This window comes from Poecilia reticulata, linkage group LG13, assembly GCF_000633615.1.
Source record: "Poecilia reticulata strain Guanapo linkage group LG13, Guppy_female_1.0+MT, whole genome shotgun sequence".
NCBI lineage: Eukaryota > Metazoa > Chordata > Actinopteri > Cyprinodontiformes > Poeciliidae > Poecilia > Poecilia reticulata.
In genome coordinates this window covers 16,991,732-17,063,657 of record NC_024343.1, presented here as the reverse complement: position 1 = coordinate 17,063,657, position 71,926 = coordinate 16,991,732, and the positions used below count along the sequence as shown (strand labels likewise).

Genomic DNA, 71,926 nt, shown 5'->3' with positions numbered 1-71,926 from the left:
ACAGTAGTTTGATTGAAGTTCTCATTTGACTAAAAATAATTTTGACCAAAGTGCTTCCTGGCTGTTTGCTTGGGGTTGTTTTATTACTGGAAAGTTAACCTTTGCCCCAACCTCAAACTGTTTTTCTAGGATTGCCCATCTGTCTTCCCATCAGCCCCATTGGAGAGAAAAAAAATCCTCACAGAATGATGCTGCCATCTCCAAATCTCTTTTTACTAATCAGCGACTCCTGGTTGCACTTAATTTTATTTAGGGGAATCAGATCAAAAGGGGGGGGGATCCAAAATTCATGGCACACTTTTCAGTCTTGTATCTGTAAGCTATTTGAAGACTATGTATCATTACTGTTCCACTTTGCAATTACGCACCGGTTTGTGTTGGTCTGTCTTCAATAGAATACGTTGACGTTTCTGGCTTTAATGCATCTAAATATGAAAAAGTTCAAGTAGTAAAAATAGTTTCTCCAGACACTGCATGAGATTTAATCTTTGTACTTTGTGAGCCTGTTTGACTTTATTATGTTTAATCACCACACACTTGTTTTATTCCTTCCTTGTCTCATTTTTTAACTCAGCCTGGAGGTCCTACCTTTTAGGATTTATTTCCCAAGTGGCTCCACATAAACACACACTTTCTGCTCTACTCCAGCAGGCTCTGTCCCAGAAAACGTCTGTTGATCTACTTGTTTTGCTTGGGGACTTTTTTTATTTATTTTATTTTATTTTTTAAGAGCAATGAGAATTGATAAATCGATGGTCAGCAGGGATGGAAAGCTTGCCCTTTGACCCTTCTGTGTAGTTGGGAGGACAAGGACTGACAAAACAGGCCAAACCTGTGTCGGCTCTCCAGGTGACGGTGTATTTTAGCAAGGTCAGCAGCAATGGGCCACATAGACGAAAACGCAGACACGAGAAAGAGAAATCAGATGACATGACGGGTGCGCTCCCAGTAAAGTTCCCTTTGTGATTAAGGGTTTTGTTTGTTTTACTAAGATGACATCTGTACTTTAAGCCCAGTGTCACTAGCAAGGCCGTGTCCTATATGCTGAGTTTTTATAAGCAAACACTTACTCTTTAATAATACGTTTTGTAAAAGTGAGAAGGGACGATAATCTGCTGCTTCAAAACTGATGATAAATCATCTTGAGTAGCAGATCAATGAGTTGCTTTGTTTTGTGTTTGGTCCGATCAACTCAGACACAAAGATTCTTGAACCTGCTGTTGTTGGCAAAAAGGTAGAAGCGATGGAAGTAAAAGAAAACCAAAAAGAAAACAGCGATTCAGCTTTTCATTCAAAGCTTAGATTTGAGTGCAAATACACTTTAGTACATTATTAAGCACATATTACATGTGCCTCAGACTTTATCACCTTGTTTTACCAGGAAGCTCTGATTGGTGATCAGCAGGTCGAATACAGAAAAATCAGTTATTCTTTTTTTTACATTTATTTACTAAATGTTAAACATTTTGTATTTATACATCAACATCTGCATGTACTTGGATTTTTTTTAAAATTGTGGTGCTTAAATTTGTGTTTAATAAAAATCAGATAAAGGTTTGGGGCATATCTTTTGATGCATAGAATAAATAATCTAATAATTTCTTTATTTTCATGTTAAATTAAAATTTTACTCATCAAAGAACCTGGAGCACTCTTTTCTGTTTTATTGTACTTTTAAAAAATAAATAAATAAATAAATAAATCAAACTTGTCATCTCAGGCACGAAACCAAAAGTTAGTGGCATCTTGATTGTTATATCTAGATTTTTTTTTAAACATTTGCTTCACTCTGTGCATTTTAAAGTTTTAAAGTCTTTAAACTACAGCTAAACATTTCCATGTATATATACGCGGGTGAAGGTTGAGTGCTCCAGTGTGAAACAAGGAGCTGCGTGTCGGACTGGTGTGATGCCTATCAGTGAATGAGGGCAGGTTGGGGCTTGCCTGTGTGCGAGTATGAGTAAAAAATGTGTGCCCTACTTTTTGTAGATGAAGGAGAAAGATTCCTGAGAGGTGAAAATGAGGAAATGCATTGTTGAATGGGATCATTTATAAGACAGGAACTTGACAGGTCCATATCTGTAGCTACTTGTCACAACAACAATGTTGGCTGCTGAGAACGATTTAAACCCGGCCTGGGATAATGTCGTGTGTGTGTGTGTGTGTGTGCGCCTTAACCTCCCCTCTTTTTGTGTTTTTGTTTTGTTTTTTCTGTTAGTTAATATGCCGACGATAGGTTTGAGCAGAACCATTTTTAGCACATTTCTGTCTACTTTTCTGATATTTGCACCTACATAACCATGCCAGGACCCAGTCGAGCAGAACCTTAACTTGCATTTTAGTGCACTGTGACCAGTTTGCTTCTACCATTGCAAAACCGATCATTGGATATGCTCTTAACAGACATTATACAGACATTATAAACCCACATAAATACTGTAAATATGTTCTCGCATTGTTGTCCATTCATAGTAAAACAGTTTCTTGCACAGACCCATCTGCTGTTATGAGATTTTGTTCAACTCTAAACCACACAAGCAAACATATCTCTGTTTTAGAGATTATACCTTCAGTATTCACGTCTGAACTTTTTTTTTCATCTCCAAAGCCCTTCGATTAGTCTATGAAATGACATTGCATTAATCAGGATTACTCAGCAGCAGCAAGGTTTACTTGGCAGATTATCCCGTGTTCCTCCTTAATCATGACACAGCCGTCTGCGTTGGTGTGAGCCCTCCTCGTAGATCTACATCTACTGTCTGGAGCAGGCCGAGCTTCTGCCCCATGAGGCGCCGGTTTTTAGACTGTTCTAGTTTTACAGAACCGAGTGTAGGAGGAGCCTCACGGACACAGACTGGGGCGAGCGGGGGAGAAATGGGCTGTAAAATAAGCTCTAGTTATGCTCTGATGCGACTTGGTACGGAAAGTTTCAGGGAGGAAATTTGCAATGCTATTGCACAGCCTCTTGCTTGGATATGCTTAAAGTAGAACTGGGTTAGAGCTTTTTAACCTACTTGTAGTTGGAATCACATTTTTTTAGGATGTTTTGGGGGGGGAAAGAGGGCAAGATTCGAGAAGTCTGATGTGATTCAGTGAACTCTGACCATGCACCTGCTCTAATCCTATCACGATTTTGTCCAGATTCCTTTAAAAAGAAAAAACAACAACAAAAAATACCAGCTTCTTATCACTTTTCCCTCACAAATCTCCTTGTTTTGATAAATGGGCTGTTAAAAGAAAAGCCTTTCCTCAAGTTGGGAGTCCTATCACCACAGAGGAAGGAAACGGACACAGGAAATGAGAAAGGAAGGATGTGTCTTACAAGAGAGTGTTTGAATTCAGCTGGTCTGTTTCTTGTTTTTACTCATCTGCAGCTGCGCACTCAGGCCTTTGCCAGCAAGGGTTTAAAAATAAGAGTCCTTTGACTTAAGGCTCTGGATTTCAAGAAGTTGTGTTTTAAGTGCTTACCACATCAAGACTTCCTTCTTCTTCCTACTTAGACTTCCCTCCCGTGCTCATGATGGCGCTCATGTTTGTTTTCCAGAATGTGTTCTGTGTTGTTTATTGCCATGTTTCTGTGTGTCAGGCTCAGGTGGCATTCCTGCAGGGTGAAAGGAAAGGCCAGGAGAACATGAAACAAGACCTAGTGAGGCGGATCAAAATGTTGGAGTATGCCCTCAAACAAGAAAGGTGAAGTACAAGACAGTAAAGTGATCTTTTTGTCCTCAGTAACCTTTACCAAAGGTTTTACATTCTGTAGATGTTGTGATCTTGTTAGGATGGATGTTTGTCTCCTTTAACGTTGATCTTGTGGGATTTTTTTTTTTTTGCTTCCAGAGCTAAGCACCAGAAGCTGAAATCTGGAAACGACCAGAGTCCTGGAGACAAGAAGCCTGAGATGGAGGCAGATCAGCGTATGTTTTTAATTTTTTTCTAATCCAGTTAGTTATGTGGATATATTACGTGATCTACGTTGTGCCTTCATTTCCTTAGTTCCCAACGGACCAGCTGAGACAGACTCTGAGCCACCCAATCAAATGTCATGGAAAGAGGGTCGTCAACTACTACGCAAGTACGCCGCGCTTTTCACGTCGATGATTCAAGAACCTTTTGTTTCCAGGAACCATCCTGAGAGTTTTGCCTCTGTAACGCAGGTACCTGGAGGAAGTCGGCTATTCAGACACCATCTTAGACATGCGCTCCAAACGCGTGCGCTCCCTGCTGGGGCGGAGCAGCCCGGAGGCCAACGGGCCCCCGTCGAGCGACGGCTGTCCGGAACCAGAACCCCGAGCAGCTGGAGACTCGTTGTTGGTCAGACAAATAGAAGAACAAATTAAAAAGTGAGACATTTTTACTGCTGCAACTTGGCAATCACAGTAGTGAGGTACTGAGAGTCCTAATCATGACTTTGGATGAATCATACAAAAGAGGTCAAAGCAGTATTTAAAATAAAGTTACAATAAAATACCTTGACCTAGACAAAATCAGATCTGGCTTACTCATCATTTCGCTGTCTTTGCTTAAAAGTTGTAGCTTAAAAAGTATCAAAAATATTCATTTTGTTTGAAATGAGTCTTAATATTCCCGATCTGTTATCAGATATGGATCCTGCTGATTTGAAATTATGGTGACTAAAATCCAGAGTTCCTATGCAGCATTGAAGAGTCTGAAAAATATAGTGTTAACTTTTTATTTTAGCAGGAAAGAAGGAAAGTCAAGTATGAAAAATGTTAGATTTTTCCAGACTTTTTTCCTTCTTTCATTGTTTACCGTTTTTTTCAACTATCCCAGCTCTTGCCTAATAATGCTTTATAAATGCAGTGATTTACATATTTTTTACTTTTCATTTGACCCATCAAACTGTAATTTAACATTTGGTCTGTTAATTTTGTTGGTTTTGATTTACTGGCTAAAATTAGCACTCATTCAGAAATAAAAAGGGGGCATTTATTATTCATCCACATGGTTTAAAATACCAAAATAAAAGAGGTGAAACAGTAAACGTGGGGAGCTTTTACAAAAATAGAAATAAACATACATACGTATTACATACGCATTACATTCTTCAAGTTATATTTAGATATAGAGCAGATCCCACAAAAATGTACATTTGTGTAAAGAGCAAGTAGCCAAAAGTGATTTAAGACACACTACAGAGTAGATGGAAAAAGATTTTTAATTCTATTATGGAAATTTGAGGGTCAGGATGGATTTCCTTTGAATTGCGACGTAAAATGAAGCAAACGTAAAGGACCACTGAGAGACCATCATAAGGACCTGAAAGAAGAAATATAAATATAAATTAATCGCAATATTACAAGTGCTGCGTAAACTCCAAACCAAATTGTTTTTACATAATTGTTTTATCTTTTCACAGTGTTGAGCTGTGTGAAAATGTAAGTCTCTGTACGTTTTAACAGGAACGCAGGCAAAGAAAGCTCCAAGGAGAGCGTCGGCAGCTCGGTGCTCGATAAGATCCCCTTCCTTCCCGGCTGCGAGGACGACGACGAAGAAGACAGTGACGAGGAAGACGACTTCCAAGGCATGACCACTGACTGCATCGACGGTCCGCGCAAAATCAAAAAGCCCCGTGTAAAGGTGAGATCAGTGAGTTGAGCCTGATGAGTTGTCAGAAACGACAAGCTGCTCGTCACGCCAACTGTATCTCTGTTTGTTTTTTTTTCTGCTGTCCAGATAACTTCAGAGCCCATGACTACAGATCTGGACCCGGAGGATGAGGAGGACGAGGACGACTCTGAAGACGCCCTGAATGAATTTGACTTTCTGGGCTCGGGGGAGGATGGGGAGGGGGCGGGAGAGGCCCGGATCTCGGGCGATGGACGGGAGATAGGTACGCCGCTACCATAGTTGTCAGCACTGCCAGGATCACTGCCGACTGTCTTCTCTGCCTCCACTCGCTCACCTTTTTACCTCCTACGTCCTGTTGTGTCTTGGCATCTTTTCTCGTCAATAAAAACCAACCTCTTTTTTCCCAACCGCCTGTCTCTCTGTCCTGTTTCACGATCTTTAGATCTGTGTGGCTGCCATCTTTGTCTTGTATATTGTGCAGCTTGAAAAGGTGATCACGCATGCTGCCTTCACTGGTCATGTGCTCACATTTCATTCCTTGAAACCATAAGTACACCATGTAGATGTTTCACCCATGAAAAGTGGATGTAAAGTAGTAGATGTTTCACCCATGAAAAGTGGATGTAAAGTAGTTTGAGGGTCTTATATGTATATTTAAGGTATGTAGTGTGTCTTCTTTTTTTCTCCCGCTTTTCTTCTCCTTCCATTTGTTTCATCCGCTGGCCTCTCCGTCATTTCTCCGCCTGTCGGAACTGACTGGATGTTTTCTCTCTCCCTCTTCTCGCCGGGTTCAGAAAACCGCAGGAACAAGCTGCAAGGCATGATGTCGGACTTCCCACCTAAACCATCTCCGCCCCCGTCTGTATCGGGACAGGCTCGCTCTGGGGAAGGTGAGGTTTTTTTTCTAATATGCTCATCAAAAAGAAAAAAAAAATCCACACCTGAGTTATTTCAGCAGCGTACTCCCACACACACACACACGGTTGTACCTTATACGCTGAAATTCAAGCTTAATTTGCTCAGTTTTAAGGCTTGTGTTAGAAGACTACGCCTACACCTGTAAATGTTATCTTTGGTACACTGTGTGGGAGTATTGCACCCAGAATAAAAGAGCACAGCTTTCTAAAGTTCTTCGCTGTGGAGAACTTGCAGCATGTTTTTTTTTAAAACAATGAGGGGTAACATGCTCTTCCCCGTTCGACCTGCAGGTGGTGCCCTAGGATTCTCCTCTGATGTCTTTATCATGGACGCCGTTGGAGGAGGTGACATGAACCTGGGTGAACTGGCGGATCTCACCGTCGCCAACGACAATGAACTCTCCATTGATGTAAATACACATCCGACCCGGTCGACCCTCTGTTCAGCACATAACTCAATAATAACACGGTGCCTCGCTTTTATTTTGCGTCCCACCAGATGCAGGACAACAGAGAGGAGTTCAAGAAGACCTGGAATCCTCGCTTCACGCTGCGCAGCCACTTTGACGCCATCCGGGCGTTGACGTTCCACCCCAGCCAAGCTGTGCTGCTCACGGCGTCTGAGGACGGCACGCTAAAGCTGTGGAACCTCAACAAGGCCATGCACTCAAAAAAGTAAGAGAAGGAAATGCAGTGACTTGCAAAGGGCTGCACTTTACTGATTCTATGAGCTTTGTCGTGCTACATTGAGATTTTAAGAGATATACCAAGAAAATGTGGTGCATATTTATAAAGTGGAATATGAAGCATTTTGTTTTTCCATAAATGAAAGTTTGAATTATTTAGCTTTGTTTGTCTAGCTCTTCTATAAAATCAGATTTGTTTAGTGCATGAGTAACAGAGTTCCCATGGACGTCTTGGCTCTGTTACTGATGATGCTCTGTGGCTGGATTTACACTCGGATCAGGTTACACACAGGTGTTGGTTTATTTCTGAAGGCAGATTATTAATTTACTTAGAAGAATTAGAGTTAAAGACCCACATTTCTTTTTCCACATTGTTTGCAAAAACTTTTGAGCTCCATTTGTCGTCCATTTAACAATTATACGTTCCTGTGATCTGTCGCATAAAATCCTAGTAGAATCACTGAACTTTGAGGTTTTAGTATGATAAAATGTGAATAGGTTCAATATGTATAAATACTTTCTCAAGACTCCATGGGGGGAAAAAGAGCTGAGACTTTGAGGTATAAAGAACGTATAACAATTTGTGTCCCTCTACAGGAACGCAGCTTTGGACGTTGAGCCCATCTACACCTTCAGGGCACACAGGTGAGTTCAGTGTCTGACGTGTAAAAATGAGTAATACTGTTTTCCCCTGAAAACATCCACTGCCATCTGTCTGTGTTTTCATAGTGGAGCGGTGCTGTCGCTGACCATGAGTGAGGACGGAGAGTCCTGCTACAGTGGCGGTCTGGACGGAAGCGTCAGATGTTGGAAGATGCCCGACCTCAACGTAGACCCTTACGATAACTACGGTGAGACGTCGCGGTTTGCTCAGCTTCATGGGACTCCGTCGGCCAATAAAGCGCATCCAGGGCTCCTACGCCGTGTTTTGATTTTTCACATCTGCATAAGTAGGGTGAAAAATGGAACGTGAATCTGAAATGCAGTGTTGTTTCGAGGCTTTATTGCTTAACCCATCATCTGTATTGTGCACAAAAGGTCAGCATGTTATAAAAGCTGCAAGAATTTTGAGCATTTTGAAATTAAAAGTTTGTACGTTAACGGAGACATTTAAAAATCAGGGAGCAAATTAAATTAAAAGGAATTGACTACAAACTGCTAGCAAAAACCTGCCACCTGCTGTGCATTTAGGAGAATGAAGCATTAGTGTGAACTACATTGTTTTTCATGTTGTATATAACTCTGGCTGAAGCATAAAGTTCCAACGCTGTGAAGGAGAGAAGGCTCACAGAAATTTTATTTTTGGAAAGTTATTAAAGAAAACAGACAACTTTTCAACTTCTATAATTGACTGTGGATTATTATTTATAAGATTAATTAAACTAAATCTAGGGAGAAAAAAATCTTCATGTTGAATTTCATTTAGTTCTCCTTTGCTGCCTCCTGCACTATTTTACACATGCACCCAACATCTACCCTGTTAACGCCCACATTTCAAAAATGACCTAAAACATAGTTTACGAAATCTTAAAATTTGCCGTTATCCTCACGTCAAGTATGCGTTTTAAGTCTTAATAAGCTGCGGCTCTCTCTTCAGATCCTGGCATTCAGAGCAGCGTGCTGGACGGCCACGAGGACAGCGTTTGGGGTCTGACGTATTCGTCGGTTCACCATCGTCTCGCTTCCTGCTCGGCTGACGGCACGATTCGCCTCTGGGACCCTCAGAACTCGTCTCCCTGCATGTCCGTCTTCAACAAGGAGAGAGGTACAGTTCGGCTTTTGGAGGCTGAAGAGAGTCGAGCAACGTAAAAAGCAGCAAACTGCTTTTATTTTTAAAACACGTAACAAGTAATGTTAACAAGTAACCATAAATGGTGTTGTTGTGGATTTGTTTTCTGCCACAAGACGAGGGGAAGTAGAATGGGTTTAGCTGACAAAGCAACAACAAAACATTGCAAAATTGTATCTTGAAAGAGAAGAAAACTACTGATTTGTTCTAAAAAGTAGCATTCCTTGAGGTTTGTTATTATGTCTTGTCATTTTTTGTGGTATTTGTAAATTAAAATATCACCAAAAGGTTTATTTTTCAATTTATTTCATTTCAAAAGTGGAAAGTAGTATATTTTGAAAACATATTACACCGTGGGCTCTGTTTCAAGTTTTTCTTAATCTTAATCTGGATGGATAAGGCTTACTGCAAGAGAAAAACTCAAATCTTGTTTCTCAGAAAACCAGCACTGTTTCCTGTGCACTTTTTTATTCCACTTAATTTCCCCACTGTGTATTTTTTGTGTGGTTTTATTTTTCTGAAAATATCGTCTTGCCTGTATTTTAAGAGCACGGAACCCCGACTTCTGTGGCCTTTGTGACCACTGACCCCAACCAGGTGGTGGTGTCATTCGACAGCGGAGAGACGCTGCTCTACGACCTCAACACGGAGCAGAGCGTCACCACGCTAGAGACGCAAACGAAAGACGGTACGCTCGGAGGATCTTTATCCCTAACTTGTCACTACAAACAACCTTTTCCTGCTGCCTCAAGAACAAACAACTAGCTAAATACGCGAACCATTTGAACGTACGTTTTCCTTGCAGGCAGTGAACTAATCAATCGCGTCGTCAGTCACCCGAATGAACCCGTTTCCATTACTGCACACGAGAATCGCACCATCCGCTTCATGGACAACAAGACTGGTACCTGCTTGATATCTTCTGTCGTTGCTCCCGGAGTGCAACCTGAAGATTAATCCCAGTTTGCTGATGTGTTTGTGCAGGTAAAGTTGTCCACTCCATGGTGGCTCACTTGGATGCTGTCACATGTCTCACTACGGACCCTAAAGGCACTTACCTCATCTCTGGAAGTAAGTATTGTCCAGCTTGACTTATCAAGATCTTGACTGAAGAAACAACGCTCAAGATCATTTTTAATTACCAGCCCATTTTATCACTGACAACCAGTTATTATTTCCACTCAAAATGTCTTAAACGATGATTTGAAATGAACAAAAATGAAGATAACATGAACGGATTATTTTATTTTCTCTGGGGAAATAAAATAATCGGCGTTGCATGAAACCACAGAGAGACCTGAACACACTTCCCCACCTTTCACCTGCCCTTTGCCTCTCACAGGCCACGACTGCTCGGTGCGTCTGTGGATGCTGGACAACAGGACGTGCGTGCAGGAAATCACCGCCCACAGGAAGAAGCACGACGAGGCCATTCACGACGTGGCCTTCCACCCGTCCCAGCCCTTCATTGCCAGCGCTGGCGCAGATGCACTCGCCAAGATTTTTGTGTGAATCCACTGTTGCCATTTTGGTAAGATGGAAGATGTCAGCGTAGCAGTAAAGCAACAAAGCTGTTATATAGCATGCATATTTTCCAAAATGTTTACACAGAATGAAAAGCTTTATTACTGGTATAAATGGTGTTTGTCTTTTTTCTATATTGATTTAAATAATGCATATAATGGCAAAGAATTTTTTGTGTGAAAAAAAATCTGATATTTCGTAAGATTTTTAACATTATTTCTTCTCTTTTTTTGTTGAGGATTTATAACTGTTGACATAACGTATGCACTACAACATTTTTCAGATTACATTTGATATGAGATTAAGGTTGAGAATGTCTAATTTTATGTATTTATATCAGGATTTAGAAACTAAAGCTTTGTTTTAAAGGGCCCTCTTCTTCAGTTGTGAATGTTAGAGGGTTTTTAATTATAATTAATGTCCTCAAAATTCCTAAATATAACTTACTAAAACGTTCAAAAGCTCCGATTTTACTCTAAGCTACAAATTATTGAATAATAGTTCTTACAGGTCACTTTTTCTTGCTTGTTTTGCTGTTCAAAAACCAAAATAAAAAAAAAGAAAGTGACTGAGAATCATGTTATCTGCAAGCTCTACTGTTTATGTGAATTAGATCCATGCAGATGCAGTTTGGGGGGAAGCAAATGGCTGTAAAGAGCTTTGCAGATAACAGCTGCGAGGCACAAAGGGATCAAATAAAGTAACTTATTATGTAATCCAGCAGCCACTTTATTTTAGCAGACATGAGCTCAGTTGCTGCAGAAACTGTTGGCAACATTACATTTACTTCTAAGACTTTCAGTAAGGTTTGCATGTTGTAGAAAAGCCTCTGTGATCTCCTTGTGGTACGCATGAGGAGAGAGTTAGTCACCCAGCAGGATGTTGTAAAGTTGTTGTTGCCACAGAAACAATGGCAAGATTGTTTGCCTGCACTTGCAGCGCCTTTCTGCTCTTGATGCAGATTTACGATGGCTTTCGTTTTTCTGTGCACCATCAAAACTGCTTGCATGCAGGCGCAGCTCGACAAATTAAAGTATCATCACCTGTAATTAACTTTTTTATAAAAACAGGTCAAAAAGAAAAATATATTTTATAGATTCCTTACACAGAGAACGTATTTAAAATATATACATTGACATGTTTTTTTATATATGTATATTTGTGGTTTAAAAGTGAAAGCTCAGAATTACCCAACCATTTGATTACTGGTAGCAAACTTTTACACATCTGTTCTCCTTTAAATCGGAAAGTTATTGATCAAGTTATGCTTTTCATCTTGGTGAATTGGTATACTTGCTCTGGTTGGGTTTGAAATATTTTTGACTAATCACAAGTACAAAGCTGCTGCTGCATTTAAAAACCAGATTTAAGCCAATAATTGGCATTAGTCAATTATTGGCCACGCAGGCATTGTTAATTGGCAGTAAAAGTAGGTGCCAATTCCAGCATGAAAATGAAATCAGCATCTCCCCTAAGCAAGAAATGCTCTGAAATTTCATTTTAACTGGGCTTTGTTAGGATCACACTTTTTCCTTCCACTTAATTTACGAGAAATATGCTTGGAACCGTCCTCCTTTGAACCGACAGCTTGTTTAGCGGCTTCCTTATTCTGTAGAATGTCAGTGACTGCTTTTATTGTTTTTGATCAATCAATTAAGTTTATTTGTTTAGCAATAAATAAATGGAAGGCTGGACATTGGCTTGTAATTCTGCAGTAGTGATTTGTCCAGATTGTTCTTTTGTATCAGGTGTTTTGATAACTGCTGTTATTAAAGCAGCAGTTATCAAAACACCTGATGAGGAGGGATGCATTTACGATTTGAATCAGATCAGATGCAATGACAGGCAGGATTTTGTGGGTATATTTATATCTGTACAAGGGCAGAATTGCTTGATTGCTTTATAATTTCTTCTAAGCTTTTATAGTTGAGTAGTTGAAATTGAGTCAGTTTTTTGTTTTTCTTTTGCATTTGTTGTGTCTTGATCTGACAAACTGATTGTTAGGATTTTATGATAAGTAACTCATAATCATTCAGTTTCACAGAGGAAAGCGATGCATAATTATGTGTTTTGTGAATTTTCACTTTTTGCGCTGGATTGCTGAAATAAACTTTTCGGTGATATTCTAGTTTGCTAAAAAGCATCCGTATGCTCCGAGTATGAAAACTGTTGGCATTGAAAAAATGTTTCTGAAAATGTGTCTTTGCTCTTTGTGTTTTATGATCCCTAATCCCATCCTTCTGTTTCTGTCTCTTCAGCGTCCTGCAACCGCAACTGGGCAAAAGATGCTGAAGATGACAGCAGACGAATTTCTATCTCTCTCTCTCTCTTTTCTTCTCTCTTTCTCTCTCTATCACACACACGCAAACGCATCCAACTGTCCTGCAGCCCACTGGCTGGGTCATCACCACAGGACATCAACCCCCCCTGCCCCTCTTCTGCCCCTCACAGTTCTCTGATGCCTCAGTGACTTCTTGTAATACTAATCATATCTTGTACTGCTTTTTTACAACTTAAAAAGTTACGGCTGCTCTGTTTTCAAGTAATCATATTTAAAAAAAACACTTTTCTACACTACACTCTCCAGCTTGTTTTCGCCCTCTCTCCATTCTGCCTGTGTTTATTAAGACGCACCTTGTCGTGTACATTTATGCGCTCTCGCTGCTGACACACTACCCACACTTCACTGACAGGTTTGCACCGTCGCCTGTCCTTTCTGATCTTCGGTTTGAATTTATGAGCAAAGTGTTTCTGGCAGACAAACAACAGGGTTCAGAAGAAACCCGATCCAGGCTCTGCTTTGGAAATTATCTCACATTCCAAAGGATCCATGCAGGTTGTGTTTGTTCGGTTCCACGTTTTGGATAGGAGAATGTTTTACCTCGGTTGTGTGTAATATCAGGAGACACTAAGCAGTAAACAAATAGCTTTACTTTTAAATATCTTATCACTTCATCTCGTTTCATTCCTCCGTGTGGCGTCCCGTGATTCTGCGTCTTCTCCTGTGGGTTGCTGTTTAAAGGCAAAAAAAAAAAAAAAAATGCCCCTGAAACAACAGATTCCCACAGTCATGATCCATTTCAAACTGATGCTCTCACACTACATTACACGGCTGAAGATAGAGATTATAGGACCCCAGCTGAAATCAGTAGGCTGTAAAGGTGTGAGCCTGGCCTTCGCGCTCTCGGCAAATGGCACAGATGCTGCCATTTGGTGCTTTTTACTGTACAGTGGAGTGTGTGTGTGCGTGCATTGTGTGTTTGTGAATGCACTATTTAAACCATGGTGCTACAAAAAGACCTCATCAGTCTTGAGTCAGAATCAGGGACCTGTTTGTTATGTTTCGGTGTGATTGTCAGCACTTTTTTAATCCGCTTCGTTCGGTTGTGTCATTTCATTAGCCGTGGCTACGTTTCAGAATTAGCCGTCGCTGTTAATGTTTTGATTGAGGAATGTGAAGAGTTGTGATTGTTTCAGGCCTGATTGATGTGCAGGTCTGATCCTGAGAGGGTCATTTTGAGCTTTCAGAAGAGCTTCATGAAGGCGGTGCCAGTTTGTGGGGGTGGTGGGGGGGTTACGGGTTGTTTTGTTGCTGGTTTTTAATATTTTAGAAACACCAGAACTCATTCAGCTTTCTGCTGAAGATGAAAAGATGGGTTCCTTCTTGCTCCAGAGGCATCCGAGGGAAAATGTTAACTTTTGGTTAGAAGTTTGCAAACACTCAGCAAAATTATCATTTTCGTTTGTGAGCTGTTAATGTTTTTTTTTTAAAACCTTTTTTAGGATAACTTAAAAAAAAAAAAAAAAAACAGGTTTGGGGGCACAAATTTGCATTTATTGTGGATTTTTTCTTTTAACCACACATGATCAAAACAACACAGATACACTCAAAAACTAAGGTATTGGTAATTGTCCCTTAATAAATAACACTTTGACCACAAGCATTTTGCAGTCTATTTCGACTTTCATTGGACTGCATGTCAGTTGGTTGGTTTCCTGCCATAGACTTGGATTTTAAGCATATCTTGTATATTTTCAGTACTGTTGAGATGAGGGCCTTTTCATAAATTTAATATTTACTGGCGTTAAAAAAAAAAATATTGTGGAGTTTGAGACAAGCCACAATGAATTTAAATTTGTGTTCTTGCTTTCTCTTTTCTAATTCATTGAAGTTTTATCTTGTATTATGGGTCAGCCCAAGTGAAGAATGGTTGAAATAAGTCTTTAAAAGTCCAGCACAAATATGCTGATGCGTGTAAAACTCTGAACTGAACGTTCTTCTTGGGGGGCGTGGGGGGAGTATTGATGTAAAAAAAAAAAGTGTGGGTGTTATTCGACGCTGGTGACACCTGGTATGTCTCGCTGACTTGTTTTGAACGTATCCCAGCAATCCCCTGGGTTTAAACGGTTCCCTTGAGACTCCTCACATCTGTCTCTTCCTTCACTGCGTTTATACAAATCTCTGCAAATCGTCATCTGGTTCTGAATGTGCACAATCTGTCGGCATACGACAATGTTTTCGGCGCTTGGAGCCGCAGCCGCGTCGGGTTTAAACTAGCTAAACAGTGATTCTTGAGAATAGGGACAAAATGGGTTTTAATTTTCCCACCAAATTTTTTTATTATTTCTCAATCATAAGTATGCAAATATGAAGAACAATGTTTTGGAAATTTAAAGATGCTAAGGTACAGGCTCCCAGTTGCAGCATTTTTTTTAAAATAAAATTTTTAATCGACCTGACCTAGAACGTTGTCATCACCATCTGACAAAAATAAATATAAAATAATTTTTTAATGGCCCTATTAGTAATGTTTTTACTCATTTTTACAGACAAATGCTTCTCAAGAAACAAAATGAATATTATTTAAAACAAAAAACAATAAGAAGTTGGAATTGACAGTGCATGACAGAGTTGACACAGAACTGAAGGTGGTAACAAACTAGTGAGTAAAATGAAAAACTTGATACATGTGAAGTAATGCAATTTATGTAAAATACATTAAAATGAATTAATTGCACATTTAAGTGAGATTTGTCAACAATTTCACTGAAAGAGTCACAAAAACTATGATGGAGTTGACATCTGAYGGAGTTGACGAAATGCCAAACTACCTCAATTTATATGATGTTATTCTGAAGGAGGCCATATTGTAGCTCATCAGGTCCATGAAATCTTTACAGTAAACTAAAATCAAGCTTTTGTTTCACAAAATTTCATCAAAGTTTTGTAAATTGTCAGTTATGGTGTTGACACATCATGGTTGTGACAAGCAATTTAGGAATAAAAAGAAGAAAAAACTAAAGAATAACATAAGCTAACCAGAGCTAACTAGCCCTCTTAGCAAAGGAAGAGAAAGGAAGTGGTCATGGGGTCCTCAGAAGTTCTGGTGCCCCCCAATAATGCCTGATTTTTTTAAACATTCTTTTCATGTCTGACGGTGTTGACAAAAACAAGGGAGAAATTTCAATGGAGTTGGAAAATATATAAAAATTATTTTTAATTCAATTTATTGATACTTTTATAATTATTTATATGACTACTTATACTTAATTGTCATAATATATGATCTTAGTTTTCCTTTAATTGTTTTAAACTATTATAATGTATTGAGTTCTGTTCCAGGACAAGGAATTTTAAAGACACCAGCCACCGACTACAATGTTTAAAATAAAAAAAATATTCTGCAAACACAAGGAAAATATACATTGTTGTGCTCACATGACCCAATTAGTTTAGTCAGATATTTGAAAAAATTATATTTTGTGTATATTTTATTCAAATTTTGTGCTTTATCCATAGGACCTGTTTTGTCCCTATTCTCAAGAATCACTGTAAACTAAGATGTTGACGAACGAGGAGAAGATGGAGAACACATGCACTAAAATAGAGTTATAGAATCTTTGCTGGATCTTTCACCACATTTGGATAATCCAGGTGTTTTGTGGATAATCTAACATCCGGTAAATAAAGTCCTCCGGATTAGATTAGATATGGATATCTAAAAACAAACATATTTATCAGGTTTAGGTAAAATTTGCCTTTTCCCAAGCAGCCCTCAGTTCAAGACCCATAAAACTTGATATACAGGGTCACAAAATGTTTTTTTTTTCTTTTGCAATGCTAGAATTATAAATCTGTATATTTTTTGTCCAAACAGGGTGTTGTATAAATGTGTGAGATTAGACAACATGTCACTGCTGTTAGTTTGACATAAATCTGAAAAAAGAAAAAGGAAAAAAAAGATATGCCCCACAGCAGGTCATAATGTTCTGTTCCTATATTTAACTACTATTTACTTCCACCTTGCACTACATCTGAAAGTGAATGCTTAGTTTAGAAATGAGCAGATGGGGGTGCAGGAAGGTTTTGCAGGTGGCTCCGTCGCCCGAATCGAAACCTCCGTCCCTGAGTTGTTCCCTCTCTCCTCTCTGAGGGGAGTGAAGACAAATCAGTAACACATTTAGAAAAGAAACCGGAAACAGGCTGTAGATGATGAGTAGATTCACCCATTATGTGCTGTAAATGTCGATCATTTCATTGTTTTTCTTTATTGCATTTCATAAAAAAAATAAAATAAAATGAATATGATTATTAAGATTTAAAAAATACTGTAGTATCAGAAAAGAGTCGTTTTTTCCCTTGCTACACATAGGACATACTTGTGAATGATGAGGATGATGTAAAACTTGTAAAAAAAATTTAATAAAATTTTTAAAAAAAATGGCAAAACGGTTAAAAAGCAAAAGAAAAATGCTGAAAATAATGTTGGGGAGGGGGGAAATAATCTGTTACCAGTCAGAGGCCAAGGTAAAGGACTCTCATTTCTTTGTGTTTTTATTTTTTTATTAGCAACTTATCACTGTGTGATATTTTGTACATCATATAAAGCTGTATTCCAACAATTTCCTCTAACTACAAGGGATAAGAGACCTGCTTTTTATTGATTTTGTCTTATATATTTTTGAACTGCATTCTGGCTTGTTTCAAATGACTTTTTGTTTACAGGGGTCGCCTGTTGTATGTCATTAAGGAAGAAAAGATGAAAAATTAAAATTTTGTACAGTGAAATAAGAACAGTCTCTGCGTGTTACACAGAAGGTGATGTTGATGTTTTACAACGGAGAGCAGTGATCAGAAATTAACCTGGATTTCTGCAGGGTCTTAAAATTATTAAAATAAAAATCTTAATTTAGACCTGTACAGCCTTAAGATTCCCCAAACAAGTTCTTAAATTAGTTATTTACCTCTTATACTCGAATGTTTGATCATTTATTGCTTCTTGCATTAATTAATTTTACATTCTGATTAAAAAAAAAAAAGTTTGGGTACACTTATTTGTTGAACCATTACTGAGAACAATGAGAAAACTCAAAAGAATCCATGTGAGAACTACAAAGAAACCTAGATTTATAGTCCTTTTGCAGACATTTCTAAACTAAAGAAAGTTCCAAGATGATCAAGTTATTCATTTCTTTTGTTACTTTTCCAAGGCATGAAAGAATAACTAAACTTAAAACTGGTTCAGATGTCAAGAGACATTCCAGGAACGGCCCAGGCTCGAGCCTGACCTGAACAGCCATGGCGTTTGCATCGACTGAAAGTGCGCTAAAAGGTAAAAAAAAGAGTGAAAGGAACTAAAACGTGAATAAATAGGTTCTGGTGAGGACATAAAAATGAAAATGAGACTTGAGAAAACTACCCATTGTTCAGCATCGTGCTTTACTGGGGCTGTTTAGCCACCAGTTGTGCTGATGATGCATTGCAGGAACCGGATGGAGTCTTGAAGGAGGACCACCTCCCAATTCTTTAATCTCACCTCAGATCTACAGCTGAGCAGCTGAAAACAATAAAACATGTTTAGCCGTGGGTGAAGTAAACTAATGTTAATTTATTACTTTAATCCCTCCAGGAATGGCTTTCCCAAGGCACTTACTTCAAAACTATTACAGGAAAGTCAAGGACTAGTTGTTACTGAGTCCATTCCTGGAAGCCAACATATTTGAAAGAAGTCTAACAATTTTATTTATTTATTTATTTATTTTTTTTGTTTTTCCAAGAAGAGTAATCAAATATCCTGCTAAAATCACATCAGAAACTGGTTAATGGCTACAAAAAGCATGCAACTGGAGAGAAACATGCTAAGGCACATTTAAAATAAAGTGTGAGAACACATCTGCATGCTGTCAACAACTAGTCAAAATTTAGCTCCACATGCTCATTCTGACCTGATGTTGTTAGCAACGTGCACAGGCGGACATAATGTCTTTTATATGTGGCTTAAATGTTTTAAATATATCCTCCAACCGCACGAAACGGTGCCCTCTAGTGGTGAACGGAAGAAGTAGTACATGATCACATGCAGCAGCTGTCACCTTAACAGCACTTTGTTTTTGTTTCACGTTTCTTACTAGAACTGAAAGCTTGAACACGGGAACAATGTTATAAATTAAACAAGTGGCTCTGAGAGGGAAAACTTGTTGCTGTTTTCAACACCTGACGCTTTTCCAAATTACAAAACTTCTGGTAGATGATTAGATAACCACCGAGTTGTCGTCGCCATGGTGATAACTGCCCACCAAGCCTCGTTTCTGTTCTGTTTACCCCAACCCATCGTCCCCCGGCGTTCCCTGCCCACTGAGATTGTTCTAATGAAATTTGATAACAAATTAGGACGTAAACAACTCAGCAAGCAGCCGCGGTTTTCTGCCTGTTACGGTCTGCGAAAGGTGCGTCTGATCAACAGACAGAAGAGAAAGACGACGTCACAGAAGGTGGAAGAGGCACGGGAGCAAGACAACTCTGCGGAGGGACAGAAAGTGGCTACTGGAAGTTGGGAGCAGGATGAGGAAGTGATGGGGAGGGTGTTTTGAGCACGGAGCTGCCCCCTCGCCTCAGGCGGTGTAAGGGGATCTGCGCTGACCTCGTCTGAGGGACGGAGCAAGCCAAATAACCCTAAACCGTGGAAGGAGAGAGAAAGAGGAAAGGGAGGGGAGGGAGGGGAAATGTTGAGAGTTTAGAGTCAGAAGGTGGAACTTACTGGAAGTTTATTGGCTTCAGGTGGTGTCAGTCACGTTACTTCCTCCTTTGCTGTGGTGAGAGGGCAGGAGGAAGGGTAGGAGGGAGGTACCCTCACATCAGCCAGCTCGGTCTCTCTTGCTTTTCTCGCACAAAAAGAAGCCTGCACTTGGGTTTGAAAGTGAAACAGGGCAAGACTTGTAAAAAGGAGTGCAGCCTCTTGGCCTTTTTCATTCTCACGGTTTCCTGTTCAAGGAAGCCATTTTGTTACCCAGCCCTGGAGCAGATCACTTGTACAAAGTTTGCCATTGTTTTTTCTCGCTCCCCTGCTCTGGCCCACGGCTGGGGGAGTTTCACGGCTGGCTTTGGACTTTCTACTCTGCAGAGCAACATCTTTGGAGCGAGCCGAGCCGAAGGAGGAAGGTGGAGGCGGAACAACAGCAATGGTGGGAGAGGGGGGCAGATCTTTCTCCCTTTAGGTGCGTCTTTTTCTCATGCCTGTCATGCTTGAAGAATGACAGAAGTCAGACGACGTGAAACAAGCACCTGAAAGGACGTGAAACTGCTTCCTGGATAAGAATTTCTTCCTCGCTCCTCTGGAAGGAGGCAGAGCAACGACTCAGGGGGGAACAGGGACTCTCTGCTCAGTGTGTGGACACCCATATTCCCTCTCTCCCAACAGGACAGTTTGAATGAGTGTGGCTTTTCGCAGAACCACCTCCACTTCCCCAGGGTGTGTGCTTGTCTCTGTGTATGCTTAGAGCTTCACGGGGAGAGCCAGTGGACTCTGAATGGCCAACGCGAGCCCCTGTATGCCCTCAGGGGCAATGTCCCAGGTCTTCTTCCCCCCAGCAGGGGCCTCCCCACCTGGCTCAGCAGTGATGCAGACCGGACCCCCCATATCCATGCCCTCTATGCCTCCTCAGGCTCCTTTTCCAATGGTGGACCCGACAGCAGGACACGTTGGGATGACGATGCCCTCAATGATCTGCAATCCAGACGGGGTGTCCTTCATCATCCAAATTGGCCTGACCAGGGAATCCGTCCTGCTGCCCCAGACTGCCGACCTGGCGTATGTGAAGCAGGTGGCCTGCTCCATTGTTGACACCAAGGTAAGACATGGGAACATGGGAACACCGGAGAGGGGAAGTTTGCATGTGAAATGACAAAATGCATTTATTGATGTTCAAAAACCGGATTCATGAGTGATTTTTTAATTTTTTTTTCACTGTCATTTTTAAAATAACAAAAAAAGTAAGTAGATGTACAAAAGTCTGAATAATGTTAGAAATTCAAACATTTCTTCTGCAAGGAAGAAAGCTTTGCATCCTCGGTGGGTTTGTGAAGCAGGCAGAGTGGGCGTTTTGACGGGTTTGGTCCAGCTGTTTACCCATGGGGCCACACGTGCTGCGCAGGATGTCGCTGTTTATAGGAACACAGCAAAATCACTTGTGACCTTTATGTAAACTGCCTCCTCAGTATAAAAATTGATCTGCAGGTGCTTCTCAATACATTAGAATATTATCAAACGTTGTTCTACATCAGTAATTATAAAAAATGTGATGTTATTTTTATGAGAGCATTTCACTTTAGGAATTTGAATACAAAACTATCCCATTGAAAAAACGCAACATGTCCATGTAGTGTGCAGTAAATGCATTGGCCACCTGGTTGGGGTCTCTTTTTTGCAGGAATGACTGTGTAAATGTGGTGTGACATGATTAGCTCCTGTTGTTTCTGGTCCAGGGCTGGCTTAAGTCAAGGAAAGGGCCAGCTGCTGCCGCTGTCCTGAATTAAGTATAAATGTGGTGGCTCTGGATGCTCCGGCTCCTGCTGCAGTTTAAGTCTGGAGAATCTCCCTCAAATCCCGAATGGTTTTTACTATACAATTCTCTCAAAACTGTGACTACTCTTACCGAGTTTCCATCCTCACCTTTTCCCTCCACTCAACTTTCTCTTAATATGCAAAGATTCGGCTTTCTGTAAGCAGCTAGCTTCTGTAGCAATGCCCTTCTTAAGGAGGGAGTCGAGGACTGCAGACCCATTCGATAAACTGAAAATTTACTTTGGAACCTCAGAAACGCAACATATAAATCAATCACATAATGACAGGCGTCTGAAAGCCTTTATTTCTGTTAAGACATTTTCCCACTTACAAGTACTAAAAATAAGAAATTTGAAATTACAAACAGTAGATCAAACCATTAGAATAAACACATTTGAAACAGGAACTTGGACTTAACAAAAAGTGTGTTTAATGCTCAGAGATTGTTATTTTTAACAGGAGTTTTTATTCTGACAAGCGGGCCTCGTTTGAACGCATGTTCTAATTTATTGAAAGCCAGCCGTCTTCCCCATCACTGTGTGGGCCTTTGTGTGAAAACGAGGTAAAATGTTATTTATTCGTGGTGTGTATTAATAAAATTTTCCAGGAATCTCAACTTTGGGGTTTAATCAACCTCTGAATCATAGCCCTCAAAATCAAGGGTTCACCTCTGTGTGTGAATTAACCACAAGCCAATCAGTGGCTCTGTAGCTTCATGAGATGTTCGTCAAAAGAAAGCCAATGTTGTCGTTTGGCTTTCTGAAGGTGTGGACTGGTTTCTTATAATGGGTTTATTATGGTTTTCCACTTCTAAAGTTGAAGGGAGGGGGGCAGGGGGGATCCCTTTTACTTTGTGCACAGAGAAAGTTTTGCATTTCAAGCCACATCAAGCCAGTTTTTGATGAACGCTTCAGTCATTTAGTTTTTCCAGTCAGTTACTAACTTCTACAATGAAATTCCCAGATGTCGAAGGATATCCCGTCATTCGCTGATTTAATGTAAATATTTTAACAACAAATGATTAAATTACTAGACAACACTGGAAGGTTTTTCATAACAGTAATTTGAATGTTTTGTGGATAAAAAGTGAAGTTTTCAAACCTTTGAAACCTTTTTTTGTTTTGGCGGTGATTCACCATTACCACATGTCAACCATGGTGGTGGCAGCATAATGCTGAGGGTCTCTTGGAGGAGTGAAGACGCAGGCGGACCCCTGCAGCCTTCAGCTTCATCTCAAATAAACAACCGGATATTTGAAACTTCTGCAAAACTGTGCGCGTTGAACAGAAAACCAATTCCCACATCGAAGCTGATTTTGGAAGGAAAAAGCAGGCTAAGGTTAAAAAAAGGTTTAAGAATCTAAAAAAAACAAAACATGTGCACTATGCGTAAGGGCCCACCTTTTTACCATGCGATCATCTACTGTAAATGAACTCTGACTTTTCGTGTCTATTGACGAAATGCCAGGGCTCCTCGTCCTCGCTCATGCACTTTATTAAAATGACATGCACGATTTCTCATTTTCACTTGGAAGCTCAAAACTTCAAAACACCGACGCAGAGGCAAGAATTGGCAGTGACATCCTCTGCGCAACAGGAAACAATGTGTGTTATTGGAAGTCTGCTCTTCATTTAAGAGCCGGCGGCACACATGGCAGCCAAACCGTTTCCAGGACGCATAACAGTTGGAAGGCTCAGCGGTTCATATCGGTTTTAATCCATCGCTCGGGCTGGCAGGTGACAATCAGCTGACTGCCCAGGGCTCGCCAAGAGAAGCTCTGCTAAGCTTACAGCAAATGTGCATTTTCCAGGAAGCAGCGGCAGTTCTCTCCAACCAGCATTAGCCGCCGTGCTAATCGGTTATTTTGTTTCTCTGCGGCAGGCTTTGTTCTAGCTTGCAGTGTCGGTGTTTCCCTGTCGTGCACCTGCATGTTCCCCCGCCTATGGTTAACAAGTCTAAACGCACAGCTGCACAGTTGCATTGTGTTGTGCTACGTTATGTCCAGCTCACTTCAGCTTCAGTCTTCCTCTTTTTTTTGCATTTCCCCTGCACATATGTTTCAATAAATTACTGGTTCTCTCCACCTAATTCCCTTTTTTAAAACTATTATCAGACAAAAATCTATATTTCAAAAATCTAATACTCTGTAGTCACAAGTTCACTTTTTGCCATATTTGGTCATACTGCTAACAGCCACTAACTTCAGTGTATTTTGTTGTGAGCTTATTTTGAAGTCAGTGCAAATCAGCACGTATTTGTGAAGTGGAGGGAAAATAAAAATCTGAACCATATGACGTACAAACAATAACTGTTTGTCAGAATGGCCCAGTCAAAGTCCACTCTGGCTGAGCGTAAGCTACTCTGACAAGAAGAGGGTGCAAAGAAGTTGGTCTACCGGTGGAAATAAAAAGTCTTGTAGCTGTACCTGGAGTAAAAGAGATTTCTACGCAGCATTGACTCAGAGAGGCTCAGTACAGATCTACGCCAACATGTTGTTTTTTTTCCATATAAAAATTAAGCACTTTTGTTTGGTGCTGGTTGATGATATAAAATCCTGCCCCAAAATCTGTTTGTTGTTGAAGCATAGCAAAATGCGTAAAGGTTCAAGCACCATGAACACTTTTTTTTAAGAGGTCGGCAAAATTGAAGATTGTTTTAAACTTAAAACCAAAATCATGTAGTTTTTATTTTTATTTTTTTCAGTTTTGCTATATTTTTGTGGAATATCTGAATACAATTTCAGCAACAGAATAACTTTATTGGTATAAGATTAGTTTTTGTTTCTCAGGCATCGTTTAAATGATTGTTTTCGGTTTAAAGGTTCGTGTCCTGAACACGATCAGGAACTCATTTGAAAAGTATAAAAAAAAGAAAAAAAGTTGCTCTACAGAGGATGACAAACTTTTGCACAAAGGAAGAAATATAAAAAAAAAACAGTTACTTTACACAATCTCCATGGGGATTCAGTGCTGAAACATAAACTGCTGTCAAGGTGCATCGGAGCTTGCAGTGGGTGTAGTGAAGTATGAAAACTACGGTGTTGGATGAGTTTGTGTGGTCCTACTTCAGCAGCTCCACACCGTGACAAATTGCTGTCAGGAATAGACACGACCACAAAGGGCAGGAAGGAAGTAGGTGGGGGTCAAGAGCATGGTTGACCCTGCTGTGGGGTCACATTGGGGCCGATAAGTTACCAGCTTCAACCGGGTAAAGATTATCTGCACAACCCCTGATAACAAAAGTGTTTTCTGACAATCATGCTGCAGGTCGGTGTCAAACTGAGCCTCAATCATACTGATAAATGTGTAGGTAAATAAATTTACTGGTGGTTCTCAGGGGAAACCGCCGCCGAAAGTGGTTAGAAATTACTACGCAATCCCAAACTGATGACAGAATAACCCAGAATGATGGCAGAGCGCAGATCCTGTTCACAATGTCCTTTCTTGAAACAGAGAAAAGAAAATCTGGGTTTATTTGCTGCCGTGCTGATGGTTGGTCAGGTGTGGTGTCTTATGATTAATCAAAGGGGATCAAGGGGGTTTGAGGACGGCGGCAAACTCACAGCAACACACACAAACACGCGCAGCTCAGCAGCTTCCCTGGCAGATCAAGCAGTCGTGAAAGAAAGTAAACGTATAAAGAAAAGCACTACAAGTGTTGCATCTGCATCAAAACAATGAGAAATTATTAGTAGAAAAAAAAAATACAGTTAACTTTGGTTTTTTTTTTTTAATGCTCACATGCCGGATAACTGGCTGGGCGACATTTGTCAGTCATAAAAATCTACATGTCTTAGCAGTTGTTTTGCTTTCATTAAAGCTGTTAAAAGACGGTGCTGTCAGCTGTATTTTTTTTTTTTTTTTAATTGTTTACATAAAGACTCCAATATTTGTTTGATTTAATTGCCCAAAATAATTTTGCAATGCAGTGATCAAAGAGGAGATTATTGTGAAAATTACAACACTGACGCAAATCACTCGTAACTGTGCCGGTGATGCCCATTACACCGTCATCCCGATAGTCGGGTTTTGTACGACTTTGGGCTCAACAAACAGGTTCCCTAAGCAACATCGCCTCAGGTCTCTGCTGCATCTCTTAACATTAACCACAAGCAAGGCTGTGTTTGACTTCGAATGGAAGATGTTTTCTCGCAACGCGGCACAAACGTCACAGCGTTTGAGTGTTTTACCTTCAAACTGACTTAAAATTGCGGAATATACAATTCTGTGAACAATCTTTCCCAAATACATTTAAGCTGTATTTGTCATCTTATGAGCGACAACAGAAAAAAATCGAATGAGCTCAGAGAAATGCTATTGATTACAAGCAACTAAGCATGTTACATGTTAACAATGATGAAAATGTATTTCATGGGGATCCATTAGAGCACGACTGCATAGAGGCCTGCTGCAGCCTGGGCTTCCCTTAGTTTAGTGAAACAGCGTGAGACTCTGAAGAAGTGAAAGTAAACAACCAAAATGCTGACAAGTTGCATGTATGAGAACACACAAGTTGGTTTTTTTCTTTCTTTTTTTAAACAAAAACAGTGGCTTGGAAAACTGTAAGAGCCTTTAAATCTCAATTTTATTTCATCTGCTTTCTAACACAGACAGATGTTAAGTGGTTTTCTTTGGTAATTGAGATTTATTTTTGGTTCTGTCTTGGTAAGTGAGCCCCTCACTGTATCAGACGCCCCCTCAGTAAAGCAGCCGCTGCATTCAGTCCATTGGGCTCCATCCATATAAAAGGTTTGCTCTTAATATGTTATGTAGGGTATAACATTTTAAATGCTTAAATCCACCAGGATTCAATGTGTCATGTTCTGTGTAGTCGTCATTGTTATTATTGGCAATGTAACTACGTCATGTGAGAAAAAAAAACTCGGCATATTCTACAACAACCAGTTTTCTTTTGAGTTTTGGTACCGTGTTTTCCGCACTACAAGGTGCACCGGATTATAAGGCGCATAGAATAGACACTTGAGTTTGGGTTGTCAATTTGTTCCGTACTCTATTATTACGCATCCACATTTGTAAAGAAGTGGTCCCAGAGTACTTTATATAGTAGTCTGCCCCAGTYATTGTTTCACTCACGGTGTTGTGATATTGTGCCCAACTGCTTTCTGGGTAACACAGACCAACCGACACGCTGCCGCCGCAGTCTCTGTCTCTCTTCCCCGCCCCTCTGCCCCCCTGGTTTTAAATGTATTATCAAACTTTATTAACAAACTAGCGTTCTGACAACTATCCCAGCATGCACCGCGCACTTCTTCTTCCATGGGGAAAATGAAGTCGGCGGCTGCTTACCGTAGTTGCTAGACCTGTTGTGGCTCAATATTGGTCCATATATAAGATGCACTGTATTATAAGGCGCACTGTCTGCTTTTGAGGAAATTGTAGGTCTTTAGGTGCGCCATATAGTGCGGAAAATACAGTATTTAACATAATTATTATGTAGTACAGTAAATGCAATTTCTTGAAGGAAATTGCATTTATAATAGGATACCCCAACATTTATTTCCAGTTGAACTGGTTAAAAATCAACACACACGCACACGCAAAAAAAAGAGCATGTATGATTTTATTACATCAGGAGTTTAATTCCCAGCATTTTAAAGGATTGTAGCCTTACCCAATATTTGTTTTACATTTCTTCTTAGAGCTGATTTTACCATCCTCTCCTGGTTTCTGCCAACCAATGCAAAACTCCTCCGTTTGGAAAGTAACCCCTACATGAAATGGGCCCATTTTTATGTTCTGCTGTCTATTTAAGGCAATTAGCTATTTAATGATATGTAGGGTGATTACACTCATCCACCAGGGCTATATTTAAGCTATTTGCTTGTTAGGTTAAAGTTATTACTTGTTCAGTCTATATGGGTCAAAGTATTGCAACGTAGCTAAGCGGATTACATTGAAACTCAGTGAAACCTGTGCTGCGTGACCAACAAACCGTGGCTTTCTTGTTGCTCAAAGGTCCATCCTCGGTCTCTGGCTGAACTTTCTGCACATATAAACGTGAATTCGTCAGGCTTTTTATCTAGGAAGCAGTATTCATGTGCAGCGATGACCCACTGGAATGATATTTAGACTAATCCCTTAGTCCAAAACAACTGCGTTCAACTTGAAGAATTTTATGTCTTTGTTTTGCAGCAAACTAAAAATACCCACTCTCAAACGAAAAGATGAATTAAGCAGGATCTTTCCAAAGCTGTTTATCCCAGTCACAAACACATGCGGTCGAGAGCCCTCCAAAATCCCCTAAGTACAAAACTCCTGCCCTGTTTGGAGCTCGCAGCTTTAGTTGGGGAAAGTTGGACAATAGACGGTTTTGTCCTGGCCCTGCCAACCGAGTGTGACACAAGAGCTGGACTGCACGTTTTCATGCATGAATACCTCCGTTTGGAGGGGTTTTTGGAGGCTTGTTGAAGGTAGCTGGGTGCCTGCTACCCCACCCCGCGGTCATCCTCGCCATCCCAGAAAGGGTGACTCATCTGCTCTGTTTATTCACAGGATCCCTTCTTGTGTTCCGCTGACACATTTTCCATTCACTCCTCGGCCGAGGAGCAACACTCTGCCTCGACTCGGTTTATTTCATTACGGTCTCCCGACCGTGGTGCTGCTCTCCACGTTCGCTTCTAGAAACTAGAGGTGCTCTGCCTTTTACAGGACCGGACGTCCTCTTCATTCCTAAAGTCCATTTTGGCTGCGTCCCACTCACTGTTGATCCAACACAAACTGTTAGCGGACACAGAAGTCTGTCTTCATTTGACGGTAAAACAGCACTAATGCAATCTATCCCTCAATGAGCCCCAGCATAGTTTGATGGACATCTTCCTTACTTTTTCATCCCGTTCTTCTTGTTATTCTAATTCTCTTCAAAATTGAAATCCTTTCCTAAGGGTACTTAAGATAAAACACCACTCCTCTTCCTCCTCCTCCTCCTCCAAGTTTTACTACTCCTCTTCTTTCGTAACCTCCTTCATTAATCCTCACTTTATCTTCTCATCTTCTCACCCCCTCTGCTCCCCTTAAAACAACTTCCTTGCTCGCTGTGACTCATCCTTCGGTCCTTGATCCATCCAAACGTCTTACCCGCTTATTTTTTTGGCATCTGCTTCTCCTTTCTCAACACCTAATATTTTCTGCAATTTGTTGATCTACTTTTAAGAAGCGCTTCGGAGGAGTGAACACGTGGAATGATTCATAGTCTTGCCTGATTATGTTGTGAGCGCCAAAGGAAACAAGATTCGAAACAAGATTGCCTTCCAAAAATACCTTGGTACTTCATGATTTTGTCATGTTACGACATATTTCTGGAATTTATTTGTTTTTTCTTTAACACAACAAGGTAACGCATAACGTAAAATGAGCGAATGTGTATATGTATATATATATATATATATATATATACACACACACACACTTGTTTTCATTGTTCTCTATGCAGCTTGTAGCAAACTGCAAATAGGACTGTGACTTTCTCATGGACAGTCTTCCATAGCCAGATTTGTGAAATGCATGACTAATATTGTTTTTCAGACAAATTCTCCAAACTGAGCCGTGGATCTCTCAAGTTTCTTGTAAGTCACATGGGTCTCATCCAGTGACGTGCAGTCAGGTGAGGCAGGGCCTCACCTGTCATCATGGAAAAATAATATATAATAATAAAATCATTTATTTTCACCCTGTGGTTTGTAGTACCTATTTTTCATCTAATTTAACTAAATCTGATGATTTTTTTTCTTCAAAATCACTGAATTTTCGCATTTTCCCATTCAAATGCTTGGAAGCGAAGCCGGTGAGGCAGCAGTGAGCTGAGCCTCACCTGGGATTGCGCAACCTCTCGCTAACTGCACTGGTTGCCATTCTATGAGAGCATGCTCCTCCTGTCTGTGCGTCACCAATAAAATGTTTAAAAACATTTAATGTATGAACTGATTTTCCATAATTTAGCTTATGTGTTTAATGTACTGTTTTTATTGTCACCAATTGTGTGTGTAATGTGTTTTGTGTGCTGAGGAGCGATCATAAACGGGAGAGAACAGATTCCAGGTGAGGCAGGCAGTTCTCGTGCCTCATTGCTGGGGGGCGCTCATGAACCCAGACATTGTGACTCCACAACTGCAGAGTAAGAGACGGTAACGGCGAGCTAGCCACAGTAGCTGCACTGATACAGAGAGCAAGAAAGACGTGGTTTTGAGTTGTACTTTAACGGTTTCTCCCTTTGCTGTTAAGCACAGCACAAAATTAAGAATATCTACATGTCTAAGTTTGATTGAGATAATGGAATTATTCTGCGGCGGCGGCGCAGCTAAGCATCACATGTTAAAGAATAGTCTTTTTGCCCTCCAGCATTGCACGCATGCGCGATATTTCCTTACGTAAACAACAACATGCAGGTGGTCTAGATTTGTAAATTCGATTATAATTAAGTCGGTGCCTCACCAGCTATGAACCTCACCGCATGTCACTGCTCTCATCATGATGGTTTCTCCAATAATCGCTTGTAAATTTGGGTGAATAGCCACGTCTTAGTAGGTTTGGGTTGAGCAATGAAGATCAACATCTTCTTTTATCACTATTAATAGCCTTTGCACTCCTGACCTGCCTGTTCTGTAGTTTTTAGGCCTTAATGATGCCGTCTCTTTTTTAAATATTCTCCACCAAGCCTCTCAGTTCAGCGGTATGTTTGTTGAAGTAAAGTTTTGCTCAGGTTAAGTAAAGCGGTGACTTCTAGTGGTAAGTGATGCAATGGATTTTATTTCACGGTATAAGAGTAAAGGGGAGTTTTTCAGCTTATTTTTCTTTCTAAAAAATTGATAAAACAATGTTTCATCATGTTTTCTTCCACTTCTACTACCTTGAGGTGGTCTATCAGATAAAATCCCAATACAATACTGTAAAATTTGTGATTTGGAATGTAATAGAATACGCAGTGGAAGTGAAATTAATACTTTTACAAGGCAGTATGTCTTCTTTAATGAGTAAAGACAAGCTATTAAATGGTTCCTTAAAACCAAACCTAACTCGGACTTAATTCTGGTCCAGTTAACATCCTCTATCCCAACCTAGTTTATCAAAAGGGTCGGCCGTTTATCTGTTTCTGACAGCCGCGTCATTCCTCACTTGTGCAGCGATTCCGGTTGATGTCAGTGTGTGGGTGAAGTACGTCTGTGACTACGTAAGCATTTGAGGACTAGTGAGAACCTGTCGGGGCCTTTCACTGTTCGCCCTGTCAACTTTCCGGATTGTCAAACATGCGAGCTAACCTGCCGGGAGTTATGCCACACTCTGAAACGCACAGCCACGATTCGTCGAACCAATGAAGCTGTTGGCGCCTAAAGCCGCATGCCGAGTAAAATCTTCAAAATCCACTGCAGAGAGCCGCATGAGGCCCAGGTATATTTTTGCCGGTGTGTTGTGATGCCAGCGAGGAAATGAGGACAGAGTTATTTGAACAAACACAAAGAAATCCAAGTAGCTAAACAGAAACACGTTCTACGCCTCTCAGACATAAACAGACTCGCAGCTGTGATTAAACCACCCCCACGGCCCACTCCCTCCCGCCATTCTGACCATTGTTTCCACCTCCGTTTTGGAAGTCGCTGTTTCTTTATCTCTCTCCCTAGAGAAGAAGCCCTGGGGTTGGGATCACACACACCACCTCCTGTTTACCACACTCGCTTGCATATGTATTCTTCACACTGCAGTCGTCCGACGCTTTGTCCAGATTTCGCAGTGAAGATCATGAAAACCACGATGATTGAAGTGATAAAACTGCACCACAAGTGCTTCAGCTGCCTCTTAAAGTCACCAACCTGTGTGTATATTTTTTTAAATTGTAGTTTTATAAAGGGCTCACTCTTAAGTCAGTCAATATCCACGACTCGGGAAGGCGTGCATGCACGAGGATAAACAAGCCGTGTCCTTATCAGGCTATGCTAATGCAGCCGTTCACCAGTAAACAGCAGCTTATTGCACCATCATTATTCGATCTGCTTAAATTGCAGTGCAGTTAAATAAACTGTCCAACTTTTAAATAGTGAGATTAACAGCAGCACTCGTTTGTTCTGCTTACCCAAACGTGTCTCCCACGCTGCGTGCGCGCGTGTGCGTGTGCTGGTTCCCTCTCTTGATGATTTGCATGGTAGCGGAACAGCTTTGCATGACCGACCGTGCTTAGTGTCTTCTAGCTGTTGGCGGTGGGGGCCCCGGGGACAAACTCGCTCCAAACGCCGAGACATTTGAGTATTCAAATCATACTTTCCTACAGGGAACGCTGGGACAGGGATGTTTGTCAGCCTCTCAGAGAGGATGAGAGATGGAGATAAGTATTTGAAACTAGATTGGTGACTTGAGATTGCGATTGGGAAAAGAACATGCGTGGAGATAAAACTCCAGCCTGCACTAATGTTAACTATCAGAAGAAGCTGGACTGCTGACAACAAACTTATTGAAATGAGATCCACACTTTCTTTCGGCTTTGTATCTTTTCAGAGCCCATTTCCCCCCTGAGCCCACTGCATTCCTTCTCTGGTTGCGAGCAAAGGAGACCTTATGATACTAATCCTGTGATTAGTGATGGTGAAAACAGTTTTGTGCCATAGTCCAATTGGAAACCCATGAGCAGCATTCAGTGGCATTTACCGCAAAGTGTTTGTTAATAACAGGACGAATCAAAATATAGCAAAGTGAGCATATCGCTCTTTCAATGGTGGAGAAACAAACCTTTCATAGGTGCAGAGTTAGGACTGGTAAATCAATGACTACCTTTGAAATTAGTGACTTAGAAGCAGTTGTGATATTCTTGGTTCTTTGACTTGTTGAACTGAAGGTAAATGTAATTTTTAGTCATGATAATAACGAGTTATAGTAATTCCAAACAAGGTAGATCCATTTTTATTTGCACAAATAAAATGGCATTCTCTCAGAAAACATTGAGACACCTTCAGTAAGTGAGGGCTTGAAACTATTTGCTTTAATGATCTGCTATGTTTGAAATGTGTGTTAGAAGGCAGGCAGGACTTTGAGAGGCAGCGGACAATGGGGTCGGTGTGAAGGTTGACAGGATGGGCTTGGTTGGTCAGGGGCACGCGTGAAGAGTGTGTGAGTGTGTGTGTGCAGCTCCGACACATGAGACGTGTGTTCATACATGACTAAATACAAGCACACATCTTCGATAGAGTGTCAGGGTATGGTTATGAGGGGAAATGGGAAAACCACAGTGTTATCATACAAAAAGCTCCATAACTGGAAATGCCAAACTGGTTTAGAAAAACATCTAAAGATTTACTAAATACTCACTGCATTTAAATATCTATATGTATTTCCAGTTAGTTGTGTGTGGATGATGCGTGAGAAACATTGTTCGTTGTTTTGGGCGCTCTGACTTGGACGTCATAAATGCCAATTTCTCTCTTTATGGTGAACCGCAGGAGGACATTGTGAATGTGAACGTTTAGATGGTTAAGGGGGGGAAATCAGTTTGTTACATCAACAAAATAACGTAGAAGGACTACAATTCAGTTTTGCACACAAGGAGATGGGCATGATGTTTGCAAACTGCAGCTGCGTAGCTTGATGAAGGTGTCACTGGTCACAGAATAGACTGAAGGTTTTGGGAGGAGAGTTTGAGGATTCAGATTGTTCAAAAACGCTGTGATCAGGTTTCTAAATGTTGGCTGGGTTTCTCTGAGAAGCTGACTTTCAGGTCCGAACCAATATGGCGGATGAAACCGTGAGACAAACATGACCAGATTAATCCGTTTAAAATGTAAGAAGATGGGCTAACAGTTAATAGAGTGGCACCCTGAACTGGTAAAATGCAGAAAATAGTTTTCTGTTTTGTTTGTGCTGAGATATGAAGTTTGCTGGTGACAGATCAAGCTATGCAGAGATTTATCTGTAGTTATGCAAAAGCAATTCCAATGGCAGAGGAAGTAGGATGATAAAGAGAGGCTTGAGTGACTGTAGGGTTATACTGTCACGCTATCTAAATCTAGAAATGGATTTAGATATAGCTAAAAATTATTTCTGTTTAATTGTCATCATGTAAACAGATGAGAGCCATACATTTGTATCCTAAATAAAGCAGTCTTTTATCAAGCATCTTTGGAATTTTAATTGGCGTAAACAGTGTTTGTGCACAGCTGAAAAGCTTTAATCTGACTTTTGTCTGCTTTCAACAGCTTAACGTACCGCGGCCGGCTCATCTACATAAATGTGGTCAAAGCATTTGTCGTATGACCAGAACTGAGTGTTTTTAGCTTTCGGCACTTCCCCCCTTTGTACTTGCTAGAAAAAAATCATGAAATGCACGGGGAGAGGAAAGTGGACGAAAAATAGAGAATTTGGAAAGGAGAGGAGGGATAGACATAAAAAAAAAGGAGCAGATGACTCAGGGTGAAGTAATGTGGCCCTTTGTGGCCTTCAGCATGCAGCTTTGTGTGTTTGTATGCCCCTGGCATTCGAGGCAGTAGAGAATGTGCAAACACCACTTGCAATCGCCCCGCCGTGTTTGTGCGTGTGTTTTCTCTTCGCCTCGGTCTGGTTGCTTCAAGAAGTTGGAAGGCAGATCCGCACTTATAGGGACAGCCGATGACGCGTTCAGGGAACGTCGTAATAGCCGAGTATGAATCTCAACATGTGAAATGTCAGGTGCAGTGGCGTATGGAGTTTTTTGGTTATTAAAAAAATCTGTGCAAATAATTATTTTCACAAGACCGCCTGTGTTTCACATTGAAAAGCACCGTTTTCAAATTATGATTTCATATGTTACAACCTAAAACAACCACAATATATATAAAAAACAAAACGAAGCTCTCTAAATCTAATAACTGGTTTGGCCACTAACTGCCACGTTGTTGTTTTTTTCACCACAGACGAGGAACTCTGGCAAACTGTTTAAATAATTATTTTAATTTATTCACATTGGAGATTTTTTAAATGTGAATGGTCAGTTTAAGATTAGATCAAAGCATATTGATACCTGGACTTTGACTAGGCCATTTAAAAAAAACAAACTCTTCCCATCCTGTTTCATTTTTTTGAGTCGTTCAGAGATTGACCTTTTGTTCTGTATAACCTCAGTTTAAAGACCACAAACTGCTGGATGGAGATTCTCCTGTAGGATTATCTTCTACATGCCAGAGTTTATATTTACAAACTAAAACCACCATGGTTTACTGGTGTTATGATTTACTTATTTTTTGTTCCTGAAAGTTTAGGGCCAGATGTGCCGAGATGAAGCAACAGTTTTATTACTGTACTGAGTTCGCAGAAAAATGATTTATCTCCGGTCCTGTGATGTTGTCTTCTACAACATCACAGGTACGGTACGGTTAAGTACCAATTTTTCTTTTGTCATTTTGTTTCCACTCATCTTCCTTTTCTCCTCTCTCTCCTTGTCACTGAGATGCGTTTTCTTCCCTTACACGCTTTGTTTTCTGTGTTCCCTCCCATGAATCAGTTGTTTGTTCATTGCAAACAAGGTGGACCGAGTCCAATGTTCCTATCGGCTTACCTGCCCAGAACCAGGACAAGGAAAAAGGTAGCAGGGGGACGAAGGCGGGGGCCGATGGGGAGCGGAGCTGCTTCCAACAAAGGCTGCCTCAGAGCATGAACAGCCCCTCTCTCATGCCTGCTTACGGCTCTCATGTTACCTTCTCATCCTCCTTGATGCACGGGGCAGAATGAGATGCATTGTGGCTGCTCCCCTGCTCAAGACTAAGCTTCCTCTACACACACACACACACACACACACACACACACACACACACACACACACACACACGCCTAACTCTACACCGCTCTTTGTGACAGACGTTAGCATGGTTTTCCATGTACTAGTTGTTTCTGTTTTTGTCTGTTGCCTCTGATTGCTCCTCTTTTTAAATCATATTTGGAATAAACGCTTCATTTTCACAATGTCACATCTTTTTTTTTATGTGTGTGTTTTTATATTTTTTGTTTTATTATTATTTTCAAAACATGTCATTGATTTTTGTTTTATGTGGTGCATACATGTTCAGAATTGATTTATTTTTTAGCATCATGGCCTTTGTTCACAATAAAAATATTTTTTTATGTAAAATTAGGGCCAATTTAGAGCAGAGACTATGAGGCAAGCTCTCTCACCCAACATTAGCGTCTGACCTCACAAATGCTATTCAGATTAAAGAGTCCCATAAAATCATTCCTAAGCCTTTTTTCAGAAGAACTGAAGATGTTAATAAAATGTATTTTTAGAGTTCCAATTCATAACAAACATAATCTCAATCCACCGTGACTGTAGAGAAAAAGATGACACTTTGGGTTCTGTTTATGTCGTCTCCATGGATCACTGACTCTCCACAATAACCGGTTCGCTCAGCTTCTGCTTCTTCTTCCACGGTATGACCCGCTGCCTTTGTCGTGTCTCTTTTTCCATTACGAGGGCCTCTGCCACTTGTTTGAGTTCTAGTTCGCATGACCTCTGCTTGTTTTTATGGATAATTAATTTAATTGCGATCGATTGAATACAGATTGTTCATTATATTAACTTCATTTTTCATTTTTATCTTCCTTTTTGGTCAGTCTACGTAGAAAGGATAAAATTTTTTTCTTAAAATAACCAAGACTTCATTAACTGCCTTAGTTATTGCAATATAAACTTGGTCAATTGGAAAACCCCAGTTGAACCTGCTTACTATCTGATGACAGCAGGTTGCAGTTGCTTGTCTGTGACGTACACACACACTTTTCACGTGAATTTAGATGAGGCGGTGAACGCCTAGATGTCGCAGTGTCTATATTCTGGAGTTTTCGTACATAAATATGGTCTAAAAGAGCCAGAATTGGTGCAACCTCTATCTGAAGCAACAGCAGCCATGGAGAAAATAACATGTAAAGGCAGCAGAGGCCTACAGGAAGAACTCACTTCATACACGATTGTAGCGTTTAAATCTGGAACCGACAGAAAACATCAAAGTGAAGTTTTCACAGCCATTTTTAAAAAACTTTAACATTGAATGTTTTCACACGTCAAAGTTTGCGCCATTACCGTTTTAGCTGTGTAACCAGCCAACCTTTATGAGAGTGTTGGACTGTATTCTAGCATGATTTCTGTAGGAAACATCAGCGGCTCTGGACTTGTTTTGGTGTGTGTACATGTGTGTGTTTCCTCTCACTCCTGTTCAGCAGGTTTAAACGATTAACTCTGCCTGCAGAAACTAACAGGCCAGGAATGTAAACCCGACTACGCCGGTGCTCTCCTGGATGACGCACACCTTGCTTCGTTGGCGAACACTCGGCCCGGCGCCAAACCTTCATCGGTACTTTAACGCATCGCGATCGTTATTATGCGACCCTCGCGCGTTCTGTTCCGATGCTTTCAAACCATGTCTGTGCTTGAAGCAAACACCACCAAGAATAAAAACAGCCACCTCTCATCAGGACTTTTAGTTGAGTTTGGTCAGGTCTCCATGAATTTGTGAGATGTGAGCTTGGTGCCACACATCGTACTCAAGCGTACATAAAATCAAGAGTCGTGGGAAGGCATGAGTTACCTCTAGAGAAATATGCAAAGCAGCAGTTTTTGTTGTTTGGAAAATATCCAGCAGTGTCTAAGAGATCCTCGGGTCTTAACTGTTTCTGCTGCTTGAAAATCCACACCGATTATGTAATTAACATCCTTTGCTGTGTTTCACATTTCCACCATTCAGGCCTGACTAATATTACACAGGATTAAATAACTTTTTTTCATTTTTGGAGAGGTGATTGTGCTTTATTGGGTAAAGCCGCTCAAACGTTCAGAAGAGAAACGGAGAAATACTTCCTCTTACAGCATCTTCAGAGTTCGGTAGCGTTGTAGTTATAGGACAGGCACTTCGTTTTAATCCTGGACAATGAACAAAACCTTTTCTGTCTTGGAACTTTGTTTGGAACTGCGCTTTTTATCATCGCTTTGCATCTCTGAGATTTTTATAATGCTTGTTTTATCCTTCCTTTGGTTTCTAGGAATCTAAATGAGGCTTATTTTAGAAAACAACAGGTGTTTTCCAAACTCGGAACGTCATCCGACGCATCATTTAAGGACAATAGCAACGCTTCTGTCTTGTAGATCTATATTTCACAACGCTGCTTAAAGAGGAACAAACCTAGCAGAGATTTTCTGCCTCTCTGTAGTTGAATTTTCCGACATTTTTAATTCCAGCTGTATATTATTTGTTGCTTCTTCTGTAACGGCATCATAGAAAAAGATTTGTACAGGATCTTCACTTATAAAACTGCCTTTGATAGTATTTTACTTGGTGTATAAAGTTATTGGAAAACGACAGTTTGTCTCATTGTACTACAATAAGAGCAGAAAGACCAGCAGAGTTTCTAACCTGGCTAAATCAAATGGGGAAAGAAAAATGTTGCTGATGCAGAGGATCTCAATGCTCAATGGTTTAAGCTGAGGTGACACGTGCTCTTCTTCTGCTCTTTGTCGTGCGCCGCTCTTAGCTGCCATCTGAACTGTTTAGTTAGTTGTTTTCATGTCTGCTGGTGGAATGTGGCTCTGTGATCTCACGTTTCTGCTTGCCATGACTCATTCCCCATTTCATTCCCACTTTGAAACTTTATTTTTTTTTTTACTTAGATTTTTAATACATTTTTTTTCAGCAGAGCAAAGTACAACCATACTTCAGTGGTACATAATACAAATGTTGACAATATCATGTTTTCCATACAATAAACATCTTGGAATAACAATTTACAGCTACAGCATGTTTATAGACTCATCACTGTACACCATTTAAATAAGAATGGACTCTGGAAGAGAAAACCAAACGACATAAGGCAAAAGACAAATCCATTAGGTTTAACTAAATCAACAGGGCCTTTGCAGGTCCCCAGCGCAGGTCATACTTGGATTTTTGAAGTCTGAGTGAGTAGGTTATCTTTTCCATTGTATGCAATTCCTTTACTTTTTGAACCCATAAGTCGTAAGAAGGCGGCTCCWATTGCATCCACCTAATTGTAATGCATTTCAGGGCTGCTGTAAAAAGAACATTTAACAAATACATTTTGGCCCGCCCTTGCAAACCATCAGGAATAATACCGAGTAAGGCAACAGTAACATCCCTTGGGATGACCCCAGAAAAGATACGGTTTATAGCTCTATACACCTCATCCCAAAAGTTTTTGAATTTGGGGCAGGACCAAAAAACGTGTGTGTGGTTGGGGATCCTTGAACCACACAAGCTAAGGGATCCTAAGGTCCCAACACAAGCTTGGGACCTTAGGATCCATTTTAGCAACTACAYCAGGGGTCCTGAAATATCTGCTAATAATTTTCCATTTAAATTCCCTCCATGTATTTGAGTTAGTAACTCGGTGAGCCTCAGAGCAGATATCCTCCCATGTTTTGTCCGAAATTATTTTGGCCATCTCTGCCTCCCATCTTTGTTTTGTCCAGGAGGGTTTCCACTTTGAAACTTTAAATCGTCTACAAAATCCTGCCTTAAGCTGACTTGGTGACTTCAAGAAATACAAATTACCTGCGTATTTGGCTTTGCGGTTACAGTTCGTGTGACTAAATGTGTCGTCTTCTTTTTTTTCTCCCCCCCAGGTAAATTGCAGTCGTTGAGTATTTATTATCATGCTACAGAAAACTTTCCCCAGAGTTGAAGTTGCACATATTTTGCACATGCACTGATTGAGTGCTACCACAAGCTTTTGCATGTGTCCATTCATTATTGAAGCTTACCTAAGTGTCGCTGTGTGATACCGAAGCAGTGCCTCACAAAATGATGAATTCCTCTTCCGGCCCACATGTTGTCACGTTACGACTCTCCAGCTTTATTGTATTTCATTGGTATTTTATGTGACAGACCAACACCAAGTAGCTCGTAGCATTGAAAAAGGAAAGGCGTACATGTGGACAAGCACAAATCTCAAATGTTTCATGTGATTTTTGTACTCAGCTCATCGAGTCGGTGCTTTGTAGAATCAAGTTTTTGCTAATTTAGACTGATGTTTGGGCCCATTCTTCTTTCCTATAGGTGGCTCAGGGCTCAGACTCGATCACACTGCTAGGAGAGCGTCTTGGAAGGTCAAGTTTTCATGACGCCATTTCTATTTATTTATTTATTTTGTCAAATAAGGTGATCAAAGTCTGAACTCAAATTCGGATCCCAAATTCAACTGAGAATTTAAGCAAAAATTGAAAGTTTCTTTTTCTTAGACATGCTTCGTCCAGTGGCTAGACGTGCAAAAATGGTAAAGACTTGCATGAAAAGGCTTCCAGTGAAAACTATGGGCCACATGTCATTGGCCTTCTGCTCTGCAAAGTACCACAATGTCAGAATTATAAAGTAGTAATTAAAATACTTGTTTTTGTTACTTTCAACGTGACAAAATGTGGAAATGGTTAAGGTTTATCAATACATTTCTAACATCCGGGTTCTTTTAACAGCTTGAAGACGAATTACGCAAAAGTACAAAGGCAGAATGAGGGTAATGTCTGATCTGTCGTTACATCACTGAGCTGCCTGTGAAGGCAGTGAATCAGCAGAAGTCACGCAGATATGATGTAACTCGGCGTCTCCAGAGATGTCCGCTTAAAGTGTGTGTGAGCAAACTTTGGCGATGTGTTCCCCTCCTCTACTCCCTGTTATCCTGAACTCTACTTTAACACTCATTTGATCCACCGCCTCAAAGGAAATCACACTCTCCTACTGTAAACACACTTTCAGTCACTTTCTAGAATCTCCCAAGTTCTCAGATGCGTCTTGTTTACGAAGAAGGCGGGGAGAGCATCAGTGCCAAAAAAAGAGAAAAGTTCTTGCATTTCATCTATGATTCTTCCACAAAAAAAAAAAAAATCATGATATGCTAAATTATTTTCATTGCCTATTGGGTAAAACAAGATGATGGAGATCATCTCGAGTTGCTGATGATTTAAGATCAGTGTGACATCACTGGGGCTTACCGTGTTAGTCAGGGTTTTTTTTTTTGACACGTCTTCGTTTCGTCTCTCTTTGTCTTTAAGCCCTGGGGCTTGATGATGCTGTTCGTATCGCTTTCTAAATTGCTATGCGATGGAACCGTTCCTCAACTATTTCCCAAGGCACCAACAGATCTTCTTAGACATCCAGACTCCACAGGTGGCTGATGACACGGAGATGGTTGTAGTACTTTTTGATGATCCGCTCCATATTTGTATTTTTTTTTTTTGCCAGCATATGACTTCATCAGGTCTAAAAATAGCGCAGAGAGCCAGTTTTACATTTGTTCCATTACGAACTCCACGAGCACAAAAGGGAAAATTCCTGTGTTGCACTGAGTTGTTGTCAAGAGCCGGCGAGTGCAGGACGTTGACGTCTTTGCATGCTTGTTGCCAGAGCAATCCTCCATTAAAGCCCTCATTGTTTTCAGAAAGGTGAGGCTCTTTCTGAAACCCCTGTGTGCGTTAATGAGGTGAGAGAGTTACAGTTACACAATTAGGACCGCGCCGCATTTAGGAGAGAAACGCACACAGACGCAGTGAACATAGGGTCATCATAAATCGCCACCGTGGTCCTTGAGGCGGCAAGTGCGAATGCGCACGTGTGCCGGAGTGAGGGGGGGGGTGGGAAGGAGGTCGGCCTTATTATTTGTCACACAGTAAGATGTGGATGTTTGAACAATGTCCGCTGTTTGAGGGGATGCAGTGGGTTTCCTCTTGGCTATAAAGCGGCCGGATCAGGTTCCTGTTGTGATAATCAGCTCCTGTTCCAGAGATCACATCGGTCTGGAGGAGCATGTAGCGCCGCAGAGGTCAGTCCGTGGACAGGACTTAATGTCACGGATGGTGAGCCTCGACATTTAGCCGTGCTCGGTCCCACTTTCTGAGCTCCCGTTGACATGAGATGAAGATTGGCTCCGGTTCTCCCCAAAGGGTTGTTTTTCCTATGAACTGCGCTGTGTAAACACCAGTCCAGCCCCTGCACTCTGGAACGTCTCACTTCTCTAGTCATATGTCATATGTCCGCCCCACACACACTTACACACACTTAGACACACAAAGACAAGTGAAGTTTGGTTTCAACATCATCCTCTTAACTCAGTTACTGTGACTTCTTTCCACACTGCGCCACGGTTTTATAATTTAATCACCACTCTGGCACTGTGAGATTGATTTTGAACTTATTTAGCAAACCGGGACTATTTTGTATAATTCTGTGATAAATCTGTGCCTAAACAAACACAGGTTAATAAATGTGCTACAGCATGGATTATGCTAATGACACACGACTTCATATTTCTGAGTCAACACATCACTGCGATTCGCTACGTGCGATAGCGTTCATAATACTACTGGGCGACGGGTCAGAATTACCTTCAACTTGACGCAGAAAAGGTTGCAAAAATACAAGATTAGAGATTTCCACTCGAATACATTCAGTAATTGAAGACTATTGAGTATTCAAGTTTAAAGTTTTATTCCTTTTTTTCAGATAAGGTTTATTTTTATTTTTTTTTATCTTTATCTGTGAGGCATGTGTTGTATCTTTGCCCACACCTAATTTTACACCTTGACAGAGAACCACAGGGCCGACATCACCACTTCCTACTGCTTGGAAGTGACAGAATAAAATAGTTAGTCATAACTCATATAATAAGAGAGAGATGTTTTCTACGGCAGAGTCAATAACGGACTACGATAACCTGTAAAAGTTGTGGCTTAAATGTGTGATTAAATAGTGCTGAGATGTTGTGAAATTTCCCCCTTTGATCAAAACATTTAAGTCGTTCTGAAGAACTGCAAAGCCAAACGATCTAACAGGACCATAAGCTGTCCCTTATCTAACGTACTCGCGTGTAGCCCTGTTGTTGAAGTTGAAGCTGCCATATATATTCAGTAATATTTTGCATGCTTAAAATTATTTGAGGCAAATACGGAATAGGGTATCTGCAGAGTAAACGTAGCTGTGTTTTGTTTTTTGACTACATTTTCATTAAAAGTCGCACAAGTGTTTCATTTATTCGTACTTTGCTTTTTTTCTGATCAGACAAAATCCTAAGTTGCTCGTTCACATGGGCCGGGGGGCTGGAGGTGTTTCATGCTGAGATGCTGGAGGGGAAGCGACAGGGAGGATGAAAAGCAGAAGTGAAGTGGCTTTCTTAGCGGGGCATAAAAGTCTTTGTGTTATTCACACATGCTGAGTCTTTATTTAAAGATGGTCTGTCTTTAGTTGAGCCACCCTGTGGCTTTTCGATAAACCCACACGGCTGAAACAAAAGTGACACGACTGGACAAACGTAAATAATCCCACCCTAAAATTGACAGCGTTTGTAATTTAGCGTTTTTGAATGAAATGAGCCCTGAATTGACGACGGCAGAAAGTTAACCACAGCAGGAAGTAGTTGTTAGATTATTGGTTCATATCAAATATTGGCTTATTGTTTAATCATTCTGAAACAAGCTTGAAATTAAGCAAAATGAAATCTCAATGTCTGGTAATGATTCGGTGTAGAAAATGCAATGAAAATTTTTTTGTGTAGCCCATACACCAAGAAAAGACAACGAGTCCCATTTAAGGATTTCTTTTCCTTTAGTTTCTCAGTCAAAACTTATATTTTTGAAATGATTTCAAAAAGTAAGTTATATGAAAGAATTTCACAGCGTCCAAAACTTCAACATGCAGATGATGCCGTTTTCTCATAGCAATTTTACAGTAGCTGCTAAAATGGCAGTAAAAATTTTACGTTCCCTCTCATTAACGGTGCCTCGTTTCTTTGTTTGCAACCAAGGAAAACAAGTGTTTGGGAATAGAATCAAATGACTGAGTGAAGAACGTCTAATCCATAATTAATTTAACTTATAATGAGTTCATCGGTCCAAAGATTGAACAGGAAGCAGTGGGAAACCTGACGCTTGACAACATAAAGGATACAGTGCGAGAGCCGCCTCCCCTCCAGGCAAGGCATGCTGCCTGTACAGTAAATGCAATGACACATGCAGCTTTTCACACTCACATAATCCCAAGTAAGAACATTCTCCTAACCTTTTACATGCACAACCTGCTGTTCGCCGTGTACACAAACACGTGGGGTGATTACGTAGCTGTACGTATTTCTCATAAAGCTAAAATCGAAATCAGATATTTTATCCTCGTCCTGCTCTCTGCTCTCACAGCGAACTGAATGCGAGATTAAGAAAAGTGGGGTATTTTTCTGAAGGCAGCAGTGGTTTGTGGAGTCTGAACCTTTTGCATTTCAGTGGTGTGGTAAAGAGGTGTGGTCTACGTAGACTTGGCAGTCACTTTCTGCGGTCGGTGCGTCGAGTGTTTTTTGAGCGGTCGGTGGAGGGTTTTATGACTTGCCTTGTTTCTTGAGTTTTGCGGATCGAGAGGAGCGGCGACGGCAACGGCGGGGAGTTTATGGTAGACTGGCTGACATTAAGAGTCGCCTGTAGAAGATGATTGGTGGTGGATTTGTGCGCTTGAAGTCTGTTCTGATCTCGGCTCTGTGGGTGTTTTGTAATTACAGATGGCAGCGCTGGGCCTCAGTTGTGGCGGTCCTATGTTACTGATTCATGTAGCTATTACATGAATCACTGCTGTCACAGAGCTTTTGGGCTGTTGTTGGAAAAGAGTAAAGTCTGAGTTTATTGATGTCTGTATTGTCTAATTGTCCAGGAGCCAGAACCGTTCCCTGCAGGCGTCTGTCAGGATTAAAAAGAAACCTAAAACTTAAGAGAGAAAATCTGAAAAAAGTCAAATAAAAATGAGGGAAAAATCTCTGCCACGTTGTTCCTGTTCCATTGCATGTTTTATTTCAGGCCTAAAAATACTTTTTCACCCCAATTAACAGAAATAGTTTTCAGTTTAATCTGTATTTGGAAAAAGACAGTCGCCATGTTTATATCAATATTTTCTGAAGCCCATTTTGATGTGTTGCATTAGAAAAGATGAGAAATAGATGAAAATTTTAGAATTCAAAACAACTTTTTAATTTTCTCAAAAAAGGTTTTATGTGGTGTGGGTTTTTTGTTTTTCTGAAAAAGAGTTACTGCGCTAAAGGGGAGATGGAAACACATTTTTGTTGTAACAAACATTTATGTACCTCATGCGACTGTTTCAGCTGTCGGCATGAATTAAAACTGTGTTTCTTTCTCTGTCTCAACATGCAGCTTGCCCCATAATATACTCCATTATCAGTAAGCGCCATTCACTTTAGAGTCTAATTTTAGTTTTCAGTGAAGTTTGAGTTTGAAGCTTGAGTAGATGCTAAGCATTGATCCTTGGCATTTGATCTTTTCTATCTTCTGACAAAGTCTTTATAGATTTCCATATTTCAAAGACAATGACACCATTCTGCTGACTCCTGCTCTACTTGCCTTGAATATTGGATAGTCGTCTTTCAATGGGATGCTATTTCAAGTTTCCTGCCATTGTGTTTGTGGACCATCATTGAAAAACTGTGTTGTTGTTTTTTTAAATCATAAAACAAAAACGGAATAACACCAAGCTTCCCTTTTTTAGCATCCTATATGAGTGATTTGCATGGTTGGCATTAGCTACCCTCATCGAACTCAAGTCACTGCTGTTAATTTACAAAGTCCTTAACAAAATGGCTCCCATCTACTTCAAGGCTCTCGCAAAGACTTTGTCACAACAGAGTCGCTCTGACCACCAAAGGATTGTCAAGCAAATCCAGACTATTGTCTTGAATTTTATGAAGACCCAATGGTCATTTCATGTGTTGTGAAATGTCCTACCATGCTCTACCAGAACAGAGGCATCCTTGTCCGTCTTTAAAAAAGACTCTTGCAGTCCTGACTCTTCAGAAAGTATCTCTTACTCTTATGACTGCCCTGGTCTCTCTGCTGCACTCTGTCTTCACCTCCCTCCATTTCTACACTGTCGCCCATTTCTGATAGCATTTCTACACTAATGCTATCAAACGATCCTTTGATGAGGATAGCTAATGCTAGCCATGTAAATCACTCATATAGGATGCTAAAAAAGGGAACCTTGGTGTAATTCGGTTTTTGTTTTGTGAAAAAAAAACAGGTTCTGTTACCGTTGACGGAACCTGTCAAATTGTCTATTTTTTTTTTTACTGTTAGCTTTAATATTCACTGCATTGTATCCTTGTTTGAAAGCCGCTTTGAATAAAAAGTGCCTGCCAAATGCATAAACATCTGCAACTAATGAGCAACAGGCTATGTAGAATGGCTTTGTTCAGTAAAAATCAAGTGAATAACATTTATTACTTGGATGACTGTAGTTTATTGTTTTGGTTTGATTTACTTCATTGACTCCCTTGACACGGTTAATGTTTGATTCGCTCTCAAAATAGGTCAGAGGTCTTGAATGTGTGTCGAAAAGACGACCTTTATGTGCTTTTTGTGTCTTGTTGTTGACTGTGGTCAGCGGCGGTAGCCAGCAGCTGGGGCGTGGTGGACTCGCTGTGTGTCTTGGCAGCGTTACAAGCCAGGCCTGGATTTTGTGATGTGGTTGATTTGGAGAGCATGTTGGGGAACTAAGAGACAGACTGTGTTTGTGCTGTAGGGGGGAAAAAAAAGAGGGGGGGAAGGACAGGGTGTGTGTGTTTGTGTTTGTTAGGAGGGTGTGCCTGTTGGTTAGCCAGAAGGTGTATTTGTGTTATTGTGTCATTTAAAGGTGGAGACCACGCTCCCCCTTCCTGTAAGTAGTTAGAGTCTGGCCAGATGGTGAATCTTGTCTCAACAATGGGAAAGCAACACAACAAGTGAGCAGATATAACCATTTTGAATGTTTTTACGTGAGCTAACGTGTGAGGGAGCTGTCTGTCCAACTGGATAGCTTAAATCTTTTTTTTTCTGTTCCTCATTTTGAGCTTATTTTTTACGTGCTACAAGAGAAATGATTTTAAAACTGTGTGCGTGTGGGTGTGTGTCTGTGGTGTCCTGTGTGGTGTGGCCACTGAAGTGAACCAGACTGCGTTAACTATTCATGAGGGCAGGGTTTCCCTGTAACAGCCTCCCTCGCTCAGTTGACTTCTGATAGACGTTCTCATCTCATATCCGTGGAAACACCTGAACATGTTTGTGTGAACACTTGGATATGACTAATAGGAAGATAGGAAGCAGTTACTCCTTTGTGTGTCCGTCCACATTGACCGAGTTGTTTGACATGCGACCTGGTCGTATTAGCATGCGTGCTAATGTGCGTGTGTTTGTTTCCCTGAGCTTATGAATCCTAAAATTGTGAATCTATTGCACTTCTGGGATTCTGGGGACATGTTTACACTCTTTCCTCAAAGGTTATCGAAACTTTATGTAGATTAAAATTTGCTTTAGGAGTCATATTGCTTGAGATGTAGGCTGCGTACAGTAAGTGTGCACTTTTGGAGTTTTATTATTATTTTTTTTTACCTATTTCTACATTATTTTTTAATAGTTGATGTAAAATTATGACCTTGTAAAAATCCTCCTCAAGGTTCTGATTTTTAATATTTAATTTTGTCAGGGTATAAGAATGCAAAGACAAAAATAGTTAATATTTAAAAAATAAAATAAATTTGCAAACAAAAGCTAGAAGTGCACATGTTGCATTTGTGTCTTGATGGTTCTGTTAAATTGTTTTCTACTGTTTTTGGGATATTCTTCTAATAATATATTTATAATTTATAGTTTTACTGAAACACGTTGTGTTCCTAACAGCTCCATAAAACAATGAAATGTTTATCACAAGCCTGATTTGCTATTTAAAGCTTTTTTTTCTTTCTTTTTTTTTTGGTGAGAAAATTTGATCGTGATGAATTTAAGAATTTAACATTTACCTTTAGTTCACCACAATAAGCATCACTTTCTTGGTTGAATTATGTTTGAGGTTCTTATTTTTACTCTTGTCTTGTGTTATACGTATTTCAGGGTTCAGTTCCTAATAAACCAGCAAACCATTGCCCAGCTGAGACAGATCTTGCAAAAATACGAGTACACAACCTTTACATTTCAACGACTTATTATTATTTTGTATCTAAGCAGAGTTGACTTTTTTTTTTTAGGTTTTCCAGTTTGGCTTCATCTTTCTTTAATGCATAATAAAACACTGGCATCTGTCATGTCTGATTTTGTGAAGCTGAAAGTAGGGATGTGCCGATCAGGTTTTTTCCTGCCGATACCGATTCCGATCACCCATGAGGGCCGATCACCGATACCGATCACATAATTATTTAAAACACTACTGGTTACATTATGTGGAAAAAGGAACCATAAATGCACCTTAATTTAGACAAAAACTTGTTTTTAATAAGTTTTTCCAAGAAAACTAAACAAAACAGGCATTGTTTACCTGCTATCTGATCCTCCGTATGTCTTTTTTACTGCAGTGAGCCTCGATGTAGCCAAACTCCGTCAAGTATGGCATTGTTTTTATGCCATATTAGAATCGTTGTGTTGATGCATTTTGACGTGCTTCAATTTTCCGCCGCAACACGCAAACTTCCCCATTCACTCAGTGCGTTATAGTTCCACATCGCTTAGGATTTGTTGCTGCGCGTTTGCGCAGTGTGAAGGAAAGAGGAGTTCAGCTTCACAGGCAGGCTGCGAAATGAGATGCAGGTGATCGGTATCGGCAACAAGAGACCGTGATCGGCGATCAGCGATCATACACTTTTTCACGGAAATCGGCCGATTATGATCGGTGGCCGATCGATCGGCTAGCTGAAAGCAGATTTAAGTAACTTTTAAAGCTAATAATGATCTAATAATTTAAGTATTAACACTAAATATGACTTGGGCTGTACTTTATTTCTTCAACAGTTTCACACAATTGAATTTGTCTACAAACTGTAAATTGCTGAGTTAAAATCACCCATGGTTAAATGAATATTTTCCTTCTTGTTGCAGTTCCCAGAGTGTGGATTTTATGGCATCTATGACAAGATTTTGCTGTTCAAGCATGACACAACCTCCAACAATGTCCTGCAACGGGTCAAATCCACAAGTGACATTCAGGAGGGAGATCTGGTGGAAGTGGTGCTTTCAGGTGAGTCTTTCCCCAACAACAGTGCAGCTCTTCCTGTCTTCCTACCTGCTTCAGTTCTGAACAGACGTCCTTATTTTACCGAAGCTTGTCACACACACGTACACACACACGCCCACACACGCACCCCCCCCTACTTTGTTCCTTTACTGTTTCAAACATCATCAGAGAGAAAATCAATCTGCTTTCCAATTTTTACCTGCACCTAATCAATCAAACATTTCTGCTTTATGTTGAGTTATGCTGACATGACTTTTTTTTTTTTTTCTAACACCCACAGTTGCCACTGTGTTTAACTTTTGTCCCTTTTTAGCGGCAGCCACATTTGAGGATTTCCAGATTCGGCCCCATGCGCTCAACGTGCACTCGTACCGAGCCCCGGCCTTCTGCGATCACTGCGGAGAGATGCTGTTCGGACTGGTCAGACAAGGCCTGAAGTGTGATGGTGAGAAGCAGAGGATGCTACAATAATCAGAAAAGACATGCAATGGCACCTAAAGACATATTTTCTGAAGTGATCTCTTACAACCCACAAATGTTCTTCTTCTCCTCCTTTCTGCTGCACTGTTTGTTTCTACCTACCTTATTTTTTTGATCTTTGCTTCCCCCTGCAGGATGTGGGCTGAACTACCACAAGCGCTGCGCATTCAGCATACCCAATAACTGCAGTGGAGCGCGCAAGCGACGGCTGTCCACCACCTCTCTGAGCAGCAGTCAGTCCCTGCGTCTCTCCACCAGCGATTCGGTCTACAGCGTGGGGACAGCCTCCACCTGCTCTGAAGAAACCAGTTTAATTCGCTCTCACACACAAATGGTAATTCATGCACAGAGCGCTGCGGTGTATGTCAGTTTGATAAATGAAGCTTGGATAAATAAATAAAGCTAGACCATTTCCTCAAATAGCTGATAATATTCATTGAATTACTAATTTTAAAAAAAACGTGTTTTTTTGACAATGGAGACATTTTTACTCAGGCCTTCAAACATGTTTGCTCTAAATGTTTTTCAGGCATGCAGTTTTAGAGGTTTCCAGATATCCATCTAAAAACCTCCAAAATACCTTGCAGAACTACATTCCACACATAGTTGTCGACAATCACAGCAATTTTACACAAACGGCAACACAGTTGGTTAGTTAAAGTAAACGGCTTTTTAAATGTAGCTGTTAAAAAAAAAAAAGAAATGTAACGTTTCTGATCTATCAAAACGTTGTCTGGGGACTTTCATGGGTTTGGGATCATCGTTTGACTCCCCAACTATCAACTGGCTCACACTCATCATGCTGCTGTTGTGCAATATTTTTGGACAGCTACATGCAATTGTTTTGGGTAAAGAAACACTCAGAGATCCGTTTTAGCTGCAAACGTTGCAGTGATACATCTGTTGATATCTGCTAACCACTCGACATGATACATATATCCAGAGATGCACTATGCAGCAAATAACTTTGCACTGACTATGCACAATGTTTAGAAGCAGCACGTGATGATTCTGCTTTCTGAAATAATGTTTTTTGAAAGGATGTAAAGCGTTTGTGTTTAATTTTCTAATCGTTACACTAACAACTAAAACATTGATTGTATTCAAACTTACAAATGCAATGTCTCTGAAGCGTTACTGTCTTGATAGTGTTATGCCACGAAGATGGCATAACACTTATATCTTATATCTTCTTATATACGAAGATATAAGAAATATATTACGCCTCTGTATTTCATGAAGTTGAGGATTGAAGCTTATTTATGCCTTCCATTTTTAATCTGAAACTTTATTTTCCAACTTTGAAGTTGTCGCTATAGAAATATCAAATTCAATCGGAATGGCACGGATTTGAAAACTGTTTATTTACACCTCTGACAATTTGTGTCTCATTAAATACATAATTACTGACATGTCCGATACAGCAATGATGATAAAACTCATGTTGAAGCAACACTTTACTTTCTCCTTTGATGATTATTTGCAATTGCCCCACACTATTTGTAATATTTATTAAGAGCCTTAGACCCTGCACATATCAATCAGTTTATATCTTTGTTCTTTTTGTTTTTTACTTTAAAGTTGGCTTTAATGTAATTCACATATCCAGATTCCAACTTTACACAGAAACACTTAAAGTAGCAAGTGAAATTTTGTTGTTTTTTTCATACCGTGAAATACTGAGGATACACTGCTGGCCAATTTAATTAACTAGTTTCATATGTAGTTTATGTAATGAAAACAAATTGCCAAAAGTAGATGATAATATTCTTTCTTCTCTTTAAGCTAAATCACCTTCAATATTACAATTTTTTCTTTTCCCTTCTCTTTCTTCCAAGCCTCGGACTCCTAGTGAGGCGCGGCGCTTCTACACAGGCCGGCCTGTTCATCTGGACAAGATCCTGATGACGAAAGTGAAGGTGCCCCACACATTTGCTATTCACTCGTACACACGGCCAACGGTGTGCCAGTACTGCAAGAGACTTCTCCGAGGATTGTTCAGGCAGGGCCTACAGTGCAAAGGTGAGCACAGACGAACAGGGGTGTGTTTTTAAATCACTTCTGTGAAGTAAAATATTAAATAATCATTTGATGCTTAATGGCTCCGTTGAAATGAACCTTTCCTTGTATTTCTCCTAGACTGTAAATTCAATTGTCATAAACGCTGTGCATACAAGGTTCCTAATGATTGCCTCGGGGAGACCATTGGAGGTGAGCAAAGACATAAAACCTACGTCTAATGCATCTACATGGCTGCGTCGTGTGTAAGCTGCATGGATTTGAGGAAAACATGCATGTTTTCTTTGTTAGAACTAATATAACCATGTTACATATCTAAATAGTCCAAATGACATATTGTCTAATAATACTAAAACTCACTGGCCCTAATGTTTTTATCTCTTCAGACAACAGAAGTAACTGTGGTAAGTATAATCAATGCTCGGATGCATGCAAGCATGAGGCCTGGTCGTTGCTTTCCTGCTCTATTTCGCTCGATTCAAATCTCGCTTACAGTTCTGTGCGAAGCAAAGCGGAGTACAAGGTGCTGGTTTTTATCAGGCTGGTGAAGCTGTGCTTTTCTCTTAAAATTCAGCTGAACAGTGTTTTTACTATTTCTGAGTGCCAGTAGTACCGTATTTTTCGGACTACAAGCCGCTACTTTTCCCCCACGCTTTGAACTGTGTACTCTGTGTATTTTTCTTCAACCACCAGGGGGCGCTTTAGTAGGAAATGAATCATTGGAAGTCAAAATTGGAAATCAAAGAAGAAAGCGCTAATTTTCATTTAGAACAAGCACATGCTAACTAGAGGCACGACGGAGAAACGTTTTCAAACTCATACCTCCTCCTCATCATCGAAACAACAGGAAGAAGTTCATATGATGCCGCTTTTAAGTTGAAGGTTATCGATCTGGCAGTACAGATCTGATAGCCGCTGCTTGTAAGATCTGCATGAACAAATCCACAGTTCGGTGTTGAAGACTGCGTCCTAAATAGCAGATTTATTAAAGACACAGCCCTCTGCTGCGTCCTTGAGAAAAACCGAGAGCTGCGGAGATACCAGCGGCTTATAGCCCGGTGCGGCTTGTGTAGTTTTACGTTTCCAGTTTAAAAAAAAAAAAAAAAAACTTTGTGGGTGCGGCTTATAGTCGGAAAATACGGTAATAATTGTAATGGCAGAGCAGTAGCAAACGGTGGTGGCTTTCACGGTATGTTGAGTAGATTTGTTTTAATCCAGTACAACTCAGACCCTCTCTCCTCTTTGCTCTTGCATTAGATATGCTGAGTCCCAGCGCCGACACCGAAGTGCCCATGGACTTCAGTAGTGAGTACGACACCTCGGACAAGTCTTCAATGGATGACTCGGATGAGGCCTGCAGCATCCCCGGATCCTTTTCTCCAGACAACAACCAGGATGGGACAGGTGGAGACCAAAGGTATGAGACGACTGCTTTCCAAACTATTGTTATTTACTTACAAACCTTTGGCACAATAAGCAAAATAGTGAAAAGAAAAAATACTCATAGGTCACAAAAATGTATGTTGTAAATATTTTATATTGAAATGCTCTTTTTAGTTTTATTTTTTTACTGTGACCATTCTTTATTTTTACACACTCAACAGCTTGCTGTTTTTCTACAATGCATCCTCGTGCTGCATGCTAACTGTGGTCCTTTTACAATTTCAACTGCATTTCAAAGTAACGCCATTAATGATAATAACAATCAGCACAGGACATGGCTAATTAATGCCTAATTATACTGTACGTCCATCAGGAGGTTGATTTGGTTTAAACTCATGCTTTTATTATAATAGTTTATCCCCGTATATTCAAACTTACAAAGAATCTATTTCTTTGCTGTAAAACTCACACAGAGGTTTTTCATTTTAAGACGCCTCAATTTGCGTTTTATTTTATTTTATTTTTTCTAGTGCTAATATCCCACTGATGAGGGTTGTCCAGTCGGTGAGGCAAACGACTCGACGATCCAGCACAGCAATTAAGGAAGGATGGATGGTTCACTACAGCAACAAGGACACTCTGGTACATATCCCGTAATTCCAAAACGAAGGTCTGAAATCCAAGTCTAAATGACTTCTACTGGGAAAGAAAATTAACTTTAAGGTTCAAATCAATTCATTACAGGAATAAATTGGATTTTCTTTGCATACTTTCCATAAATTACAGCAGAAACATTGCTTCTGCTTTCTGTTGAGTAGCTTTTCTCCCAGCAGTTTTGACCTTCATCGCTTGGTTTCAGCCTTTATTGCGTCTTTTTTTATTTTTTTCCTCCCATACTTTAATGTGCCGGTGTGCTTTTGGGAGTGTATTAGGCGGAAATTGAAGACAGAGTCGACTCTTTCCGTCGACGCTGAAGCACTCAGCAAATATGTGGTGAATTCAGTCTGAAATTGGATTTGCTACCCGGTCTTTCTACTGATGTGCAAAAGCTACATTTGACCTTTAGAGAAATGTATTTATCTCTGTAGTCTCTTAGACTGTTCCCTCTCTAGCTGCACTTACACTCTTTCCCTTTTCTTTTGTTAAACCTTCTTTTTTTTATGTTTACCCTTGCGTCATGTAGCTTATCTGCTGTGTTATCTTATGTGACCACTTCAGATCTGAATGATGCTTTTTCATGCAGCTCTTCCTCACTTGCTGTCCTTTTACCCATCGTGTTCCTCAGTGTTGTGTCTTACCTCTCCAACCCTAATCCCCGACAGAGAAAGAGGCACTACTGGCGTCTGGACTGCAAGTGCATCATCTTGTTCCAGAACAACACCTCCAACAAATACTACAAGGTACGCTTTGCTGATTCTAGACGTGTGCATATGACTTGTACACTTTCTGTTTTCCTCACCGATGCATTGCATGTTACTGCAGGAGATCCCCCTCTCTGAGATTCTGGAGGTGCGTCCTGCTACTGACTTCACTCTCGTCCCACAAGGCACCAACCCTCACTGCTTTGAGCTCGTCACCGGCACTATGTGCTACTTTGTCGGGGAGGACCCCAACACCCTTCCCTCACTGTCCACCAGCAACCCCCAGGCCCTTCCTCAGACGCCCCCGTCCCCCAGCATGGTGCAGCCCAATAGTGGCATTGGGCGGGAGGTGGCAAACGCCTGGGAGTGCGCCATTCGCCAGGCGCTCATGCCAGTCATCTTTCAGGATGCCCCGCCGGCTGAGGGGCATACGCCGCACAGTAAGTTTAAGGATATAAAAAAAAAGAGCAAGCGCTTAAATAAAGCATGCTAAGACGTTTCTTTGGAAACGTAGCTTGTTGTATGTGGTAGTGCAGTCAAATTGTTCCATTGATTTTGAGGGACTATTCAGAAACATGTTGTGTGCCACACCCAACCTGTGGATGTTGTTTCAGGACAAGCCTCTATCAGCATTTCTGTCTCCAACAGCCAAATCCAAGAGAATGTGGTATGTCTTTTCACTCAGTTTTCTTTGGTCCAAGTTTTTATTTATTTACTTTTCATCAAACAGCATTTTCACTTGGAGAAATCCTTTTCTCTCTTGCAGGATATTGGCACTGTGTACCAGATTTTTGCTGACGAAGTGCTTGGATCTGGTCAGTTTGGCGTAGTTTATGGAGGTACGTGAACATACGCAGTCACAATGACAAAGCTATAGGTTGCTGTGTCATGTGAAAAACACGTGCATGTACATATATTTAACACAAAACAACACAAGCAAATGTAATGTTGGTACTTGCGTTTAAGAAGAAACAAATGGAAAAAAAAAAAGAAAAATAAACAATACTGGACTGATGATTTTACTCAAGCCCTAACAGAAGAACATCTGCTTTTCAAACATTTTAAAGCTTACATTAATAATTTCAGGAAAGCATAGAAAGACGGGGAGAGACGTTGCTGTCAAAGTCATCGATAAGCTTCGATTTCCCACCAAACAGGAGAGCCAGCTGAGGAACGAGGTGGCCATCCTGCAAGTAAGAACACACACGTTATGCCATCTGCTCAATAATATGCTTTTAAGAACCTTATTTAAAGTCTTAAAATGACACAAGAACTAGCATTTTGACAGGCATCCCAGTAATGAATATTGTACTCGATTTAGTAAAAGAATATTGAAAGGTAAACTGATTCTTGATATCTTTAGTGTTTGTTTTTTCATAAATTGTCATCTGTATTTTTCTAATTTCTCTTAAAAATGTGCTTATTATTAATTAGTCACCTACCAAGAGACGTAAAGATAATAAAATAACTACAGACTATCGAACAGTTTTATGCCAGACATTTTGACGAACATCCCTAACAAAACAACCTTCAACATGAAAGTGTCTGTTGCAAATAGAAAGTCATTTAAATCAGTATCTGAATCAGAGGATAAGGCTTTACATTAAAGTAGAGGAAACTAGAAATAATACAAACAAAAGCATGGAGCCAAATGTTGTAATAATGGAGGTGACCAGCAGAGGGCACTGTGTGTTGAAGCTGGAGAATGCCCACAATGTGTTGAGCAATAAAGACGAAGCACTAGCTTACTCAATGGCGTCAATCTTTTACACACTGAAAACATTTGACTCGTACTCCTACACTGTAACTTGTTTGGACTCGTTCATTAACTTGAAATATTATGACAGAGTCCATTTATTTAAACTTTATTGCCAAGTAAAGCACATTATGTAGCTTAATTACACACAGATTGATGTTTGACAGCCTTTATTCCTGTTGATTATGATGATTTTCCGCTTACAGTTAAAGAAAACAGGATGTTTAAGATTAGAATATTACATGAGACCAGTAAAAAACATTTTAATGCAGAAATGTAGCCTTTCTGAAAAGTATGTTTAATACCTGCATAAAGGTTGTCAATACTAATAATACTAATAAGGTACTTTTAATCTGACAAATGAGCCTCACATTTCAATTTATTGATTATGACTGTGTTGTTGCACTGAGCAAGATATGAAGTGTGAATAACTAAAAATGTACTGAGATTAGTGTTTGTTTATACTCTGTGCGGTTGTAGTTGTAGAGCTAAATCTGTTTTCCAGTCTGTTAATCCTTAATTTAGTCCACTGCTAGCTGGTGTTGGTGTAAATGTCAGCTCTCTTGTGAAAGACATTGTGAAATATTTCTTCCTTTGGTTAGGCAGCGAGGGTTGTAGATGTCATCTGGGGTCAGCAGAAGGATGACTTGATCAGATCTGTTGATTTGTTGATTTCAATTGCAGATTATTTGAGCAGCACCAGTCTGTCATGACTAGAACATGAATTAGTAGTTTGTTTTCACTGCGATCGGCCTAAACACAGCGGTGTCATAAGCAAATTTTAGGATGACGTTTCCAGAACAGGTGGGGGTACACTCATGTGTATAGATAAAATAAAGTAGTAGGCTTAGCACACCGCCCTGAGGAGCGTTATTGCTCAGTGTGTAGAACGAGGAGGAACTGGTCAAAGGTTTTACCTCTTATTAAGGAGGCGATGGGCGAGGAAAAGCAGTTTAGGTCGCCAGAGAGTCTGGGATGATGGTGTTGAAGTCGATGCTTTGGCTGATGAATCGTATTCTCACATATCTCCCCTTGTGATCCAGGCGAGAGGGTTGTGACGTTAGTGTAATCAATAAACCTATTTTGGTTGGCATGAAAGTGGTTCAACTTGAAAGGTAGACCAGCATTTTTAAATACTTCACTGTAAATCCTTGAGACTTGAATTAGCAAAGAAGATGCAGCACTTCTTTTGTTTAACAGTTCATTTTGTTCTTTAGATTCACTGGATTTACTGAATCATTGTAATTTGATGTTTTATAACTACAGACTGGTTTTGGGTTCAATTCTTTTATGGTCTATGGCTCAGGTGTAAACATTTTTTTTTAACCAGCAGGTGGAGGTAGATTCACTATTTACAGACCAGAGTTGATCAATTCACTAGTAAATTTGCTTTAGACAAAACAAATTAGGCAGGTATTAAACATAATTTTAATTAATTCCACTTTTCTGTGATTCTGAAATTGGTTCGATGTAATATTCTAATCCTACATATGATGTTTCGATTACCTGCAGGCTGAAAATCTTTATAATTAACAGAACTAAAGTGTCAGCATGTGTGTAATTAATCTATATTATGATTCATTTACTCAGTGAATTGAGTTATTGAGGTGAAGGGAATTTTCAATTATATTCTAATTTATTGAACAGGTCTGCATATACTAATAACCCTTTAAAATGTCCTTCCTCGTCTCGTTTCACATTATTTTTCCTGTGGTTTATGATCTCACGCCGACATTGTGTCAGACTGTGCCTTCCTGTTTTTTTTTTTTTTTGCATGCATGTGAAAACCTGCTTTGTTTTTCTCTGTTACACACCTCAAGATGCATTCTTGCCATTTTAAACCCAACTTTATTGAAAAATGTTTTCCCACAGTTCTTCAATTCACTCACTTCAGTTTTTCCTCTCACTCTCCAAAGTTTCCAACATGTTTACGTTGCACACAACTTTTTTCACCAAACTCTGTTTTCTGTCAACCAGAGCTTGCGACATCTGGGAATAGTGAACCTGGAGTGCATGTTTGAAACCCCAGAGAAAGTGTTTGTGGTGATGGAGAAGCTGCATGGCGACATGCTGGAGATGATCCTCTCCAGCGAGAAGGGAAGACTGCCGGAGAGGCTGACCAAGTTCCTCATCACACAGGTGTGTTTTTATCCAAACTAAATGCTGTTTATGCTACATTTGCTAAGCATTTCTGCTGTTTTACTATGCTAGCATGGAGTACTGTGGGAAAAAAAAAAAAAAAAAAAACTATTTGCCCCCTTATAGATTTTTTCCGTTTTTTTTTTTTTTTTTTTTTTTTTTTTACATCCATTTTAAATGTTTCACATTGTCAAACAAATTCTGGTAACACTTTATTTGAAGTGGTGTTCATAAGACTGACTGTCATATACATGTCATAACACCTGTCATGAACATGAAGGAGTCTTTATGAACGTTTATGACTGTTGTTACGAAGTATCACTTGGTAAACATTCTTGAAAACTCATTCATGTTCATGACAGGTGTCATGTCAGTCAAAGTCTTACCCATATTTTAATAAGATTTTGTTTTCACTCTTAATATGAGTAAAGATAGACTGTAGTTGTCAAATGATAAGTTCTTCAAGAGATAAAAAAAATAACTTTAGTCAAATGACGTGGTAGTTGTGTGATGGTCAATGTTGTGCTTTGAGACCTGGATGACTTGGTTCAACTGGTGGAGCCAATAAATTTACTATTTGCCAAAAAATCTTTAGGGAAATGCTCAGCTTTTGTTCTGCCACTTTCTGGTCATCTGAGCTGTGCAGCATGAAAATGACCAGCAGTACTCATGTCCAAACAAGCTGAGATGTTGCTGAGTTACAGCAACATACCTAAACAGCGATGTGAAACGTTAATTGACCGTCGTAATGCTTGGTGGCAGCAGCTGCAACCAAGGACGGTCTCAGAACCTCTTATATTTGGGTAATTACTTTTTCGCATGCATTGTTTTGGATATTTAAGTTTTTCTCTTAATAAATGCAGTCAAAATTTGGAAAGACCTTCACATATTTACTCATTTTATGTTTTCTGATATAATTTGTTACATGATCTTTAGGTGAAGGGGAAAAAAAACAATTAAGAGTTTTGAGATTGACACTTTTTGACAGTTCCATGTGGGCATCTTATTAAGAGTTATAAATATTGTATTTGTAGTTTCCTTTGAGCCATTTCCTGATTGTGTGGTCTGTGGCATGCTTTTCTGTTTGTGAGAAGATTCTTGCAGCTCTCAGACATCTCCACTTCAAGAATATCGTTCACTGTGATCTGAAACCTGAGAATGTGCTGCTCGCCTCAGCCGATCCGTTTCCGCAGGTACCCACACAAACAAGCAACAGGGCTTATCTGTACAGTTGAAACAAGGTTTATATACAGACTGAATAAAAAGACACATACAGGATTTATGTCTCACTGTCTCAAGTTAAATCAGACCAAACTTTCCTTCATTTAAGTTGGTTAAAAGAACCTTTCTTTTGTAACTTCCTCTAAATTCAGCAGTTCACATGTATTTGGTCATTGTCAGAAATAACGGTCTTTTAAGCCGCATGACTTTGGTCAAACATTTTGGACATCCTTCCACAAACCTCTGACAGGTTAACTAGCACGTTTGAGTTAACTGGGGTTAAACCAGTGGGTGTATTTTAAGGCCGCACCAGAAACACACTCCTTTCTTGCTTGACATGATGGAAAAGTCCAAACAAATCATCCGATACATCAGGAAGAGATTTGTGCAGATGCACCAGTCTTTTCCAAATGATTGAAGGTGCTGCATTCGTGTGTTCAAACAAATATACTCAAATAAAAACTTGGTGGCAATGTCCAGTCATCACACAGCGCACAGGAAGAAAACAGGTTGCGTGTCTCAGACATGAATATATGAATGTGCAAATCGGCTCCTGCTCAAAAGCCAAAGACCTTGTGAAGATGCTGCTGTAGCTGGTAATACATCGTCCTTATCAGACAGTGAAACATGTCCTGTACTGACATGGGCTGAAAGGAAGAAACCTTTACTTTAAACAAGATATAAAAAAGCCAGATTGCAGTTTGTAGATGCACTAAAGGACAAACATTTTCATTTTTGGAGATTTGTCCTGTGGTCTGAAGAAACTTAAAGTGGAACTGTTTTGCCGTAACAACCATCATTACGTTTGGAGGAAAAGCAGGGATGTTTGCACCATCTTAGCTTTGAAGCATTACGTCGTGGAGATGATTTCCTGGAGGAGATCCACGTCCCAAAATAGACGCCTTCATGAGGAAAGAACATTATGTGGAAATGTTGAAGCAACATCTAAAGACATCAGCCAGAAAATAAAAGCTTGGCTGCAGGACTGATCTTCCAAAAGGATATTGACCATAAGCATACGGCTTAAGTAGCCACAAAGTGGCTTAAGGACAACACAATCAGTGTTTTGGTGTTGCCATCACAAACTCTGAAATATGGAGAAGTTGTGGGAAGATAAGAAAAAGCATTTGAGAGAGAGAGACGGCGTACAAACCTGACTGAGTTTCACCGGTTCTGTCAGGAGGAATGGACCGAAACTCCAGCAAACTTTACTGTGAGAAACGTGAAGAAAAAAATCCAAAAGGTTTGACCCAAATCATATAGTTTAACCTGCAATTATCTGTGGTACTAACCAAGGGATACCTTTATACAAAGGTCTTTGTCATTTGAAGAAAGTTACAAAAAATGTCAAAAAAAAAAAAAAGTTCCCAATACATTTTCTAAAATTTAGCAAACTGAAGTCATTTTGATAAATGTGACTGACCTTGTCAGGTTCAAACACTAGACATTTCTTACACACTGCAAAAAAACAGAGACAAAGAGTCAGTGATGAGTTTCGTACTCGCGAGGAGAGTGCTTCAGAGAATGCTTCAGTTACAATCTCCGACCAAACACTCTGAAGTTTCTCTGCTCGCCTCGCTCTTTTATTAGATCAGGAATGCCCTAATTACATGAAGCTAAAGGGGGGGGGAAGTATACTCTGTTGAAGCTTGACACAGCAACTCTTATCCATATAAGATAACTTGAACAGCACATTCTCTTCGAGGCTGTTGGGGTGAGTTCCTGTCCTGCAGCTTATCTTCTGCAACACAAGAAGCGAACAAACAACAGACAGAACAAACTTCTAAAAGTGGCATAACACTATAGGCTTCATATAAGTAAGATTAAACAAATAATAATTCTAACAGACCTAAAATGAGTTTTGATCTGATTTAACTCCAAACAGTGAGAAAAAAAAGTGTGTCTTTGGTTTTAACTGTATATAACACACTAATTCACTCTTATTCTAAAAATCGCCTCCCTTGGTGCAACTGATCATCTCCTTGCTGGTTGCAGGTGAAGCTGTGCGACTTCGGTTTCGCACGCATCATCGGCGAGAAGTCTTTCCGTCGCTCCGTCGTCGGCACACCGGCCTACTTGGCCCCAGAGGTTCTGCTGAACCAGGGCTACAACCGCTCGCTGGACATGTGGTCGGTCGGCGTCATCATGTACGTCAGCCTGAGCGGCACGTTTCCCTTCAATGAGGACGAGGATATCAATGACCAGATTCAAAACGCGGCATTCATGTACCCGGTCAACCCCTGGAAAAAGATCTCCAAAGATGGTAAACAGGAAGGGGTTTAATCAGCAGTGGGGTCAATTGATTAAAGTTTAACATTTGTTTTTTGCAAAAACCACACACAGAGACTGTAGGTCAATCTTATTGATATTTTAGACGATTATTAGTTAATTATTAGTATTATTAATCACCAACTTTAAGTGAGCTATGCAAGGCATAAAGAAGCTCAGAGTTTTCTGCAACTATGTAGTTATTACTTTTCGACATTTTGGTGCCTTCTGGCTTCTGTGGTTCTATTTCTGACGGTCAGGCTTTGTTTCCACACTTTACTGGACACATGGCATGAGGAAGTTTTAGATTTAAATGGTGCACAAGCAGTAAGAAGGCAGGAAATGACTCTGGTTCTCACAAATAGGACCTATGAACCCAAAGCACCTGGTATCTTTCACCTCTCAAAAGAAACTGCGGCTCCAACAAAACCACCAGAGACGCAGACATTTGTAACTGCAGACCTTTCTGGTTCCTGCAGAAGCAATATTCACAGCTTTAGAAATGTAACCTCCTAGCCTCAACCTGTCTGTGGTTACCTGTTAGTTGAAACAACACTGCCATATTTGTGACATACTTATAATATCCTAAATACCTGATCAACTGTGTTGTGTAAAAACTCTTAAGTTCGACTCCACAGCAAGTCGATATCTCTAAATGGTAAAATCAACAGAAATGTTAAACTAGGATTGCCAACTCTCCTTCTTCCGGTCTAAGACCGAAGCTTTCAATTTACGCTTTTGTTTAGTTTATGTAATTTGACCTGTTCAAGAAGTAACATCTCTGACCTGAAAATGACTTCACAGCAGAGTTGAGTGACTTCCACTTACAAGTTGGGAAACCCAATTTGCTAGTTGTGGCGCTCACCGCTGTTAGCAAAACAAGACTATGTATTCGTCTCCAAGCCAAGGTTCACACACTAAAGAATATGTTCACAAACAGAGGCTGTACAGTTCTACATGTGCCAGAAACAAGCTGATAAAGAAATTACAACTGCATCATTTACAATATTTTACATGTGCGGCAGCCATTTTGAATACAGAAATAAGAGGCCTATGACTTTCCCAGTCCCAATTTCAACCCCAGAGAATGTTCCAGCTGTATTTCAAAAAGGAAATCCAGGAAATCCAACATCCCAGCACCAACAGAAGAAACAACAAAACCTGAAGATTTCACGCTTGGAGGCATAAAATCCCGTTCAACACTGGAACAAGAAAACAAACTTTACTGTGTTGCCATAGATAAGACTTATTTATTTTTCCTAAAGCAAAATGACCGTAAGGTGCAGCGGTCAGACAGAAACCTGCAGATCGAGCACATCTTTTGTCTCTCTGCTGACTTTTTTTTTTTTTTTCCAGTTCTGGGATTCTCCTAAATACAATGAAAGTTGCTATTGCTATTTGATATTGCAATGAGTTTCATTTTAATAATCTTAATAAACGATCTCGCTATTTTTGTGTTCCCAGCTACCGACTTGATTAACAACCTGCTGCAAGTCAAGATGAGGAAACGCTACAGTGTCGACAAAAGTTTGAGCCATTCCTATTTACAGGTAACTTAGAGAAACCATTCATCTGATCTCACAAACACACATTTCTTAGAGACATTGATAAAAGTAGAAGTTTTTTGCTTTATCCAATTCTTGAAACATTGGAGAACAAAAGCTTTTAAAATCATGAGATCTCCTAGTAATCTGTAAACTGTTAAATTATATTTTTCATATAAATCCAAAGAGTCTGCACCTAAACAATTGGAAGTTCAAGGCTGATGTGTGTGCATAGTGGGAAAATAACCGGCTCTTATTTTGCAAGTTTGCTCAGACGCCAAGGACTGCATAGTCATTTTTATGTAGCAAAGGATTAAAAATAAGAACCCAAGTGTAAGCAAAATAAATATTTTACATTGAAAGTTATAAATTAATTTGCATGTCAATTTTTGCGAAATAAATATTTGATCCACCTGAAGACTCACTGTTTCCCAGAAATCATACAGTTAAGACAGTAGTTGATTCTCTTTATCTCAGCTTGTTATGCGTGTTAAGCAGATTATCTGCAAAATCAGTTTTTTCTTTCCAACCTTTCCACCATCAAAGTGTGAGGTCAACAAACTGTGAAAAGACGTTGGTACAATCTGCACCAGACTGGAGTGGGCTACATGGGCATTAGTAAGAAGATTTGTAATAAACCCGCAGCTGTTGGAGCCATAATTTAGCAAAAAAGGAAAAATAAAATGACCATCTGTTTCCCCTGGTCTGGAGTCCCATGTAAGATTTTGCGTCATAGCATGTGGATAACGATGAGAAAGGCCGAGAATGCTGCTTGGTCTCCATTATGACACTTTAATGCACTACACTATTTATTTTTATATCTAACTATATATTACATAACTGTCTATACACACGTAATAGGTCCAAATTTTGTCTTATTCCTCAAAGGTTAAGTTAACCAAAAACACTTCTCTTTCCTAGGCAAGCCTACAAAATAAGAACGTTATAATACATCATCACCTTTCTAAAAAAAATGGCGTAAAATAAGTCACTTTAAAAAGACCACCACCTCAAAATGACTTAATTGTTTTAGTAGGTGTACAGGAGAATGTAGGAGACGTGATTAGAATGTGTTCATTGCCTTTAAAACAAGACCCATAGAAATGCAAACATCTGTTAGTACAGGACAGCACACGCATTTATTAATCTGTTAAGGTAATCATAAGATTAACACTGTTGTGTACGACAATGGTAATTTCAGCGTAATGTGTCTTACCAAATAAAACCACACATCCAACCTACACCGCTTATCTGATGGCGCGTTCTAAACCTGGAAGGCCTTTCAGCCTCAGTCTCAACTCCAAAGCTCTTGCGAGACTGAATTTCTGTCCTCCTGCTCGTCTCCCGTTGTTTCAGGACTACCAGACGTGGCTGGACCTGCGGGAACTGGAGACCAAGCTCGGTGAGCGCTACATCACCCACGAGAGCGACGATAGCCGCTGGCAAATGTACGCCATGAAGCACAAGCTGTCGTACCCGGCTAGCTACGTCCCGCCTCCGCCTGCGTCAGCCTCCGATGACGACGACGGCGGGGAGGACTCGGACATGAAAGGCCTCACTGAGAGAGTCAGCATCCTCTGACCACAGAAACACACTCCTGACTCTTTTTTTAAATTTTATTAAAGAAGACAGCGCAGTCTACCTGGAGTGTGAGAAGACATAAACATTTGCAGAGAACATAGGTTTCTGTCGAGAACATTGCTCTGCCGTTTGAACCTCGGAACCTGCTTTGTGTCGGCTTTACTGCACTAAATCCAATTTCTTTCTCTTCTAACCAGGAGTCCTCAGAACTGCTTATCGCTCACCTCTGCTGTTATTGGTTCTCTTTCATCCTTTGAATGTTTGTGGGGGGGATTTCTTAATCTGGAAGGCTACCCACTTCGATTTCAAATTGTGTTTGATTCACCCAGCAAGGTTTTAGAGACTCTGAAAAAGTCACACTTGAACTGGTAAAATCTGTCACAGAAACCAAAGGCAGCGTGATCTTGTTCCCTCGCTGCAATGTGGATCACAGCAAAGCAAGAAATGGCCTTGGACCACAAACTAAAGGGTTTTTTTTTTCACCGCACAGTTAAATATAGATGAAGCAGCCTATAGTCTGATTAGAACTGCAGGAGATCCTAATGTGTGCCTTCAAAAAAGTGGCCTTAATATTCCCACCATGTCTTTTTAAGCGATGCGTTTTTACTCTAACAAAAGACTTTCTTTGCTGGTAATTACTCAACTGAACGCACGGAAATCAAAGCCATTTTTACTCTCCAATGAATTCCCATAAATCCATGTCTTGCAGATGAAAAAGCCTTAACAATTGGAAGTATTGATCTATCAAGAATGTACTATTTATAGTAATTGCCACCAGTTGGAAGCAATAATGGACTCATGGGGGGGAGGGGGAGGACATAGCAAATTATAAATGACACTGTGAATTTGAAGGAAGTCTAAAAACTAAGCTGCTTTTTTTTTTTTTTTTTTTGCCAGATCTTTTTTTCCCTGCCAACATTTCTTCCTTCGGCTAACAGATTATCAGTCTTGTGTCTAAGGAGTTGTCACTGAGTGGTGAAATTGCTCCTATTGTGTTGAGACTCTGACTGTCATCAGTCCCTAAAATCAAGCAGTCAATTGAAATCAAGATTATAGCACGTCTTCACAGCTGACTGTCGTGTTGTCGAGGACGAGCGGGTAAATGGGAACGTCTCGTCACAGCAGCCAGACTTCATCACAACCACAAACGTCGATGTATATAAAACTCAAGTGGAAGGAAGGGAGTAGGTAGTTTTTGATTACTTTTCCAAAAAAAAAGGTCATAAAGACGCATTTGTATTCACTGCCCCTGAATAATACCTCCAGGAGTCGCCTACCAGGTAAATAAAGTCCCCTCCATGTGTAATTTCATCTTAAAGGCTCCAGAGCTTTGTGAGGAAAATATTTGTGAACAAACGGCACCATTTTGGAGAACATCTCACATGGTACTGTTCAGTCCATCATACAGAAAATCACATGAAATAAAATGATTCAAGACATGGCTGGAGAAGCAGTAGATGGTACAAACATGTACAGCTCTGGACTTTTGAGTAGTGTGGCCTCTGTGGATAACTTAGACGTATGTTGATTGAAACTATAAAACATCCAGTCTGACTAAAAATGAGCTGCATTGTGACGAAAGGACAAGTTTCACTCAGGATGCTCAAAGCTAACGGAAGAATTTGTAGCTGTGTTGCTGTGAAAGACCAGTTTCCACGAAACAGATTTTTGTCTGTAATCAAATTTTGAAACAAGGTATTTTGTTTCCTCCATTTCCCGATAATTTTAATGCTTTTGGTTGGTGCGTTACATAAAATCTCAATACAATACATTGAAGGTAGTGGTTGTGATGTGACAAACTGAAAAAGTTTAAAGGCATATCAGTTCTTTCGTGTTGGGTGGACAGGACGGGTTGGCTGACTAGAACTAATGTGCATGTAGTTAAACTACCTTTCTTTTCGATATGTTGCACGTTTATTTTATTTTTTTGTGAAATACAGTTATCTCAAGATTTTTTTTTTTGGACATGCTATAGTGATGATGGCCTATTATGGAAAACATGTAACCGGAACTTTACGTAGTTGTCAGATGTGTGTAGATCGTGTACATGTTTGAATGACGCTCCTGGTCTTTATATCAGATAATGCAGACTTAAGCTTTATTCTGTCTGTTCTAGAAATGTTAATAAATCGTTGACATACCCATCTGTCTGCGAGTTCATTTTAGGCGTTCTGAAGTGAAAAGCTGCACAAATCCAAATGCATTTTGTCTGCGGGAGGCTTATGTAAGAAATACCGTCAATCAGGGTTTTCTTTACATGGAGATTCTCTGAATAGAACATAACAAAGGAATGAAGAGCTTTCACACTGCAGCAATGAATTACTTTTCACCTTGCAGATTGACAGATATATATATATATATCTGAAGAACAAGTAATATACTTGATGTGTCATGGTAATTTCTGTTCAGGTAAACTGACAGGAGTGTGTTCTCATACCTCTCATCATGGATTTAATTAAAGATTAGGTGGATTTACAAAAAAATAAAATAAAAAAATTTAAATTAAAACCAGCTTTTGTTGGATAAAGGCTGAATTGTATACAAGCGGGCTGAGTGGAACTCAAGAGGACCCTGTGGCTGTGGAGGCAAGCAGAGTCATTTATTTTCCATTCTCTGTTGGCCACACTTCAGCCGATTCTAGTGAAAGCGCATCCTCCAACACCGCATCCATCATCGTTGGCTAAGTGATGCCAAATGATTATCTCCTTCTCACCTTCTGTCTTCCTTTATCTCCTTCGAGTGTAGGTTAGTTTTGTACCTGAGCCCCAGGCGGCACTTTAGTAGTCAATTGTCTGCACTAGCAAGTGAAAGCAGAGACGCCTAACTTTGTAATCAAAAGATCCTAATCAAGGATTAGACATGAAAGAGGAAATTATGCAAGACGGAAAAACCAGAAGAGAAAGCCAGCTTCGGAAACCAATTATTAGTCTTGAGATATAAAAGGTAGATGAAGGTATTCTTACTTTCATACCAGCCACTTTTTGTAACCCTCAAATCAACAATTTTTTCCCCTGGTAATCTGTCAAAACAGGTTATTTAGGGCTCTATATTTATGTTTCTGTGTGTGCGAATTTTGACTTTCTCGTGGAAAACGGTTCAGCTCCACATTATTTTGGCGTAAACCCTCTCAGTGCTGGTCTCTTTGGTTGAACGGTGCCTAAACACTTCAATTATCCTATTGTTTAAAACGGCTGTGACACGTTTGGTTCTTGACCCTTTGCAACTATATAATTTAATCATGCGAAACACCATGACAGGAGTATTTGAATGGATTTTTACCAATCTAGCAATGGTTTCTGCTTGTTCAAGTTGAGCTAATTTGTCTGTGAACGTGACACACAACTAGGTGGGGTTCGTAGACTTTATTTATTTACAAAAGTTGGAAATGGCTAGCTTAGAAATCACCCATTTCTCCTCCCTCCTGATGTGTTGATCAAATTGCTGACTTTGCCTCAAATCACACCACATGATTAAATGGCAAAAATACATGACGTCTCTCAAGTACACAAGAATTCAACCACACAATCAAAAGAACTTGCTAAGCTACTGAGAAAAAAATATAAAAAAAGGATAAAATTAAGCTACTGAAGGTGAAAACTGTAAAAAAATATATAGATAGAAACAGAACTGGTGATGAAATGGTGCCACAGTCCAGCATGGATTGTGCTAAAAGATCAAGAATTGTTTTGAAGCGTTTTGTTTTTGAGGAAAAGTTTCTCAGCTTGAGACCAAATTACCATTTGGTTATTTGAAGTGTGAATGGTTACTTGAGTGTATTTTTTTAATTATTAGTTTCAATTTCTACTCGAGTAAAAAAAAATAAGCTGAAGTAATGCTGCTTTTCCTTGGATACAATGTTTTGCTCTGTGTAAATGCAAATGCCAACATACAGTCACTCAGATTTCTCCCTTTTGTTGCATTACAGTTGGAAGAATTGGGGCTGGAAATGATTTTGTTGATGTAGAAAAAAGGATAACGTCTTTAACTTGGAATGAAGATTAAAGAGTAAACAGTGTTGGAGTGTTTGGTCTAATGGTCCTGAGATAACTATCAGCTAACAGAGTGAATAAACAGAAGACAGTTTATACTGTATTTATGTAACACGATCGCATATTGTGATTGCACTTCCGTTCCCATCCGTTAGTGCCTGACGCCCCGAACTGCAGCTGGTAATTGCATTAAACGGTGAGGCTAGATGCTGGGATTGCTCCTGCAATTACTCATAATGCATTTTGAAATAACATGAATTGACAATTTACAAATGTTTGGAAAAGTAAAGTGCTGTATGTTAGACACATGGCAAGCTCCAAATGACCCGTTTTCAATCACAACCATAGTCTCATGTTATAAAAAAAATCAAGATCAGAGGTGTCCAACAGCAACAACAATAAGAATACAAATTATTATTTGTATTATTATTATGTAATCATTACTATTCTTCCATGAGAGAGGAGGCAAGCAACTGAATGTTCTTGATTTTGTGGTGGCACTGGGCCTGGGAAACGTAATGGGGATGAGGATCAGAGAGTTCAAACTGCAACATGTTGGTCCAACACAGACCAGAGGGCTGTTTCACTTCAGTAGGGTAAAGAAACCCAGGATAAGAGATGAAGCCAGGCTTCACGTAGCGCGTCATCAGTTCATCCTGGCTTTATCCGCTTCACACGAGAGACGGCAGGCTCAAATCGTGGCAGTGGCGGCTACTGCGGCACTTCCGGTGACGGCTGCCGTAAGGTGCCACGGGCTGCCGCGACCTGCTACTGGCACCTGGATGCTTCTTTGCATTATGAATGAAATCGGTAATAGGATGCACACTCTGAGCTGAACAGAAAACGCTCAGCAAAGCCACCTGAGCCTCGTTATGATTGAAACTTTCATTCCGTAATAATCTGCCTTTAGTCCCTAAAGGGCGAATCCAATCAGTTTGTTTACATATGACTGGCGTCCAGCTTCCCGATTCAGGAAATGGCTGAAGGGCGATTCCACCTAATTTTTCACCACCTTCCACATATTTAATCTACTCTAGTTAAAAAACTACAAAACCTAGACACTTCAAACCTGGACTGAATTATTGGACTATTTCTCAGTTATTATCGCAGGATAATCAGTCATCTGACAGTTTTGATTGTGTCTCTTTTGTCTTGGTCTGAATGGTTTAAAGGGTCGTTTTCATGCGCAGTTCCATCGCAACCTGACACAAACATGCAGTGAATAAATCGATTTTCAATGAGTTTTTTTTGTTTTTTGCACCAAAGAATAATAAACACATTTTGTCACCAGAAGTGCCTCAATAGCTGCCACTGCCACGATTTGAGCTCGGCCCTGCTGCTACACTCAGACCAAACTGGGCTCAGGAGGTGCGACTAATGTCGAACCAGGCTTCAGTTTAACGAGCATCAACAAATTTCTTTAAAAGGTCATGAAATCAATCACAGACACACTGATGCTACGCGTAAGCCATACCTCACACCAAACGAACAGCATCTTTTATTGGAGGATCGATTGAATTCATGACTAGCCCAAAAAATGTGTCACAATATTTGAGTTTCTTTATAAGCCATTTGTATAATTATCTTAACGCATGCAATAATCTGTTGGCCTGGTTTCGAGAAGACTAGCTGCACAGGATAAATCACCATGGTAACTTATGCGGTACTGCTTTTGTGAAACCTTATTGAAGCTTCATTAAACCAGGAAATCCGGAAAATCCCATCTTAATCTGGTATCTTAGTTTTGTGAAACAACCCTCTTGTATTAATTTCGTCATTAAATATACACAGTAGTTTTAATTGCTGACGAAAACACAATGTTTTTAAACAGCAAATAAAGTTCTTTCATTTTAAAATTATGGTTTAACTTTCATCTGATGTGCAATCAGATAAAAGGCCTCTCCAAACTAATCTCCTGGCATGAATTTCATCTCAGCCCATATTGATAATGTACCTGTACAGTGTGTTAAATTCAAAAAGGAAAATTTGGATGAAAGTCTTTACTATGACACTTATTGCTTTGTTTGTCTTTCCAAGTGATTTGAATTGCCAAGAATTGTACACAATGATCAAGATACAGCTCACGTATGATTTCCCCCTCCTACTTACTGCATTGTAAATAACAAACGTTACCTGAAGCTGAAGTTTAGTAAAACAAAGGATGTAGTCATAGACTTCAGGAAACCACCCTCCTATACCAACAATGATCAAAGTATTTTAAGTGGAAATAATTACGTTTACCTGGGTAAAGTCAAGAACAATTTTCTCAACGTCAATCAAACACACTTCAACAATATACATGTTGATTTTCTTTAAAGGTTTGAAAGCCCACACTCACTATATTCTAATGGAGAAACCTCAGACACAAGCACATTCACACACACTGACATTCATAGTTCCACTAAACGCATCTTGCAGATACCGTGCAAATAACATCAGCACATGTTATTTGCTGATGTGGTTTCTCAGTTTTGTTTAGTTTTTTTCTCTTTTCACACCCTGTAAGTCTGTCCCCCTATAAGCGGACAGACTTATAGGGTGTTGGTGGATGTTCTGTTCTAGTAGCATAATGACAAACAAAAATGTGAAGCTAATGAGTTGATTTCACTCCTTTCTGCTTCACATACCTCAAGTATGTGTGTCTGCTCACTGGAAATAAACATCTGCAGCAGATGTTTACTTAAGATAAGCTTTGCTGCACGCTGTTTTTGTACGCATGGGTCTCTAGAAACCATAGAGGCATTTCTCCTACCTGACAAACACAAGTCCTGTCCCAGCCTGTGCGTAACTCCTTACATGTAGATCATTTAACGTGTGAACCTTTGGAATTTGTGGAAACAGGCACTGGGAATGATCCACAAAAACTGGGACATGGGTGAAAGACTTAACAGCCTGTAGTAAAATGGGTAATTACGTATTTTATCACCGTCTGCCCACGGGCAAATGGCTTCCAATAACTTGGATTTTTTTTCCCTCATTCAGGAGGAAAATAAACTCATGCTCTGTGTTTGTAATAATGCTATACAGAGCTAACTCCGCCCGCTACTTTCCATCACGCACGTGTGAGATCACATTTCTGCCTCCTCCCTCCGTGTGTTTCCCCTCCCTGTTGGTAACTTCTTTCATCCACTCTGTCGACTTGCTGCTGACATTAAGTTGCAGCTGCTTTCAGGAAGTCATAAATAAGGGAAAAATTAAGAGATATTACAAAGACAAAGGTCCACAGTACTTTGTGGTAATTGCTTTACTAGCTAGTAACGTTCTCACTCGTTGAGGTGGACAATGTGACACTGTAGAGACTGGATTTTAAATTATGAGGATTTTTTTCTTTCTCTTTGAAGAACATTTTCTGACCAGCAAGAACAGAAGCAGAAACATCTGTGAAACTTGTACACTTTTTGGGCGGAAGATATATTTTCTTCCTCAAACACAACTCTGAGCAAAAACAGGTGAGGCTATTATTGACGAAAGTTATAAATGTGAAATATCTAACAGAGTACTTATATATATATATATATATATATATCTTAGAAATTGTAGCACAAGGGTTAAAACAATGCTAATCTTGTTTTTCTAATGTTTAATCCGTTTGCTCTAATTCAAAAAAAGCTTATTTTGTTACCTTAACAGGACATGATGCTTGGCTCTATTGTGTGGTAATGTTTGATTTTCTAGTCCAGTATTTAGAAATTCCCAGAGCAGGACACTGTGAAATGTCTCAGATTACAGGAGAAGGCTGCTTGAGAAGTTGAAGTTATCGATTTTGACTCTAAAATAATGGGTTCTGCTTTGCCGGGTCAAGCAGTGAAGCTCTAAATCAAACATGTTTCCAGTTTCTAAAAGAGGAAGCAATACT

At 40.0% G+C, this 71,926-nt stretch overlaps 3 protein-coding genes across 4 annotated transcripts in view; all 3 read left to right on the top strand.

Moving 5' to 3' along the window:
- strn4 (striatin, calmodulin binding protein 4) overlaps positions 1-14,858 on the top strand; it is an 18,779-nt gene extending 3,921 nt beyond the window's left edge. The window contains exons 2-18 of the mRNA XM_008425723.2: positions 3,587-3,690; positions 3,838-3,914; positions 3,994-4,072; positions 4,155-4,340; positions 5,421-5,598; positions 5,695-5,851; positions 6,384-6,479; positions 6,798-6,916; positions 7,006-7,181; positions 7,790-7,837; positions 7,922-8,043; positions 8,790-8,957; positions 9,529-9,669; positions 9,787-9,885; positions 9,966-10,052; positions 10,324-10,512; positions 12,764-14,858. Of these exons, the coding sequence (XP_008423945.1) occupies positions 3,587-3,690; positions 3,838-3,914; positions 3,994-4,072; positions 4,155-4,340; positions 5,421-5,598; positions 5,695-5,851; positions 6,384-6,479; positions 6,798-6,916; positions 7,006-7,181; positions 7,790-7,837; positions 7,922-8,043; positions 8,790-8,957; positions 9,529-9,669; positions 9,787-9,885; positions 9,966-10,052; positions 10,324-10,493 (2,007 nt within the window). The 3' untranslated portion in view covers positions 10,494-10,512; positions 12,764-14,858. The remainder of the gene's footprint in view (positions 1-3,586; positions 3,691-3,837; positions 3,915-3,993; positions 4,073-4,154; positions 4,341-5,420; positions 5,599-5,694; positions 5,852-6,383; positions 6,480-6,797; positions 6,917-7,005; positions 7,182-7,789; positions 7,838-7,921; positions 8,044-8,789; positions 8,958-9,528; positions 9,670-9,786; positions 9,886-9,965; positions 10,053-10,323; positions 10,513-12,763) is intronic.
- A 4,215-nt stretch (positions 14,859-19,073) lies between these two features.
- Positions 19,074-66,225, top strand: prkd2 (protein kinase D2). Of its 2 annotated transcripts, XM_008425721.2 has the most exons (19): positions 19,074-20,633; positions 48,194-48,332; positions 48,643-48,774; positions 48,944-49,143; positions 50,648-50,831; positions 50,949-51,020; positions 51,215-51,232; positions 52,086-52,245; positions 52,742-52,853; positions 53,534-53,611; positions 53,694-54,012; positions 54,187-54,239; positions 54,339-54,411; positions 54,659-54,765; positions 57,306-57,467; positions 58,562-58,660; positions 60,684-60,951; positions 62,421-62,506; positions 63,857-66,225. In XM_008425721.2, the coding sequence occupies exons 1-19, from the start codon at positions 20,313-20,315 to the stop codon at positions 64,079-64,081; spliced, it is 2,808 nt and encodes a 935-aa protein (XP_008423943.1). In that variant the 5' UTR covers positions 19,074-20,312; the 3' UTR covers positions 64,082-66,225. The 2 variants fall into 2 exon arrangements, with proteins under 2 accessions (XP_008423943.1, XP_008423944.1); XM_008425722.2 differs by lacking the exon at positions 51,215-51,232.
- A 4,995-nt stretch (positions 66,226-71,220) lies between these two features.
- gpr184 (G protein-coupled receptor 184) overlaps positions 71,221-71,926 on the top strand; it is a 4,293-nt gene continuing 3,587 nt past the window's right edge. Inside the window, exon 1 of the mRNA XM_008425720.2 lies at positions 71,221-71,519. The gene's annotated coding sequence lies outside the window, so the exon portion shown is untranslated. The remainder of the gene's footprint in view (positions 71,520-71,926) is intronic.

What these genes read in the sequence shown, in the direction of transcription:
- prkd2 (XM_008425721.2), top strand. Translation starts at nt 20,313, where the DNA reads ATGGCCAACGCGAGCCCCTGTATGCCCTCAGGGGCAATGTCCCAGGTC. An exon ending in ACAGCAACAAGGACACTCTG is followed by an intron (nt 52,854 to 53,533) that starts GTACATATCCCG and finishes AATCCCCGACAG; the next exon opens with AGAAAGAGGCACTACTGGCG. An exon ending in CAGCCGATCCGTTTCCGCAG is followed by an intron (nt 58,661 to 60,683) that starts GTACCCACACAA and finishes TGCTGGTTGCAG; the next exon opens with GTGAAGCTGTGCGACTTCGG.